Source organism: Arachis duranensis, chromosome 6, assembly GCF_000817695.3.
Source record: "Arachis duranensis cultivar V14167 chromosome 6, aradu.V14167.gnm2.J7QH, whole genome shotgun sequence".
NCBI classification, from domain to species: Eukaryota; Viridiplantae; Streptophyta; class Magnoliopsida; order Fabales; family Fabaceae; genus Arachis; species Arachis duranensis.
Window position 1 is genome coordinate 100,117,214 of NC_029777.3, and position 72,089 is coordinate 100,189,302.

Consider the following 72,089-nt stretch of genomic DNA (forward strand, 5'->3'; position numbering starts at 1 on the left):
GAATCTTCTTCATGATGTGCCAAATACACCAGCGGTGAACTGTTGTTGGCATACAGGCCTCTAAAGCCCTTTTCATTGATGCGCACTGATCGGTGAGAAACCTTTCGGAGCGTTTCCTTCCATGCAACGAAGCCAGCATTGAAATAACCATTTGAATGATTCAATTTCTTCGTTCTTCATCAAAGAGCATCCGAGAAGTGTTGACTGACCGTGGTGATTCACCCCGACAAAAGAAACACATACCAAATTATACCTGAAACAAATTACCATGGTCCAGAATGCAAAATCATTAGGTACACCCCAACAAATGCTTCTAATACACCCAATGAAACAGCCAATATACACCTCTGCCGCGGATTCGTAAAAATAAATTAATTTAGCATCATAAACAGGGACAGTTTGTTACCTGTTTGTATTGTAGGTGGTGTCGAATGAAATGACGTCTCCGAAATACTCAAAGGCGGCTCTGCTTCTTGCGTCGGCCCAAAAAGCCAGCTTAATCGATTGATCCTCCTCGAGTTCGAGCTCAAAAAAGAAATTCGGATTCTTCTCTTTCATTCTTAAGAAATATTTCCCGAATTCCTTTGCATCTTCTTGTTCGGAAACATTCCGCACTTCCCTGGTAATGTAATTCCTCACGTCCTTTTCAATAAAATTTAACTCGCGCATCTTCAAGGGTGGTAAAGGTCATTCCGACCTTTGGAACAAGCTCGTCATCAACAACCGAGAGAGGCTGCACAATACACCGTGTCAGAACTGTGAATACACCCATAGATATGATTCAAATACACCCAATCATGTCTAATATGATACACCCGAACCGCAACAACTCAACTACAGAATGACCTTTAAAGCCATAAACTGTCAATACACAGGCTGCAGAATACACCATGTCAAAAACAAAAAACACACCCAATCATGTCTGATATAATACACTTGAACAACAACAACTCAAATAAAAATAACAAAAAACCAGTAAAGTGTAGATACACCCACACTTCTAGCTAAAATACACCCAAAGAAGAATTGATCTACACCCGTTTAAATTCATAATCCACTTCGCCTGGATTCAGCTGACAATCTGAGGTTGAATGATCCATTATCTTCAAAACGAGTTCAAACTTTGATTTCAGAAAACAACAAATCAAAAGAGAAAACGAAGCTCGAGTTGCAGAGAGAGAAAAAGGTAACGTAAACGAAGAACATACCGTGAGAAAAGGAGAGGAAAAGATCGATGGAGAAGAATGAGGGAAGACGCGCGAGAAGAAGAACAACCAAATCTCAAAATAACGAAAACGAAGAAGGAAACAAATATTTTAAATTTGGAAGTTAGATATACGCGGGATGTTATATAGCGCGTGTAATCAACATACGTGGAGCAGCGCATATTTTGATTTTATTGTTTAATAAACTTGTAAAGCATACAAGCCGTAATGGCTTGTATGCAGAGCTTTTCCGATAGTTTAATATTCTCAATTTCTCACCAAATTAACATTTTGACCGCACCGCATATCTAGCTAAACTCAATAAGACAATCACTTGAGTATAAAAGGAACTTCTTTCCAAAAGCATATATTCATCGAGGCTTTTTTATTTATGTAAATAAAAAAATTATCTAATTATATATATTCTCTAATAAAATATTATTCACATTTGAGGGTTTTTTAAAAGTAAATCACAATGGAACGCAAAAATTCAATTAATATTAAAAAAGTTCTGAAAATCTGCATGGCAAAAAAGAAATTTCTCACATAAAGCAATCAAAACTAGCCGATGCGATTTATAAGAAAAAAGAGGCTACATGTTTTGAAATTGATTATCATGTGAGATTTACTAAAATATTGAGATTTGTTAATGATGAATTTTATTAATATGAGATAGTTGCTGAATAAGAGAAATGATTAGTAACGATTTTAATTGACTAAAATTTAGTAATTTATTTAAAAAAATTGTTAGTAAAGACTAACAATTTTAATTGACTAAAAGTAAATTTAAAAGAAATTATAAATAATACTTTTAATTTTATTTTTTTTTTCAGAAATTATTAATGATAATTTTCTTTTGTAGAATGTTCACGAGTTATATAGAATAATAAGCTAAGATCTTCGGTTCAATAGGGTGACGAGTTTCGCAGCGTCTCGCCTGGTGGAATGAATGGAAAATAAGGGTGACGATATTCTAACACTCAAGTCAAAATAAATTTAAAAAGTAGGTTTTAAGGTTTGTGTCTCATGTTTAGAGAAATCCATGACTCTCCTTATATGAATATTTTCTCAATCTAAGAGTTCTTCTAAATGAAAAAGATACTATTCATATCCGAACATGAATCAATAAGTGAATTGAGGCGGTCCAAAAGATCCCAAATTCTTGGACTAAGGAGGCCGAATTAGACTTGAGGGTGGTATTCCTTATTGAGCCGCTAAGGTTAGAATCCGAGTCTGCAACATAGAATAAAAAAGAGTGACATCATTCACGATTATTGATGATATCTATCCCATACTAATGTATTACCTCATTTTAATTTAATATTAATGAATTACGTTGATGTATCTTTCATACTATAATTATTTTGTGGAAAAGGCAAAGAAGGATCTGTTTGAACCTGCCATTGCAATATATGAAGAGAAAGAGAAAAGCAAACAAGCATTCAATTTATGAGGAGTAAAAAGAAGGATGAGTCAATGATGATATCGAGGTTAAATTGTTTAGTGCTAATGCAATTTATTAGGAAAAAATTGCTAAAACACCAAAATGAAAAAATCAATTTAGAGATGCGATTTAAGAGTGATGACTAAAAAAAGATAATATTAATATGTCAAAGTGATTTATTTGAATATGTTTTATCAAGAAAATTCCGAGTTATAACTTATCGCTAATGTAGGGTGAATACTTTAACACTTCTTGAGCAACAGAAATGGGAAATCCTCAAAGCTCGAGCGCGGTCGGAAAAACTTACAAAAAAAATTCCGACGCCCAAGTCAATAATATATCTATTAAAGTGAAAAATAGAACTAAAGTACTAGGATTGTGAGTTGTTTTTTCGATCTGCCTCTTTTTGTTAAGCTAGTGCTGCTATTTGTTGTTGTTTAGGGTAACCGATCTCTCACCACCATCTCTGATCTTTGGGGTGAGTTCGAGATATTGGAACGCAGTTTTTAAAGTGGACTGTTATTTATTTTGAAATTGTTGAAAGAGAATCCGAGGTATAACCTTATTTATCCGAAGTATATGGGTTATGGAACATAGCCCCCAAACTTGACTTGCTGAACTCTTATCTTGTTAGCAAGTTGAGCTTTCTTTACAACGTTATACATCAGATTAGTATTTATCCTTTGCGCCCCCAAGCTCAATGTGCATCGTTTCAGTAAACAGGGGCAAGCTTGATTTTTTTATTTTTTTTGGAATGTGAAAAAGTGTGAGGCTTGTAATAAATTTTCATGCGATTATTTTGAGAAGATCACCACCACCCATCACTATGGTAAGTGAACAATTTCAAATCCAACCGTCAGTTAGTGGGAGATCATGTAGTAGTTTTATTTGTTTCTTTATTACCATTTTTGTTTTGGAAAGAGACACGAATTATCTACTGAACTTTGTTTGAAGCTGAAAAGGACATGACTTTAAAAGGTTAGTAGTTCTTGTCTTTTTCCTTTGTTTCTTTTGGTGATGGCTAGAGATAAAGTGGTGGAGGTTAAAAAAGAAGACATTTATAATTGGGTGCATGTTGATGTAAAGCATCGTGCTTCGGCTTGCAGTATTGCTGAGTCTTTGCATGATCTTAACTCTATAAGGTTGGTAAAAGATGGTGCGAATGTTGGCGTGTAGCTGCTTCCCTGTAGCAGTGAAGAAAGAGTCTGTGAGAGGAAGGGAAACTGGGTTCACTTCTATCTGTATACTCCTGCCTGACGGAGTTACATTTGAAGTTCCCATTTTCAGATTTTGAATGCGATGTTTTGACGCAATTAAACTGCGCTCCTTCCTAACTGCATCCAAATTCATGACCTTTTTATGAGCCTATGAATGTTTGATGGAGTTTCTTGAGTTTCCTCCCTCACTAAATATATTTTTCTCGTTATTTCAATCTAAGGGTGTACAAAAAGGTCTCTGGATCAACTTTAGTAGTTACCCTGGTTGTTCACTATTTATTTTGTATAAATCTTTATTCAAAGATTTTAAAGTTATGTTTGTAATGGTTCGGTCATTAGAAACCGAGTACCCTTTCTTCTTAGACGATGGGTTGGGTGAAAACTTTTCTCTTTACTAGTGTCCAGAACCGATGCAAGTATTATAAGCTATTGGGAGAAGTAATAAAGAAATTTTATTTTTGAACTTCTTGGTGGATTGCTTTAATTTGCGGCGGGAGAGCTGTTGTCTATTTCTGAACTTTTAAAAATGGAAACAGATAAGGAAGCATTAGGGGCCTATATAGGTAACTAAGTGGTTTTGAAAAATTTGTTGCATATTTTTTTCGTTTTAACATTGTATATTTGTTTGTTCTATAGGTGGAAGAGTTTCGAACTTGACCACTTCTCGTTTACAATCTTTTTTTATCCAGAAGAAGAAGAGTGACAAAGATGGTGGTGCCTCAGGGGTGGTTAAGGAAACTGGTGCTGATGTCGCTCAATCAAGCACTCGACCTATTCCTCAGGCTAAAAGGATAAGACTTGAGTTGGAGAAGTTTTTAGAGATTCTTTCTGAGGAGGAATTGGATTCTAGGACTGGTGACAAGTCTGTTTTTTAAAGGCAGAAGAAGTTATATGGCTTAATTTAGAGGTGAATGCACAATTTTTATGGAGTGAGCAGTTCTCGATGACATAGCTTTCTGATAATGTTGCCCAGCACGCTAGTGATGTAAAGATGGTGAAAAGAGTTGGGAAGGAAGGTATCAGGAGGTATATGCAGGTAAATTCTGTTTAACTTCGTTTGGTTTTTTATTGGTCGTTTACTTTTTATTTAGTCTGATGTGACCATTCATTCGTAGATAGTTGCATCAAGATTGTTGTGCATAGGTCGGACCATTAAACTGTTAGGAAAAAAAAACGTTGTTGTGGAGAAAATTGCGACTTTGGAGATGTTTGTGAAGGAAAAGGAAGACATTATCATAGACGTTACTGCTAAGATGAAAAATGGGGAGAAAGAGATCACAAAGCTCCAGGACTAAATTCGTCTGTTGCAAAATCAAATTAAAAATAATGAGAATGACAAAGGGAAGATGACATCCATGATTCATGAACTGGAGAACGATATATTAAAGATGTTTCCAGTAGGTTTTGATTGGGCTGTGAGCCAAGTGGCTGCTTTTGCACCCGAGTTTGATATCAGTAAGCTTGATGTTACAAAGATTGTTGTTAATGGTGAACTCGTTGAGGATGAAACTGATGAAGTGGAGGATGAAAATGCTGCTCATACTGATAAAGATCTCTATGGACTTGAATTTGTACTGTTCTATTTTGAAGCTCTTTTATTTGAATTTTGTTAATATTGGACTATGACCGATCTTTTGAATATCATATTTTGTTTCTTGAATTGTGACCGACCTTTGATGTAGGGGTTGTTTTGAAAATGCTAGACGTTTGGATTATGTTTATTTTGATTATTTCATTGTGATTTCCAACTTTTGATGTGTTGGTTTGTATGAAGTAGACAATGGAAAAAATGGCTTAGTTTTATTGATAAGACATTCGATTGTGGAAGGCGTGGGGTGGTCGGCCTTGTTAAAACTTGTTTGAGTAAAACCCATTGTGGGATAAAACCTCGTGATAAGGAAAAAGAGTACCTCTTAGTCCCGTCTTTTACAAAAAATTAGCTATAATATAACTTCAAGGAGGATATGTTCCAAGTGCTGGGTAACTCGGTTCCAGCCAATGTCTCTAAAAAATAGGCTCCTTTCGCATGAATCTTTGACACCTAAAAAGGCCTTCCCAGGTTACAGCCAATTTTCCATGTCTCGGAGGTTTCTGAACTTCTTCAGTTTTCCGAAGTACTAGGTCTCCTTGTTGTAGTACTCTTAGCCGAACTTTCTTGTTATACTTCCATTATATTGTAAGTTGCATAGATTGTTGTCGTAGCCTAGCTAAGTCATGTTCTTCATCCAGTATGTCAAGCTCGGTTAATCGTGTTTCTGTATTGGCCATGTCATCCAAGAGCTCGGTTTGTAGTGATCTTTGGGAGATCTCTATTGACACCATTGAATCTGCACCATATACTAGTCGGAACAACCTTTCTTTAGTTGATGATTGTGGTGTTGTGTTATAACTCCACAAGATTTAGGGAATAAGTTTGGCCCAACGTCCTTTGGCCTTTGTTAATTTTTTCCTTAAAGCCTGTAAAATAATTCTATTAGCTGTTTTTGCGAGCCCGTAGCTTTGTTGGTGCTCTATAGAAGAAAAATAGTATTTGATACAAAGATTCATTAAAAAAGATGCAATCTTCTTATCAGTAAATTGTCAACCATTGTCGGAAATAATTTTTCTGGGCAAACCATATCTACATATGAGAAATTTCCAGATAAAAGAGCGTACCTTATCGGAGGTTATTTTTGCAAGTGGTTGTGCTTCTATCCACTTTGTAAAATAATCTATTGCTACCATAAAAAACTTTGCCTGGTCTGCTGATATTGGGAATGGTCTGAGAATATGAAGTCCCTATTTGTGAAAAGGCCATCCGATCTCTAAAGCATGCAATAGCTTGACTGGACTATCGATAATCGGTGCACATTTTTTGCAACTGTCGTATCGCTATACTTTGTCCATGCAATCTATTCTTAACGTTGGTTAATAGTATCCATCTCGTAAGAGCTTCGAGGCTAGGCTCTGGCCTCCTATATGCATGCCACAAATACCTTCATCGACTTCAGTCATTGCCAACTCTGCTTCTGAGGGTCCAAGGCACTTGAGCAAAGGTTGGAAGAATCCTCGTTTATACAAGTTGTTTCCTATGATGGTATAATAACTTGCTTTCTTTCTAAACAAGTTCGGGTGTTCGTTAGATGGTATGTCCCCAGTCCTCAAATATTTTGTGTATGGGTTTCTCTAATCTATTTTCTGTGATACACTTAAAACATTTTTGTTATATATGTTTGGCTCATTAATGGTTAGTTGTGATAAAACGTTTGTGGAATCATGTGTTCTGGAAGTAGTTAACTTAGATAAGATATCTGCTCTATTATTTTGTTCTCTAGGTATATGTAATATTTCAAAATATTGAAAATATTGTGTCAGATCTTTTACTGCATTCAAATATTGTTCTAAAAGAGGATCTCGTACCTGAAAATGACCGCTTACCTGTTGGATGACAAGAAGGGAACCGCAGTACACTTTGAGATTTTGAATGTTTACTTCTCTTGCAAGTCGTAGTCCGGCCAATAGAGCCTCATATTCGGACTGATTATTGCTTGCCTGGAACAAAGACCTGACAGATTACTTGACATACACTTTGATGTTGTCCTTAGGTAGGATTCCCTCCGCATCCCTCCTCGTTGGAAAATCCGTCGGCGTATAATTCCCACTCTGGTAGGATTTCTTGTGTAGTGGTGAATTTGGATATAAAGTCGGCCAGTATTTGAGCTTTCAATAATCCTCGTGATTGATAAGAGATGTCAAACTCCAAAGTTCGATTGACCACTTAGTGAGTCTACCTGCTAGATCTAGCCGTGCCAGTATTTGACGCAATGGTTGGCTTGTCCAAACTATAATTTGATTATTCTGGAAATAATGCCGCAGTCGTGATTATTAAGCTAAATGCTAGTTTCTCTATAGCTGGGTATTTAGTTTCCGCATTCTGCAACACCTTGATAACGAAATAGATTGGGTGTTGTTCTTTACCTATTTCTGTGACAAGTACAAAACTAACTGCATGAGCTAAAATTGAAAGATATAAGTAAAGAAGCTTACCATGTTAGGACTTCTGGAGAATAGGTGGCAAGTTGGGAAGATTTTTGAAGTCGGTGAATGCTTTGTCGCATTTGTCAGTCCAGATGAATTCTTTAGCTTTCTTAAGACTATTAAAAAAGTGATACGACCTTGCAGCGGCCGTAGGTAAAAATCTTGACAGAGCCGCTAGACGACCAGTGAGTTGTTAAACTTCTTTAATTGTCCGAGGTGATTGCATTTGTATCACAGTTTGACATTTGTCAGTATTTTGCCTCTATTCCCCAATGTGTTACCAGAAAATCGTGGAATTTTCCCCGTTTACTTCGCATGTACATTTTTCTGGATTTAGCCTTATATTATATTTCTGAAGTTGTTGAAAGACTTCATGGAGGTCGGCTTGGTGATCTTCTTCCGAGCTTGATTTTACTACCGTGTCATCAATGTAGACTTCAGTATTCCAACCAATTTGGTCTTTGAAGACCTTGTCCATCAGCATTTGATATGTAGCTCCTGCATTTTTAAACCCAAAGGACATTATCTTATAACAAAAATTACCATGATCAATTATGAATGTAGTCTTGTCTTGATCTTCTGGATGCATTAGTATCTGATTGTATCTGGAGTAAGCGTCCATGAAGCTTAACACCTTAAATCTTGAGGTGCGATCTACCAATTTGTCAATACTCGACAATGGATATGAGTCATTGGGACATGCTTTATTTAGGTTTGTAAAGTCCACGCACATGCGTCATTTTTCTGAGCTCTTTTTTACCATGACCATGTTTGCCAACCATGATGAGAATTTGATTTCTCGGATGAGTCTTACATCAAGTAATTTTTGAGTTTTTGCTATGGCTACGTCTCTTCTTTCTATTCCTAAGTTTTGTTTTTTCTAACGCACTGGTCGGACATTAGGGTTGATAGCAAGTTTATGGCATATGATATTTGGATTGATTCTAGGCATATCTGCTGGTATCCATGCGAAAAGGTCGGCATTGGAATTGAGAAATTTGGAGATGTTTTGCACATTTCATGCAGAAAAACAGATCCGATATTAGTGTATTGGTGTTCGAGTTCGGTGAGTTGTACCTTACTTAGCTCGTCCATTGGGTTAGGTTGGCTGGAAATGTTGTCTCGGGGATCCAATTCGGCCAGGGTCGGGATGTCCTCTGTGCTGTAGACAGAGTTAACTCGTTAAATAGTTTTTGTTGGCGGCGGTCTCAATTTCAGGCCTGCATTGTAGCACTGTCGTGTGTCCTTATGGTTGGCATGCACTGCTGCAACAATGTTATCCTACACATGAAACTTTACACACAAGTGAACTGTAGAAACAATAAATCCAAAGAAGTTAAGGGATGGTCATCCCAAAATAACATTATAAGGACTAACGCAGTCAGCTACTAAAAATTGAATATCTAGGGTTTTTGAGCATGGGTGCTCCCCTATTATCATTCTTAACCATACATAAACTGTCACGGGTACCCTTTCCTCGAAGAAGCCTACCAACTCTACAGTTGAAGGTTGTAGAGCTTTTTCGCTCAGTTGCATTTCTTGAAAAGTTGAATAGAATAATACATAGCGCTGCTCCCTGGGTCAAGTAAGACTTTTCTGATTGTCAGATCTCCCATGTTTATCAAGATCACAACAGGATCGTCCAAGTTCAAGCATTGTGACTTAATCTCGAATGCATCGAAAGAAATGCATTCTGTGGGGAGTGACGCTTGTTGTGCCTTTAAAGATCCTTCCATGGTTAGCATGGTTTGATAACTTCGTTTTCTGACCGGGCTGGTGATTCCTCCTCCTGCAAAGCCTTTCAAGATATAGTTAATAACTTCCCTTGGTGTGGGAATTTCGAATGGAGTATGCCAAATTCCTCTGTTTTTAGATGTTGAGTTATAGTTTGGGTGGTCTATTGTCAAGCTCGTCGTTTCTTTTTTACTTTTTACGGCTGACGTGTTTATCTAGATATCCCTGTCTTGCTAATCTTTCCAATAGGTCCTTGGCTACTACACATTTATTGATGGTGTGACCGAACTTCTGATTGAATGCGCAGTGTTTACTTTCATCCACATATTTCTAATCTTGATAAGTTCCTGCTTTGATAGGTGGTTTTATGAGCTTAGTGTGGAGAATTTCCTTTGTTATATCCAATCTCTTTGTGTTGAATTTTGTGTAGGAATCAAACTTCTGCATCAATTTGAAGGATTTTTTTTGTTCCCGCGTTGACTTGGTCTTCCTTGTCTATCCTCTTCTCTTCGGGGTGTTTGGGGTGTTTGTTTTTTGGCTTTCCTAGCTTCCCTCAATTCTTAGTTAGTGTTTTAGGTTTAGTGATGGCAATAGTCTCCTGGAATCTTCCTGGATGTAGTTTGCTTTTCGGCTCATGAAGGTGTACGTTTAGGCTGAGGTCGAGAATTTTTATCACGACTGTTGTAAATCTTGTCATGTAGTCTTTCAAGCTTTCATGCTGTCCTTGCTTGATGGTGCTGAAAATTAGAGTCGTGGACATAGATCTTTGAGGCTGCTAAGTGGTTGATGAAGAGATCGGCAAACTCGTCAAAGCTGAAGATTGAACCTGCAGGGAGACTAAAAAACCATAATAAAGTAGCTCAGTCTAAAAAGGTCAGAAAAAAACAACATAAGATGGAATAAGAAGTACCATTCAAAAACATAATAGACTCAAATTTAGTGACATGGATTTTGGAGTCACCAAATCCCTCGTAGGGTTTTAATGTGGTTGGGAGTGTAAAATTTTTTGGCATTTAGAAGTTCATTATTTATGCAGAGAAAGAATTTGTCCTTTTCTTTGTAGATTTCAGGGGGATAACCTCCATTGCTGTATTTGTCCCTGACTAATGTTTGTCATCAAGGTTTCCTTGCTTGTGTTCTTTTTGTCACCCTTGTCGTTATCTCCACCTGTTCTTAGCTTCCTGCTAAGAGTTCATACATCTTCTTCACTTCAACCTAGAGAGTTACAGTCATGGTTATTAATTCGATGTGAGAAGGAGGGGATTGTGGTATGTCATCGGCCATGCTAGAAATCCTGCAATAAGGGAGGTAAAACAAGCAAAGAAAAAGAACTATAGGGTAACGTTAAAATTCGGCCCCACAGTAGGCGCCGAATGTTCTGTCAAGGATACTCCGATCTATAACTCATCGCTACTGTAGGGTGAATGCTTCAACACTTCTTGGGCAGCAGAAATGGGTAATCCTCATATCTCGAGCGTGGTTGTAGAACTTGCAAAAAGGACTTTGATGTCCAAGTCAATAATATATCTATTAAAGTGAAAAACAGAACTCTATCAATAATATATGTAAAATCATTATGTCCTGATTTTCTTTTCTATTCTGAATGTCAATGCTCTCATTCCCATTGTTTTCAATCTCAAGTTTTCTTTCCAAACTATGCATATTCTATGGAAGGAATCCATGTTCAGCTGTTGAGATAAGAAGATTGTTTTCATTGTATGGAAGCCGCTAGGTGAGAGAGACACCATTATTTCCTCCTCTTCATTGTTGATCTTCCTCGTCACCAAGCTCCATCTTCCTACTCTCACCGTCATCTTCTTCGGCTTCATTTCCATCGATTTCATCTTCCATAGCTATTTCCATCTCTCAATCTTTCTCTCCTCCTCTTCTCATGTCTGTGGTTGCTTCTTCTTTTACATTTTTTGTGTCTTTTCATCAATTGCTTGATTAATTAGCAAATTATAGTTGAAAGTAATAATTGATTTGATGAATTTTGCTTAATTTTTCAATAAGTTGAAATTGATGAGTTCTGGTTAATTTCAGAAGGGGAAGAAAATGTTTGTAAGACAGAAGGGTAGTATTCAAAATTTTAAAAAAATAATAAGGATAATATGGTCAAGAAAATATAAGTTAGATATGTATTCATAATCTCTTTTTGGTGTCTCATCATTTTGAATGGACACAAAAAACATGTAATTTCTGTCACTTTGTGTGTGTAAGCATATTCTTGTTAATTTTATGTCTCAAGAAACAAACAGTAAACACAGACAAAAACCAAACCGAGCCTAAAAAAAGCACAGATGAAAAACATTAGCTTTATAGATAGATCCTGCATCTCAAATCCTTATTTATACCTTGTTTTAAGGTTGTTTTGTGAGAGAATAACATCCAAAAGTTATTTGTTCTCATTTACCGTCGAGAAAAAATGACAAATAGTACAAATGGAATAAGCAACAAAAATTTTGTAGGAATTTTTGTTAATTTAACAACTTTTAACCACCTACTAGACAATATTCTGTAGAAGTTAGGCCAGTTTGGCCGGAAGTGAATATATGAGATCTTGTATATACTCCCAACAGCATTTGGTGAAGGACATGCCTAATATAAGAGTTTTACGATACATAATGACAACAGGATGCAAGTTTTGTTTCATTATCGGTCTACGTTTTTAGAAATTTACACAATCGAGCTATTTGTTGAGTTTAAAAAATTGAAATGATAATCAAACATTATTAAAATGTAAATTAGGAAATTATTAAAATTATTATTAAGTATTTTATTTAATAATTTTCAATAGGTTGTTTGATGATTTTTGTTCAAGTGTGCAGACAAGTAATTTAATTCCATATTGGGCCAAATTAATCAAATCAGATGGCTGAATGATAAAAATGAAAGAAACTAAAGCTTCCTAAAGTCTATACGGTGATCTCATGTCCATAAGTCTCTCATTGGAAAGTCTTCATGACATGGTTATTGGAACCCAAATCTCAATTCAATTAAATTCATTCCTTAAGTAACCAAAAGCCATACGTGACTTTATGCCTTGGTAACCAAAAATCAATTCAATCAATTTATTTGCATTGAAAGCTCCACGGTTACCTACTTCCCATTGTGGATTGGCATTCAAAATTTAATTGGTTTAATTACTTGCCTTGATAAATGAAAAAAAAATGAAATTGAGTTGATTGCATTGATGGTTCCACACGTTATTCCACTCCTTGAGTAATGTGAGTGAGATTTCAATTCATTTAATTATACTTTGAAAAGTTTTGTATCTTCTCTCTCCTCTCTCTCTCTCTCTCTTTGTTTTCGGTCATATCAAACAGGAAAGAAGAAGATGCAAATTATCAGAAAAGTAATAAATCTATGAAGAAGAAAAAGCCTAGGTTGATGATGGCCTTTGTGAAAGGAAGATCTGAAGCATGGCGTGGCTGAGAATTTTGTCACAAAAGGCAAGATGTGAAGAAGAAGCTTCAAGATCTTCATGCCAAGAATAGAAGCAATCGGCTTCGGTCAGAGAAGATCTCTGTGGTGAAGCTCGTTTCCACTTTTGTTCATCCAAGACAGAAGGTATCTACTGTAGCTACGTGGAGGAAGAAGCAAAAATAGAACAGATAGAACAGTCAAGGATCAATGATTCATCAAGGGTCAGAATTCTTTCTTGGGGACAAAGTCAAGATGGAAAGTTCAGATTGATGAAGCTTGATGGGAAAGGATGAGAGAGAGGTACATGCATGTTGATTTGCTTTCGGTTTTTCTCTCTCTTCTCTCTGTCCGAACCGGCCTTGTGTTGGAGAAAATGTTGGTGGCTTGGTTGAACCGGTTTCAACCTTGGAAGCTTCCCCTTCTATAATAAGGGAGAACGGCCAAGGATTGAGTCAAGGAGTGAGAGCACACTTTTGGGTTTCCATAGCTCTTTGAGCTATTTATTCTTCTCCTTCATGACTTTCATTGAATATTTCTTTTTCTCAGTGAGTCTGTTTGTGTTTCATTGGTAAAAGGCAAAATGTGAGGTTTTGTAAGAAAAAGTTAATGAGTGGAAAAATGCAGAGAGTTAAAGAAAAAGCCATTATTATCTCAGAAATTCTTTGTATGTATTTCTGTTTTGTTTTCATGATTCTGAAGGGATTCCCTTACAAGTTGGGTTAGCATTTTACGGTTGAAAGCTAGGTTTGAGTCCTAGTCAAGTTCATGTTGGATTAGAATCTGGACTTGTTCCCTTACAAGTTGGGTGAGCACTTTGCAGTTGAAAACTAGGGTGAGTCCTAGTCAAATTCAGATTGGGATTAGAATCTGGATTTGTCCCAGATCGGATTGGGTAGATTCTAGGAAAGAATTGGTGTATGTAATCTGTTGATTATAGTGAAATTCCGTCAAAGCCCATGATAAATTAAAGAAAGAAACCAAAGCTTCCTAAAGTCTATACGGTGATCTCATATCCATAAGTCTCTCATTGGAAAGTTTTCATGACGTAGTTACTAAAACCCAAATCTCAATTCAATTAAATTCATTCCTTAAGTAACCAAAAGCCATACATGACTTTATGCTTTGGTAACCAAAAATCAATTCAATCAATTTATTTGCATTGAAAGCTCCACGGTTACCTACTCCCCATTGTGGATTGGAATTCAAAATTCAATTGGTTTAATTACTTGCCTTGATAACTGAAAAAGAAAATTAAATTGAGTTAATTGCATTGATGGTTCCACACGTTACTCCACTTCTTGAGTAATGTGAGTGGGATTTCAATTCATTTAATTATACTTTGAAAAGTTTTGTATCTTCTCTCTCCTCTCTCTCTCTTTGTTTTCGGTCATATCAAACAGGAAAGAAGAAGATGCAAATTATCAAAAAAGCAATAAAGCTATCAAGAAGCGAAAGCCTAAGTTGATGATGGCCTTTGTAAAAGGAAGATCTGAAGCATGGCGTGGCTGAGATTTTTGCCATAAAAGGCAAGATGTGAAGAAGAAGCTTCAAGATCTTCATGCCAAGAATAGAAGCAATCGGCCTCGGTCAGAGAAGATCTCTGTGGTGAAGCTCGTTTCCACTTTTGTTCATCCAAGACAGAAGGTAGCTACTGTAGCTACGTGGAGGAAGAAGCAAAAATGGAATAGATGGAGCATTCAAGGATCAAGGATTCATCAAGGGTCAGAATTCTTTCTTGGGGACAAAGTCAAGATGAAAGGTTCAGATTGATGAAGCTTGATGAGAAGGGATGAGAGAGAGGTACATGCATGTTGATTTGCTTTCGATTTTCCTCTCTTTTCTCTCTGTCCAAACCGGCCTTGTGTTGGAGAAAATGTTGGTGGCTTGGTTGAATTGGTTTCAACCTTGGAAGCTTCCCCTTCTATAATAAGAAAAACGGCCAAGGATTGAGGCAAGGAGTGAGAGCACACTTTTGGGTTCCCATAGCTCTTTGAGCTGTTTATTCTTCTCTTTCATGGTTTTCATTGAATATTTCTTTTTCTCAGTGAGTCTGTTTGTGTTTCATTGGTAAAAGGCAAAATGTGAGGTTTTGTAGGAAAAAGTCAATGAGTGAAAAAATGTAGAGAGTTAAAGAAAAAGCCATTACTATCCAGAAATTCTTTGTATGTATTTCTGTTTTGTTTTCATGATCCTGAAGGGATTCCCTTACAAGTTGGGTTAGCACTTTACGGTTGAAAGCTAGGTTTGAGTCCTAGTCAAGTTCATGTTGGGTTAGAATCTGGACTTGTTCCCTTGCAAGTTGGGTGAGCACTTTGTAGTTGAAAGCTAGGGTGAGTCCTAGTCAAATTTAGATTGGGGTTTAGAATATGGATTTGTCCCAGATAGGATTGGGTAGATTCTAGGGAAGAATTGGTGTATGTAATCTGATGATTATAGTGAAATTTCGTCACAGTTGTGATAGAGACTGAATGTAAGCTGTATTACATTTAGCAGCTAAACCATGATACTTTTGGGTGTGAATCTCTGTTTCTCTTCTACTCCTATTTTGTTTCTGTTGCGAAGGAGACAAAAATAAAAAATATCTCCTAACCAGTTACGAGACAAAAAGAAAATGTCTCTTGACTTAGTATGAGACAAAAGCAGAAATATCTCTTGAAACTCCTTTAAAAGTCATAAAGTAATACTCAATAAAAAGAGGGGCTAAGATTCAATCCCCCCTCTCTTAGCCACTGATTATCATCACTATTCGTAAAGGTCGAGAAAATATTTGTGATATTTGGAGGATTTGCACCATATGTACAATTGAAGGGAAATGAAAACCTTTACCAATGAGGTCACCTTAATTTGCAGTATTCAAGGGCCAAAATGTCAACGAAGAAAGCGAGACAACTATCGGGGATAGTCGATCGTTTGGACAACTAGCATTGGAAATGACAAAATCACCCACCTAGCATCCACCAAACTATTAAGCTTTTATTGAAATGATAGATGTTAAAGAGGATACCATTTGAAATGAGGAAGATGAAGACGAGGTGAATATTCTATATGATAGTGATGACAACCAGGAAATGATTCACTAACATAAACTTGAAGTTCTAGTTTAGAGTGACATCATTATCTTAGTCTTTTTCTACGCCGAATCTAAGTGCGATGCAATAGGTTGATGTTGATTTAACTAGGTTCATAGAGGAGGCAGAGTTCATGATCGCATAGTGATTTCAAAACAAAGACGAGGCCATGAGTATAGAAAAGAATTGTATTTTTCGATGATCTTTGGAGTACAAAGTGTTAGAATTCGATCACCAAAAAGGTATTGAAAGTCCCAAAATACAACCATCTACTCATATGCCAAACAACTAACGATTCAAGAGACCATTGTCAACTTAATTATCATGTTATATGCTCATCCATTTTTCCAATGGAGTTGATCCCACTATTTTGATTAGAGGGTTGTAGAATTCAATTAAGGGAACATTTGGGTTCAACTGTAGCTATTGAAATGTTTGGCTAGTAAAATATAAAGCAATTGCAAAGACCTTTGACTATTGAAAAGAGTAGTACAATCTACTCTTACAATGGATATTGGGGCTCCAAATGACAATGCCTAGAAGTTTTGTGATAAATTAATTTTCAAGTTTTATGTGGCATGAGTCATATGTTCTAGCAAAAGCACTTAAGAGTTACTTTCCATCACATCTCATATGCCTTGAATATACCCGATACCAAGTTTTAATTAGTTTCATGATTAGTGCAAATCAGACCAGAGCTTGTAGAATTCAGTAACTTAAGAAACTCATCTTAAGCATGAAATCACAGCAACAAATATAAAATCAACCATGAGAAACCACATTATCACACTCAAACCAAATTAGGCCCACTAACAAAAAATTCCTTTCACTCTTGCAATGGCTGTAATCCATGTGCAATTACAACGGCTCAACCGCAATTAGATTCGCAATCACAACCTCCATTCAAAACCCTAATTTAATCATGCATCTGCATTCATGAAAAACAAACAAAAAGCTGGAATATGTATTGCAGTTGAGCCATCATTTTCATACTATATTCTTCTTTGAAGTACCTTTCATAGTTTCATTCTACTTTGCCTTTAGGCCCTGTGGGAGGGGACCTTATTAACAATGAGTAGGTTACATAATTATGTTGCTTGGATGCAATTAGACACCACTTAGTGCATTTTTAATTCTGGGTCCGATTTTGCAATAATACAAAAAGAGGAAGTGGACTCCCATTAACGGAATTGTTGTAATGTCATTATCTTTTCTCAAGCTTAAAATAAATTTAAAACAAAAAACGTAGACTTTCATTCAAGGATCTCTTACCCTACAACGGTGGTCAATTTAAAAAAAAAAATAATCTTTTTTATTTTGTGAGGATAAAAAACTAGTAAAAATTTATATGTAGTTATTTTTATGAAAAATTGATAACTCGCTAAATAATTTGACAAGTTTGACTAAATTATAATCATACGTAAATTTAAAAAAAAATTAGAAAAAATATTTGTTTTTTTTTATATTATAATTCTAAAATTTATTCATATTGATATACTAGTTATATTTAATTTGAGAACTATATATTTGATAAATAAATTATTTTTGTAATTAAGTTTAATTAATTTATTTTTTTATTTTTATGTTTTTTAATTTCTTGTTCAACTGATTTTAATTATGCTAATAAACTATTGGATCAACTTAGTTAAACTTAATTACTAAAATAAGTTAGTGGCATAGCATCACAGTAAATTTAAAGTAAATAATAACAAAATATCACTAGATTATTTTAGTTGTGAAAAACAAATTTTTGAAAAGTGAAAAATATCTTGGAGGTGGTCATATTCTTTTAGTTCAGACATAATATAGTCAAGTTGAAAGGACAATTGAAGAAGGCGACGATATAATAAATTTAATTTCCTATTCGGATTTGATATCATATGCCAAATTAACTTATTATATAATTAGGGTGTCCATACATGACCACCAAGAATATGGAAAAATCTATGATTTTATTGAGAAAACTTTGGGGCCTACGTACTATGTATGGACACTCATAAAAGAAAGGAGGTCTACTAAAAGGACTAATTTTTGTACAAAGCCATGTGAAGACATATAGGAGACGAAAAAAATATGAACATGCCTAGACCACAGACATCAAGAAATTAAATTAAAATGAGTGGTACTCATGTATTTACGTGTAAAATTAAGGTACAATATATATATTTATATAAATTTTTGTGTGCATCTCTTTTTGTAGTTTTTTTATGTTACAAAAAGAATTTTATATTTTTCATTTTTTATCAATTCTTTTTAATACTAAAAATAAAAAAAATGTACAAAACAGTGATACATATAATATTCTTCTCTATATATTAAATGAATATATTTGCACCACTCTTAAATATACTAGTAAGTGTATACTTTTTTTAAATAATAAATATATTTGTAAGTTTTGTTTCACTATTTCATTCATAAAAATAGTCAAAGAAAACTTACAAATAACAAAAGAATATTATATCTAAATCTAAAGAAAGAAAGTAGACATTTTTATGTTGAATTAAAGTCTGAGAGTGAGCATAATTTTTTATTACAGATAACCTTAACAAATAGAAATAAAGTCAAATATGAGTCTGTTTAGTTTTTAGATTTATACAGAACATGTTATAATATTGTGGGATATTATTTTTTTTTCTAAATAAATTTAAGATCTTTTTAATTTATCTGAAATTATTTCTATAGTCGAAAAGTTTTTTTTCGATGTATTATTTTTTCAAATAAAAAATATCTGTAATATATCATATTCAAAAGCATCTGCTTCTCTTAGACAATGCAGGCTATGGCCTCCAAATATTTTATAAAAGCATTAATAGCATGCAAAAAATAAAATTAGCTCAATTGATTAGCATCGACTGCATCATGTTCTTCTAGCTTTAATTAATCATATTCAATTCTCATGTTTTGCCATTCATTCAACATATTTTTTTTTTTACTAATAATGGGCAATACTGGGATGGACTTAACAACTTAATAAATCCATATTTAACACCAATACAATCTCATTATTACCACACCACTTTGATGAAAAGAAAAACTAACTGAATGTAACTACAAGCTTATATAAGTTTGTGTTATTTTAGACTTTATTGGTTTTTTAAATTTATTTTTTTTACATTAAACAAAATATAAAAATAAATAAATATTAGTTTAATTGTATTCGTATAAACTAATAGAAAATTTACAAGTCTTTAATAAATTGGATAACCTTATATCCATTGAATTTAGTATTATTTTATATTTTGTTAATTTTTTAATTAAATTTTCTCTAACAAAAATATATTCAAATATTCAATGAATATTATAATTTGTAATATTTATTATTATAACTATGACAAAAAAAAAAAAACACATCACAAGAAGCAAGAAGGTTATTAAAATCTAAAAGTTAAAAAAAAAAGAAATAACAGCATAGACGAAAGATAAAAAATAAAATAAAATAAAATAAAAAATAAGAAAGAAAGAAAGAAAGAAAAAAGGGTCACCACTGACTTGCAAGACTGATGGCAGTAGCAACCCTCTAAGGTGTGGTAGGTTTCTTCTCCTTTATCGCAGTGTTGAGAGAAAATTAGGTACGTGTTCTCTAAAGATATATTATCTCCTCTCACTTTTTATTAATTATTATAAGAATTTAGTTAATTTGTGTTTTAAGAACATATTTTTAAAATATAATAATTTAAAATTTTTAAATTTGTTGGTGTTCAATACATTAAAAATATAAAAAAGTTATACATTTTTAATAATTTTTAACAAAATATTTTCATTCATAGTATTCTTATCATCATGTGTCATTAGAAAACAAATTGAAAAAAAAACCCTTATTTTAATACTAAAAATAGAAAATATAGGCAAATAACATTCCGTGTGTATTATATGCATGTCCTTCATTTGTCACATGCCGAATAAATTAGCTGAACTGTAGCCTTCTGGAGCCTATGTTGCTTTATATTCCTTTTCCTATATACTTTTTTCTTTTTCTTTTTCTTTTTCTTCTTTATATAAATCCAGTTCTTTCATGAAGAAGAAAAAGACAAACAATTGTATCACTCATCATTGAGTGTGTGTAGAGTATTAATAATTAAACAATTTAACATATCCCTGCAGCTAAGCTAAGCTATCAGCATGGAAAGTGATGATACTGAAGAAAAATTAGTCTCCACCACTTCAAACTCCTCAAATTCAAGCACCATTAAAGAAAGAATGTCATCAAGAAGAGCATGTCAAATGTCCAAAAACGGCAACGAGTGCAAGAAAATGGAGAACAACAATGGCGACTACTATGCAGGGATGCATCACCCAACATACAGAGGTGTGAGAATGAGGGCATGGGGTAAGTGGGTGTCTGAGATCCGGGAGCCAAGAAAGAAATCAAGAATTTGGCTGGGAACATATAGAACCGCTGAAATGGCGGCAAAAGCGCATGACGTGGCGGCTTTAGCCATCAAAGGCCCTTCGGCTTACCTCAATTTCCCTAAAATGGCTCGGCGTTACCCAAGGCCAGTCAGTACATCTCCTAAGGACATTCAAGCTGCGGCCTCCAAGGCGGCAGCCGTGGAGAACAATACTGAAGCTGATGCTGAAGAAGAAGAACAAAATCTTGGCCTAATAATGGAATCTTCAACTTCCACTAATAATAATAATGAGCAAGAATCTTCAAGTATGGATGATGATGATGATGGCGCATTGTTTGACCTGCTACCGGATCTTTTCTCCGACGATGGAAAGAGCAGTGCATCTTCTTCCTCTTATTCTCCTTCTTGGCATCTACTATTTGCAGTTGATTATGGATTCAGGCTTGAGGAGCATTTTTTGTGGGAGAATTACTAGTAATACTTGCTACAGATTCTTAATCCCATGAAAAATAAAATATACTTTACCAAGAAATTATTGGCTTGTAATTTGTAAATTGTAGTTTGCAGTACGTTCTTGCAATTATGGGTATGAGTTTGTGTTTATAACTCTGCATAAAATCATTTAAATGATCGAGATTATTTTATTTAATATTTATTAATTATTAATAGAATAATTATATAATTTTATTTGTAATATTGTATAATTATAAATATTATATATATAAAATTATAGATGTTAAATTATTAAGATAACTTTAATTATTATCTCCTTAGCTTTACTTCTATTGCAATTTTAGTATAAATTATGACCTCATGATTAGTGTTAGTAACGTTGTTACTCGCACATGCGGGTATCCAATTCAATTTAGTCCAGTCAAAATAGGTTGACAACTCAATCCACAATAAACAAGGTTGGATGAGTTTGAATATGGGACCAACTTTGTTCATCTAATTCGTATTCTTAGTGTATAATATACATGTTTATAAAAATATATATACATATGATATCATAAAGGTGTAGAGAATTAAATTTAAGTTTTTTGGTTCTGCACAGATAATTAAATTTAAATTAAATGGAGAATACCAAAATACTCCAAGCAACAAATATAATGACAGAAATTAAATAATCAAACACTAGAATTTTAATGTGGAAAAACTCCCAAAAGAGGGACAAAAAATCCACAAGACCTAGTCCAGAAAAATCTTCTACTATCAGAATAATGGGTACACAAACAGTCTTCCTAGTAACACTAGGGAATCTCAACAATCAACAAAATACATCACCAAAACTGATGGAATCAACATAAACTCTCCGATCCATAAAAGTGGGTATCTCAAATCAGGTAAAAGAGAAGGCAATACAACTAGCAAGTTATATCCTAATGTCCATCTCTACACCAGGAATAACATACTAAAATTTCATAAGAAATGGAGCAAGTTTACCAAGTCAATGTGATCAAGGTTAGCATGCTCTTTTCTCCCAAATTTCCTTCTTCTCTCGACGCCGAAAAACCCTTGCTTCGTTGCTTTCAATTTTTAAAAGAAAGCTTCACTCTCTCTTCCATGGCTTATGCCACTTTCTCTCCTTATTTCTTTTTTTTAATGAGATGTGGGCCCCACTTAGTTGGAGACCCACCAACAAATCTCCTCCTCACCAACTCAAGTGGGGATAGGCTGCTCCACCAAGTCTGCCTTCTCTTTGCAGGAATCAAACTTCACTACAGGTAAACTCTTAGTCATCATATCTGAACCATTATCATCAGTATGAATCTTCTCAAGTGCGTATGACTTCATCTCAAGCGCTTGACGTATCCAATGATATCTCACCTCTATGTGCTTTGATCGGGAATGAAACGTCGGATTCTTGCTGAGATGGATAGCACTCTGACTGTCACAAAATAACACAAACTTCTTTTGACAGATGCCCAACTCTTGTAGAAATTTCATCATCCACAAGAGTTCCTTAGAAGCTTCAACAACATCAATGTATTATGCCTCTGTAGTAGACAAAGCAACACATTTCTGAAGTCGAGATTGCCACGACACAGCTCCCACTGCAAAAGTCATCATATAACCAGAAGTAGACTTTCTTGAATCAAGATCTCCAGCCATATCCGCATCTGTGTAACCATCCAACACAGGTTGGCCACTCCCAAAGCATAAACAAACTCTGGAAGTACCATTAAGGTATCTGAGAATCCACTTCACTGCTTGCCAGTGTTTCTTGCCAGGATTAGAGAGAAACCGACTAACAACTCCAACGGCATGAGCAATATCCGGCCTGGTGCAAACCATAGCATACATCAAACTGCCAACTACATATGCATATGGAATCTTCTTTATTTCCGCTTTCTCTTTCTCACTTGTAGGACATTGCTGTGAACTCAGCTTGAAATGACTAGTAAGTGGAGTACTAACAGGTTTGGAATTACTCATGCTAAACCTCTCTAAAACCTTCTCAATGTACTTCTGCTGCGAAACCACAGTTTCCCATTCTTCCTGTCACGAGTGATACTCATGCCAAGGATTTTCTTTGCAGGACCCAAATCCTTCATAGCAAAGGATCTGATCAAGTTTTTCTTAAGACTTTCAATCTTCTTAGTGTCATGACCAACAATCAACATGTCATCAACATAAAGCAAGAGAATTATAAAATCACCATAAGAGAATTTCTTAACATAGACACAATGATCAGAAGAAGTCTTACTATACTCATGACCTTCCATGAAGGAATCAAACTTCGTGTACCACTGCCTTGGCGCTTGCTTCAGCCCATATAAGCTCTTCTTCAACTTGCATACAAGATGCTCCTTTTCTTTAACCTCGAAACCCTCTGGTTTCTCCATATAGATTTCTTTATCTTTGTCACCGTAAAAGAATGTAGTCTTCACATCAAGCTGCTCAACCTCTAAATTCAAGCTAGCCGCTAATCCAAGCACAACTCGAATAGAGGACATCTTCACAACTGGAGAGAAAATCTCCTTAAAATCAATACCTTTCTTTTGCTCAAAGCCTTTCACAACCAATCGAGCTTTGTACCTTGGCCGTGAGATATTTTCATCTGCTTTCAATTTGAATACCCATTTATTCTTGAATGCTCTCTTTAACCATTGCTAACGTTAACTTTCCTTTTGGAGCTGAGTTAGTTAGTGTCACAACCAGAACTTTCCAACTATCAGGCAAAGAGCTCAACAACAACAAGGCTTGCAACTCATCATTCAAAGTGATTTCATTATTTGTCAGTTGGTTCACCGTTTCCTGAAAAATGCTCAAGTGCTCCGGCATTGATTTACCTTCAGCATACTTCATATTGACAAGCTTCCTAATCAAGAATGCTTTGTTTTGCACATTCTTCCTCTCATATAACTCCTTCAATTTCTTCCACATCTTCTCTGCATTCGTTTCGGTGTCAACATGTAGATACACGCTAAGATCAAGTCATTGCCTAATCAAAGCAACTGCCTTTCGATTCACCTTCTTCCATTCAGCATCGGATTTAGTACCTTTGGATTTATCTCCCTCCACATGATCATACAAGTCCTTACTATACAGCATATCTTCCATGAGGGTCTTCCAAATTGAATAATTTTAAGAATTCAATTTGATCATATTCGGTCCATGAGTATTTTCCTCCATTTAATCAACACAGAAATAAACAACTAAAGCTCTGAATACCATTTTGTTGGAAAAACTCAACACAGATTTAAATCAAAAACCTGTCTAATAGCGGAAGCACTAAAAATAATTTTTCCAACACTATCAAATTAATAATTTAATTTGTTAATAATATACGTTTGAGTAAAAGTAAATTTATTCTTTTGTTGGAGTTGGATAAAGTTTGAGTTGGGAGGTTTAAAATGGAAGTAGAACTTGAGTTAGAGTTGAAAATTTTAAACTTGTTACGAAAATTAGAATGAAGTCCCTTACCTTATTTTACCCTATTCATTGCTACTTTTATGATGGATGCCATTGTAATAATGACTACAACCAAAATATTGCGAACAGAATTGAAGTTTAATTTGGACAGGGACATGATCCTGTGGTAAGAACAAAATGAAATCATGTTCTTGATACTTAGGAAGAATGCCATCTAGGAGAAGTCTACACTTGTTGCTATTTTTGTGAAATTTATATATAGTGTTTGGAGGAATTTTTTTAAATATAATATTTATAAAAATACGTAAACAATAAAGTATTTATTGACATGCATAATATGTTATCTCTAGAGTACAATGTCAAAAATCATATGAAAGGTACATCTCGAGTATTGAGTAGTGGGTTTTAACCAAAAAGAAAAAAATAATAAACAACATTCCGGTTACACCACCCCGAATAAAACAAAAGCAAGAAACCAATGATTTTTGAACTATAATTTCAGATAATTTTTTAGCTCGGAATATGTATATAGTCTTGATACTCAAAAATACGTGTATTATTGTAACGATTTAGATATAATATTACGTACTTATATTATTGTACTATTAATTAAAAATATTTGTTTTGAAAGAAGAATAATGATTTAAATTTTTTTAATTAAAAAAATTAACAATCTAAAATTGTAAAATTATCCAAGATATATGCAAAACGGCAAAATCTCTTATAGTATTGCTTCGTATGGTAGGTGGATGTGATGCGTGAGAATCTTATACCCATTTTCTGCTTATTTTCTAGTTAAATTTAATAAGTTTAATTATGTTTTAGCGTTAAAATCCTCTTTAGATGGTACTTTGAGTTATTTTGGTGTTTTTATTATTTTAGGTAAAATTCGGATCAATTTGGCAGAGTTTTGAGCAAAAAGGAGAAGTTTTGAAGCTGCCCCTTTGGATGCGCTAGCAACCAATGAACTAAGGAGGGCTTTTTGCCCATGGGGGTGCTAAACGCCACACCTGGCGTTTAGCGCCAAGCAATCCGAACTCAACCTCATCAAAGGAGCATCTTTTGTTGAATTTAGCTCTTAGTTGTTATCTTATCTTTTATTTTGGTAATTTTTATTTACAAATGAAATATTTCAGGTTTAGAATTTAATATTTTATTTTAGTCAGTTACAATATGCTATGAAATGAATCTTGCATGATTAAAATAGTTAATAAAAAAACTTAATCCAGATGAATAAACAACTCTGAACCCTTAACTGCTTCTCTCACATATTTCACACCAGTTTTATTGTTTGCTTTCCAATTCTCTGAATTTACTGTTTAATGCTTTTTACAACTTTCAAAACACAACTTTCTACTTGCCTGACTAAGTGATTCATTCGACCATTGTTGCTCAGTCCATCAATCCTTGTGGGATCGACCTTCTCACACCTGAGTTACTACTTGGTACGATCCGGTGCACTTGTCGATTAGTTTGTGAATTTAGAAAATTCGCATCAATTTTTTTGCGTCGTTGTTGAGGATTGACTGTGATTGACAACTACCAATTGTCTGATTGCTTAGATTAGGTGTTTTTAGTTTTTTATTTGTTTTAATTTTGTGTTCTTTCTTTTTTTTTATTTTTGAAAATTGAGTGTTATTTTAGTTTAAATTTTTTTCTTAATTTTTGAAATTAAATTTGGTGTTTTCAATTCATAGTCTTATTTATTTTGTTCCTTAATTTTTGAATTCTTAACTTTATTGTCTAAAATTTTTTCTCTTTAAATTTTGAAGTTAAGTTTGGTGTCCCCCTTTTGTGATTTTATTTTATTTTTTCTGATTAATTTTCTTTTCTTTATTTTTGAAATTAGTGTCTTATTTTTCTTTATTGATTTTCGAATTTCAAGTATTAATTATTTAGTTTATTTTATTTTTATTTTACACAGGATACCTCACCGAAAATTCTCTACACTCTGACATAGAGATTCCCACCTCTCTTTATTTGCTGTCCGTTGTTTATGAGCAGGAGTAGGAACAAAGAACCCCTTCTTGATTTCGATCCTGAACCTAAGAGGACCTTGAGGCGGCGTTTGCAACAAGCTTGAATTTGTAAGGTCGGTGAGAATCTCAGAGATACTTTCGAGAAAGAAGTTAAAGAGGCTACTATGGATCCCAACAACATAGTTAATGCTAATGTTGATAATCGAAATGGTAATGAGAATCCTAGAAGGATGCTTGGCTCATACACTGCTCTCACCCCAGATTTCTATGGGAACAGTATTGTGGTGCTTCCTATAGGTGCAAATAACTTTGAGATGAAGTCACATTTGATCACTCTAGTGCAATAAAACTGCCAGTTTCATGGACTCCGCAGGAAGAGACAAACTTGTTCATCTCTAACTTCCTACAGATCTGTTACACTGTGAAGACTAATGGAGTGAATCTAGATGTCTATAAGCTGATGCTCTTCCCATTTGCTGTGAGGGACAGGGCAAAGCAGTGGCTTGTCACTCAGCCTAAGAAAAGCTTGAACACTTGGGACAAGGTGGTCAACAGATTTTTGACCAAGTTCTTTCCTCCTCAGAAGCTAACTAAGTTGAGGACGGATGTTCAGACATTCAGGCAGAGAGATGGTGAGTCCATCTATGAAGCCTGGGAGAGATACAAGTCAATGATCAGGAGGTGCCCTCCTAACATATTCTCAGACTAGATTAGGCTGCAGATCTTCTATGATGGCCTCTCTAAAATGGACAAGATGTCTTTGGACAATTTTACAGGTGGCTCTCTACATATGAGAAAGATTCCTAAAGAGGCTAATGAGTTGATTGAGATGGTTGCTAACAACTAATACTTGTACACCTCTAAGAGAAATCCTGTGAAGAAAGAAGTCATAGAGCTAGATACTTTGGATTCCATTCTTGCCCAGAACAAGGCCATGTCTCAACAAATTAGTATGATTACTCAGTACTTGAGTGGGATGCAAGTCTTTGCTGTCAATACTCAAGATGCATCTTATGACATGAGTAGTGACTTCAACCAAGGTGAGACTTATGGTTAGGCTCCATCCACTCCTGAACAAGTTAACTATATGAGAAATTCCTCTAGAAATCCTTATAATGATCCTTACTCTAACACATTTAATTAGGAATGGAAGAATCACCCAAATTTTGGGTGGAGAGAGCAACCTCAGAAACCTCAGCCAAATTTCAAGAACAACTCTCAAGGCGGTTTTAATCAGAATAAGTTCAACAACCGTCAACTCCAACCTCTCAATAGCAACAAGAAAATATTTAGCCTCAAAATACTCTTGACCTAGCCTCAATAGTTGCAGAACTTTCCAAGAGCACTCAGAGTTTCATACAGGAGACCAAAGCTTCAATTCAGAACCTGGTGGTACAAGTGGGTCAGATGAGCAAGCGAATACCTAAGAGGCCTCCTAACACTCTTCCTGGTGATACAGAGGTAAATCCAAGAGAAGAATGCAAGGCCATCACAGTGGCTTATGACTCCGTGCCAAAGGAGGAAGCATATGTTACTAAACTTGCAGAAAAGGTTGAGGATGCCATAGTACATGCCTTTTGCTGAGGTACTGGAGCATATGCCTCAATATCTTGAGCTCATGAAGGGTTTACTCTCTGCAAAAAGAACCCTAAAAGGAGATGAAACCGTGATCCTAACTGAAGAATGCAGTGCATTAGTTTAGAGAAAGTTGCCAAGGAAGATGCCAGACCCAAGGAGCTTTCAGATTCTTTGCACTATTGGAAGCACCAACTTTGACAAAGCCCTATGTGATCTTGGTGCAGGCATCAATTTAATGCCCTTGTTTGTAATAAAGAAGCATGAAATCCAAGAGGCGCAGCCAACACAGATAGCACTACAAATAGCATACAAGTTTCTGAAACAGGCATATGGAATAGTAGAGAATGTCTTGGTCAAGGTTGGAGAGCTTTTCCTCCCTGCAGACTTCATGATCCTTGACATGGAAGAAGATGCAAATGACTTTCTGATCCTGGGAAGGCCATTTCTGGCCACTGGGAGAGCTTTGATTGATATTGTAAAAGGTGATCTGGTTCTGAGGATGCCTGAGGATTACTTGGTATTTCAGGTTTTTAAACCTTTACACCACTCTGGTGAAGGAGGAGCTTGCATGAAGGGTGAGATCACCAACCCAAGTCTACAACGACCACTGACTATTGCAAAGCAGGGTTCACTACTCAAACCTTTTTTGGTGGGAACCACTACAATTTTCTCTGACATCAAACTTAAGTTTGGTGTTGGATGTGCATCATCCACCAAGGAGGGAGTTCCTAAGAAGAGGTGCCTAGAGGTTGGTGGAACAAGAAGATTTCCACTAAAGACTTTTCTCCAGGAATGAAGGTGGTATTCACTAAGAGTTCAATTCTGCCTCATATAGTGAACAAGATCCTGTCTCTTGAGCACATTGAGTTAATCCATGATAGCACAGGAAAGAGATTCACAGTGAGGGGTGAAGAGCTAAACCCCTATGATCACCCCTTCCCTAGTGGAGGTGACCGTCAAGCTAGTGACAGTAAAGAAGCGCTTGTTGGGAGGCAACCCAATCATAAGTATCCTTTAGTTTTTCTTTCAGTTTAATTTTCATGCATTTTTTATTTATAGTTTTTCTTGGTTTAATTTTAATTGTGATCATACAAAGTGTTTAGAACAGGAACAGGAGGACTCATGAGGAAGAACATAACACCTTGGAGAGCGTTCAACTCAAAGTGTTTTGGCGCTAAATGCCAAGTGAGCGTTTAATGCCAGGCAAGGCAGCAAGGGCATTTAACGCCCAGGATGGACAAGCGGCAGTTGGCATTAAATGCCAGGTGGTGTTTAACTCCCACAAGGGTATAATTTCATGAAGCATCAACCCTCCAAGCTGGCGTTTAGTGCCACCACTCAGTTTTAAAAAAAGTGCTAATTCTGGTGCTAAAGGTCGAGGCTGGAGTTTAGCGCCAAGAAAGCCAGTTTTGAATTTCGAAGAAGGGCCTTCACCATTCCCAAAGGTTACTCCCACTCCCTCCCCCCTTTGACCATTCAACTCAACAACCTCTCTCCCCCTTCCCTATTATACCATCCACATTCATCCCCTATTTTCCCATACATCTATCAACCTTTCCATCACCCAATCAACCCCCATCAATCTCTCTTCCCCATTAACCACATTCAATTACATTTACCCCCACCCTTCCCACCATGACCGAACCCCCTACCCCCTCCTCTATAAATACCCACTCCTTTTTCACTTTTCACCACACTTCCACCCATTTCACTACTTCACTTACTTCCATTCCCTTCCATTTCACAACTATCCATTTTTTTATTTTGCTTTCACAACCTTTCACCCATTACTCGAACTCCCTCCTTCGCTATCTCCATCATCTCTATCTCCTTCCCTACATTCTTTCTATTTCTTTTTTCCTTTGCTTGGGGACGAGCAAACCTTTAAATTTGGTATGTGACCCTCTGCTTTTTTTTCATTTTCATCATCCATATGGCACCAAAAATCAGAGAATCCTCTTCAAGTAAGAGAAAAGAGAAGGCCCCTGCATCCGACCCTTATGAATTTATCCGGTTCTTCTCTAAGACCCATGAAGATCACTTTCACGAAGTAGTGAACAAAAAGAAAGTGATCCCAGAGGTCTGCTTTGATCTGCAGCCGGGTGAGTATCCGAAAATCCGAGACCAAATTCTTAGGCGGGATTGGGAAGTTCTGGCCAATCCCGTGACTGATGTGGAAGCGCTGATGGTCAAAGAGTTTTATGCCAATGCTTGGGTGACTTATAAGCATGCACAAGGCGTGAAATGGTACCCAAAGTACTGGCGCACCATGGACCAAGGGGAGATTTTGGTGTTCAGTCCTGAGAGTGTGAGGGAAGCATTGTAGATACCACCATCCAGAGAGGACCCTCATTCTTACACTCAGAGAGTCAATACTGACCAGAGACTGGACCAGATCCTTAAAGACATATGCCTCCCCAGAGCACAATAGAGGAGGGACGCCAGAGGTCAACCATACTAGCTGGGTAGGCTTGACTTGAAACCGGTTGCTAGAGGATGGTTGGAGTTCATTCAGCGCTCTATCATCCTCACAAACAACCAGTCTGAAGTCACTATTGACCAAGTCATGATGATCCACTACATCATGCTCTGAAATGAGATAGAGGTGCATTAGGTGATCCCTCGGGAGTTGTCTCGCGTAGCGGTGAAGGCTTCTACCTCTGTAAGATTGGCCTTCTTTCACCTCATCTTCCGCCTGTGTGAGGCAGCCAGAGTTCGCACTGATGGAGATACCCCTATTGAGCTCGATAGACCTATTACTAGGAGGGGTATGGAGCATGCTAGGGAGCTTGGACATGCACCACCACAGGAGCCAGTTCCTCCTCCTCAGTAGAAGCAGTCTTAGATGACTCAGGGATTCTATTTCTCTCCCCATGACTACTGGGATAAGTTGATTACATCCATTGGGGAGCTGACATTGTCTGTTGATCAGCTGAAAATTGAGCATTAGGACCACTCAGCCCTCCTCCATCAGCTAGTGGAGGAGCTGCTGAGGCAGTGGCGCGACTTGGATGAGCTAAAGTGCCAGAGAAGATTCCCATGAGGAATCAGTAGCCAAGATGACTGAGGTGGTTGAGTTTCTTTGTCTTCTACTTTCCTTATTTTCTGTTTTTCAATATTTTATCTGTTTCCTGTTATTTATTTAAAAGTCTTTTGCATGATCATTAGTAGTAGTTTATTGCTTTCCAGTTTAGTTATCTATTTTGCTATTATATATTTATTTTGAAAATTGTCTCATGTATTACTCACTAAGCTTGAAAAATTAAAAGAAAAAGAAAAGAAGTAGTAAAGTGCATGAGACTTGAGTTATATATTATGAGTTATTCTGATAACTTTGATGTGGTGGTATTGTTTATAATTCCAAATGTATGAACTGAACAGTGCATATTTGATCTTGAAGTTGAGAATGTTGATTCATGAGGTATAGGAACTTAGAGAAGTATTATGAATTCTCTAAAGTAAGTAAAAAATTAGTCCTTGAAGCAAAATAAACAGCAAAAAATAAATAAAAAATAATAAAAATAAGGTCCAAGGCTCTGAGTATCAATGGTTAGGAAGCTCTAAAATGATTAAAAGCTCAAATGAGTTGCTTTCCTAACTATATGCTTGTTGTGTGAATGTGTCAAGTAATCCTTGAGACAGAGCACTAAGAGTTGAGACTAAGTGCAATTACAGAGTATGCCAAAGGTTTTGAGCACCACTGTCTGGGAGAAATAAAAAGAAAAATTAGAACTCAAAAGAGTTTTCCATTTAAGAGTTTATGGTGTTGTTGTATCAAGTTAAGCTTGAGGACAAAACACTTGGAGTCACGGCTAGACTCAATGTGCAAAGCACCAAGAGAAATGAAAAAAAAAAGCTGTGTTCAAGGATCAATTAGAGCCTAAAGAAGACAATCCATAATATCATACGAGTTCTAGTTCTGAAGGATATCAACATCTCTGAGTTTCAAAGGATAGTGAGATGCCAAACCTATTTAGAATTATAGTGTCATTAGCCCCACTCAGTAATTGGACATGAGCTTAAATGAACCCTAAAGTCTTAGGCATTTTCTCTTCTTAGTCTTATATTGTTTTAGTTGCTTGAGAACAATCAGCTGTTTAAATTTGGTGTTGTGATGTGTGAGTATCTTATACCCATTTTTTGCTTATTTTCTAGTTAGAATTTAGTAAGTTTAATTATGTTTTAGTGTTAAAATCCTCTTTGGATGCTATATTGAGTTGTTTTTGTATTTTTATTATTTTAGGTAAAATTCGGATCAATTTGCCAGAGTTTTGAGCAAAAAGGAGAGGTTATAAAGCTGCCCCTTTGGGCGCTAAACACCAAGCTGGAATTTAGTGCCAGCTACCAGCGAACTAAAGAGGGCTTTTTGCCCATGGGGGAGCTAAACGCCACACCTGATGTTTAGCGCAAAGCAATTTGAACTCCACCACATTAAAGGAGCATCTTTTGTTGGATTTAGCTCTTAGTTATTATATTATCTTTTATTTTTGTAATTTTTATTTACAAACAAAATCTTTTAGGTTTAGAATTTAATATTTTATTTTAGTTTTAAATAAAATTAGGTTAGATATAAAAGAAAAAATATTCACCCTTTAGAAGGATCTTTTCTTTTCGACACTTCCACACTTTTTAGAACCCTTATTTTCTCTATAAGTCATGAGCCATTAAACCTCCTCGGTTAGAGTTAGGAGCTCTGTTTATTTCTATGGATTAAGACTGTTACTTTTCTATTTTAATTAATATATTGATTTAGTTTCAATGATTGCTTTCGTTCTTCATCTTATAAATCTGGGTAGAACGATAGTATAACCCTCATTCTATATGTGTTCTTGTGATTCTCGGCAGAGTTATCTCGCTTGAACAACAAATTAAAAGTAAATATCTCCTAAATTGCTAATTACTTGAACTAATCGGGATACGTGACATATAATCCTCTTAGTTTTGGGTAATTAGGGTTTCTATGGCCATAAACTAGAATTGATCTTAACCCTCTAATCTATATTAAGTAACCAAGACATTAGCGGTTGATTGGGTTAGAGGAGACTAAATCACTAAGACATTAGGGTTTAGTCAATTACAACTTGTTATGAAAAGAATCTTGCATGATTAAAATAGTCGATAAGAGAACTTAATCTGGATGAATAAACAACTCTGAACCCTTAACTATTTCTCTCACATATTTCACACCATTTTTATTGTTTGCTTTCTAATTCTCTGAATTTACTGTTTAATGCATTTTACAACCCTCAAAACACAACTTTCTACTTGCCTGACTAAGTGATTTATTTGACCATTGTTGCTCAGTCCATCAATCCTTGTGGGATCGACCTTCACTCACCTGAAGTATTACTTGGTACGACCCGGTGCACTTGTCGGTTAGTTTGTGGATTGCAAAGTATTCCATAACGTCAAAAAAGGATGGAGGGAATATCCTCTCTACTTACAAAGTATATAGGAATGTTCTAGTCCATAATTGTGAGATAGTTAATGCTAAATTTCATAGCACATAACTTTCTAAAGAACTCACTTATTTCTGTGAGGGTTTTCAAATGTTGGTTGGAAGTTCTTTGAATGCGATAGAAAGCAAAGACTCCATGAAGATGTGACAATCATGACTATTTAACCTAGCAAGCCTACCCCGTAACACTTTTGACTACCTGCTCAAGTTAGAGGTGTAACTATAAAAAAACATTAATCCTCTAATTCATGTACAAATATATTTTGTCTCTGCTCCTTCATTAGAGTGAACACCGTCTTTGGTTTAGCCCACCGCCCATTATCAAGTCTCTTTAAATTCAGATCTGGCCGCTTGCAAATCTCTACCAAGTCTTTCCTAACCTTATTGATGTCCTTTATTTGCTCATCGTCCATTACTGTGTGCATGATATTATCAAACACGTTTTTTTCAGTATAAAGATTAAGGGCAAGTAGTGCATCCATTTCATTGGAATTCTCTTTAACCAACATTTACCAATCTGTTCTCTCTCGACTTGGAACCTTGGTGATCTACAAAATTTGCATTCAATTAGGTCTACATCCGTCTTGTAGTACAACATACAACCATTCAAACAACAATCAATTTTCACCGCATTTAGAATCAATTTTAAAACTAACTTCTTTGCTTCGTAGTGGTTTCGAGAGATGTCAGTGGATATGACACGTACCAGTTTGTTGCAAAGGATGGCCACTTATAAAAAAAACTCTTGGGTATGATTTGACTCTGACTTAATACTCATCATTCTAGCACATACAGACAACTCCGAATGAACGCACCCTTCAAACAAAGGTTTCATAACAGATTCTAACTTTTGATAAAATTTCTTTGCCTCTGGGTTAGGCTCTTCTTCAGTCTCTTCCAATTTTATAACACCTGTTGCATTAAACACCATCTCCTTGTATCTCTCTTAGTTAGCCTCCCAAGTTATTTTTCCATGTTTAGGTCTCTCACCACCCGAACCTTCATTGATTGACAATAGAACCTATTCAAATTAGAGGCAGACCAGTTAATTCCTTACTCGTCCACTTCTATGTGTTCCGTGCACATCCAGTACTCATCCATGAACCCATTACGATAGAGGTGAAGCGTTATGTTCGCAGGTCCTAACCACTTAGTCAACCGACACTTTTGATACTGACACCTAGATATTCCTTCAGACCTAAATTGTTCCATGCTGAAGACATGTGTGACAAACACGTCAACCCTTTCAAAGAATTCAGGTTTAAACCCCCCGACTATCGTCATTCCTCCCATACATTCATAGATGATGACTAGGAATCATATTGAAACACACACCCTAGGAAAAGTAAGTCCAACATAAAATTTAAACAATTCATTATATTCAGAGATAAAAAATAACCTGGAATATTACTGCACAAACAAAAAAAAAACTCCAACTGATCTCAGAGAAAATAGCACCGTCCTAATAAAAAGAAAAACATATTAAATTCACAAGCTGAAACTAAATCAGAAACTAATTTAAAAAAATAAGTAAAACTCATTATTCCAATTAATTAAAACCCAATTCTAATTAATTTCACCAAACTAACAAGAGGTATGACAAAAATAAGCGACATAAGTTTAATGCAATTGAAAGAAACTAATTCACTAAACTTTACTAAAATCTTCCAACAACTCAAGCACTCTTAATCTCACCTTACTTAACCTACTCTAACATTATTTGATTTTTACATCCATTAAATTAAAACAACAAATCCTAATCACACACTTCGTTAAACAAATTTAACCACTGAGTTAACCTAAACCCTAACAAAATGCTAAAGTCACAAATTAATATGTAAAAAGAAAATAACCATACCAACAATAAATCTGATGATAGTGGCTGCAGGGTCTCTTTAATGTGGTAGTGACAGAGATGGCAGTCATGACGGCGTTAACGATAGCCATGGTGGAGGATGCAGCGGGGAGAGCAACAGCAGCAGAATCGATGAGATGTGCAACGGTTGCTTCAATGGGTATTTCAAGGGGCAGCAACGACGACGACGAGCTCCCGGCGGTGGCGACAGTGACGATTCGATGGTGATGGAGAGAGAAGACGAGAAGAGAGAGAGGGAGAAGAGAGTGAAAGCATTAAGACAAGTGAAGGGGAAGGGTTTTGTGTTTGAATTTTAACCCAATTTTACCATCGGATTTTTTCGACGGTAAATCACCAAAACAACGCATTTCTTTAAATCGTTATACCGGCGGAATATCCGACTGTAACATTGGCGCTGTTGAGTTATATTTTCACACCAATAATTACCATCGGGTTTAGCAACGAAAAATCTCTTCCAACGGTAACCTTTTATGGCGACGAATTTCTCCTCCTTTTCGTTGAAAATTTCGACAGTAAATCTGCCGATACAAGTCGATGCTAAATCCGACGGTAATTCTAAAGGTACTCAACATTTTTCTTGTAGTGACATAAAAAATGCGAGTGTACAAAAATCTAACACGAAATCATATGTATTTTTACAAATAAACTACCATTTGTACCTATGAACTTTGTGAACGCTGACAAAAGTACCCATCAAATAAAAAAAAAACTAACGTTGTACCCATATTATGGGTTCCGTGTAACAAAAATACCAAAATCCTAATTTTTGTTGAATTTTTAATAAAATTTCTAAATTACCCCTACCTATTATCTTCTCCCCCAAATTTCAAACTTTCACAACAACCCTCACCACCACCACCACCTTCCTTACTACTACCTCCCCTCCCCTCTCCACAAAATCTCATTTTCTTGTGGTCGGTTACGCACTCTGCTCCAATCTCTCCACCATCATCAACATGCTATCACCCAATTCAACTATCCCAACCTCTTAACCGCACTCCAGTACCTCACTTCCGCTCTCGGCATCTACCTTCTCGACAAATTAGGGTTCCTCCACCACGACCCCTTCACTGTCGACACCGCCAAGCGCTTCTTTTCCGCTACACTCGTCTTCTTCCTCTCGTCATCTTCACCAACACCAACATCCTCCACCACGTCGATGTCAACACCTTCATCGTCTTCCAATCTCTCACACCTCTCCTCGTCGCCCTTGTAGATACCGTCTTCTACCACTTGCCTTGCCCCTCCAAGTTCACATTTTTCTCCCGCGTTGTTATCCTCGCTGGCGCCGAGGTATGTTGCCATTGATTCCGCTTTTACCTTTACTATTTATTCTTAGGTTTTTACTTATCTTGTCATAATCACTACTGAGATGGTTTACGTCAAGCACATGATCATGAATCTAGGATTGAACTCTTGGAGTTTTGTTTTGTACAACAATTTATTCTCTTTCATGATTGCGCCCTTGTTCTGATTCTTTACCAGTGAGAATCTTGAGATTTTTAATGATTTGAGATCTGATTTTGGATTTTTGTTTGATCCCAGTGCTCTTATAATTCTAATTTGTTACTTATAGATCAGCTCACAACTACTGAGAGAAAACCTCCACAAAATAGGAATGATGGTGTTAAGGGGAGATGATGGTGGTGCTGGTGGTGTTGATGGTGAGTGGTGGCAGTGGAGAGGGAAAGGGGAGACGGTGGTAATAATCAGAAAAAGTGTTGGTGGGAAGAGGGTTGTGAAAGTTTGAAATTTAGGGAAGAAGATGGTAGGAGTAATTTAAAAATTTTATTAAAAAGTCAACAAAAAATTAAGGTTTGAGTATTTTTCTAATATGAAACCCATTTTTTTAGTACAATATTAGTTTCTTTATTTGATGGATATTTTTATCAATATTCATAAAATTTATAAGTACAAATAATAGTTTATTCTATTTTTATATATACACACACCTGTTGTGTTCTATACATTTTAAATATAAATCCCCTAATACGAACATATATTTTATGCCAAATTGCCAATAATTGTTTTGATAGTTTTTTTTCCCTCATACATAGCATGGTTGGAAACTACATCATTAAATAAAAAGAAGTGAAAGCTGATATTGTGCAAAAAAAATAAAAATCTTCATTATGCATTCATTCAAACAGAAATTTCATCACCCTTTTATATCATATTAATTTTTTACTTTTTATTTTAAAAATTCTTTATTTACTAATTCATTTAAAAAAAGAAAATAATTTTTGCTTATTATTTCATAATTTTATTGGCAATCTAACTTCACAAGTTCGGATTGTGAAATTAAGATAGAAACCAATTTCACGGTCACTATGAAAAATTGGTCATGACATTAATCAAACACATTAACACAATTTTCGCATTCGCTGCATGTCTTGGAAAGAAAGGCGTTAACGAAATTTCGCAGTCAGAAAAAGTGAAATAGAACAATATAAGGTGTCCCAATTTTGCGCGTAGTAACTGTGAAATAGCAAGAGATCAAGGAAAAAAAATGACTGTCCTACAAATACTAAATCCTAATTTCTAAATAATTCATTCGTTAATTCTAATGTATTCTCAAGCTCAAATTCTAGTGAACATATAGTCGTGTTTATCCAAATAAAACTATTATATGTAAAGATGATAGTGCATGTCTTGTATGCAATTATTCCATTATTATGCTTACTTGGTGGTTGTAATCTTTGATAAAGCTTAAAAGTTTTATTCTAATGTATATCGAAATAATTGGAATTAAACACACAAGTAGAATATCAATTTCTTCCATTGGATGACAGCTAGTGTCCGATATAAAAGAGCGTGATATCCAACAAGTAATAGAGCTTTATATTATTAAGTTTGTGGATATGGATGGTACTTCATCATTATCATGTTCAGTTCCACCAAGTTTTACCGTTGGGCCCATTTGTAGGACCAAAGAGTTCATTCCTTAAAATCCTAGCAAAACTCGTATGTTTCTAGAATTTCAAGAGACTCCAAGTAAGGCAAAGAGCGAGTCTAAACTATCTTCGATAATGACAGCACAAGGACACAAAGTTCGTCCTAACCCAGCTTTATTCCTTCATCACGAATTATCTTACCACCACTGTCGCCACTCCCTAACCATTTTCAAGTTCCAAATACTACTCGATATTCGACCTTAATGCTCTCTATGCAAGAGAACCCGATGCCTTTTGGGCCAGGAGTCCTCAGGTCATCGGTGTTCTTCTTAGTCTCGAGCTAAGCCAAGAAGAAAAATTTTAGGGTGATTTTTTTATCTGCAACACATTGAATTCCTGTTAAATCAGAAATGAAGGCCGAAACCATAATAACTAAATACATGGTTTTTCACCATGAAAAAAAATACTAAGAAACAATTAACCAGAACGGACTCGATGTACCCGTGAGCACCAAGTTCACATCCAAACATTCTGTTTTTGGATATACATATCAAGTGACGCCCCCACAGAGACCATTGCTCCAATTGGCAGAACCGAAGCTTCAACAATACAACACATAAGAAACAAGACTCTATACAATTTATAGAATCAAGTTATGATAACTATACAGACCGAGCAAAAATCGTTTGGCATAGCATTACCCATTACAAGGATTACAGGCTATCAAAAAGGGAATTGAACGACAAATTATACAATCAAATCAAACGTATATACAAAAGCATCCCAAGACAAAATTTGTGTTTCTAGCAATCAAACTACAGATGTCAGAATATCTTCTCTCTAGAGTCAACTTCCAAGGCAATTTGCCATGTTTCAGGAATACAACAGTTCGAATTATTAATCGCACAGCGAAGGCCAACCTTGATGACCTCTCCAAATCGCATCGGAAGATGTATTATGATAAATCTGCATGGAACAATTATCACTTTTCCTATGGCTCCAAGTTCTTTATACTAAACTCTAAATCTAAATATTCCAGATTCAACAAAGTACAGATGGTACCAAGAAAAAGTACCAGCAAAAAGAATCCGTTTTGATCTAAATCAAAACCGGACAGGAACTCAGTATTCCCTGCCAAAGTTCCTTATCAACTGTTGAGTATTCATACCCCATTTCTTTTTTACCAGAAAATTCAAAAGAAAACTATGGTCTGGCCGCCAACCCACAGGAGAGAACTCCAAGTTTCCAGTCACAAGTAAACAGGCTTAACATCATTAGCCCCAAAGCTTGTGCTACACTGTGGACATTTGCGGTGTCGACTCCCAGATACTTTCTGGATACATGTACCGCAAAACAAGTGGTAGCATTTTGTAATTACCACCTGACAAAAAAAAAAGGAAAAAGAAAGACAAGTTTAGTAAAACACAAACCAAAATACAAAAAACTAATGTGTATTCAATAATTACTAGAGGAAATTCTAGTGTTTTTTAACTCCAAGAGTTCATATAATTCTCCCCTCTTCCTTTTGTAGCTAACTACTAACAATTTACCCCACATAATATCCCACCTTGTCCTTAAGGTCACATGTACCTACTATTAGTGGGCTGCTAATAAATTTTAGCAGCTGCTATCGTTTTCATGTCCATGTTGTACACATTAAATAACCCATTGACATCCCAAAAATCCTAAAACCTTTGTTCCTTTCAACATAGATAGACAAAAATTATTTAAATACTCTCGTACAAAATAAAGCTCCCATCCTCGAATATAAAGCCAAGGAGCGTCAAAGATGACTTCAAGTATTTACCAGCTATAATAGGAGACTATTCTATCCAGCATGTTTACAAATTTTACCCAACATAATAGCTCACAATCCATTCAGAAAGAGGAAGAAAATCATGTACCTCTTTTGTTCGGTCTTGGCAGATACTGCATTTAACAATTTCCCGGTACTCTGCCAGTTCCTCTTGGAGTCTTTCAATCACCGAGCATCCTTCATTCTGTGCTTTAAGGTGCGAAAGCTTTCTCCTAGAAACCTCCAGCTCCTCCTCTATTCTTTTCTTGGAAAATCTAGAACAAGAATGAAATGGTGTATAGAAAGAGAAATTAATTAAAGCATTCCAATCAATCTGTCTAAAGCATACAAATACCGAAATATTTACATTATGAAATACCTTTCTTTCTCAAGTTCAACATGTAACTCCATACAAGTAACTCGACTACTACCAGATTTAGATTGCACCTCTGTAACTGTATCCTTAACCTGTTGAGATGATCTTCTAACATCCAACAGCCTTCTACGAGTGTTTTCCAAAGTGACAGAACTTTGCATCTTATCCTCTATTAGTCTTTGAATTTGATCTGAACAAAATTTCAACTGCATAGGAACTAATAAGACATCAACTCTAAATTCATATCTGAAATGCAGTTTATATCAAGATCTATGTACCTGGTCCTCAATTCTCGCAGCTTTTGAATCATATAAATTTCGGGTTACATTTGCTTGCTGGATCTCGTGTTGCATTACCCGCTTTTCCATGACCAAAGAATCTTGCTTTTGTCTTGCCCTTACACCTTCTAAAACAAGCTGCACCATAACAATATTAGCAGGCACCCAATGCAAGCCATGATTTCTTCATATATGCACTTACTCATATTAAGATAGAATAATAAAAGAGAAGATATCTAAACATTTTAATATTTTAAAACTGAAAGGAAAAACATGAGGGGGAGAGAAGTTAAGTTATGCTATGTGCATTGATATGAATACAGATGTCGGTTTGCTATTTTATTCGCAAACGTTGAATATATACTAACTAGTAGGACAAAATGGGTAAGATAGTGAACGATTTACAATGACTAGGACATCATCTTTCAATTTAGAAAGTATTGGCAAACGAAATTTACCATGTATTAATTAATCTGTGACTGACAAGTTTTTTGATAGACAACATATTGAAGAAGTTTGTTCTGAACCTACAGATTTAAAGATTTAGAGTCAACATGTACCAGACTCGAATCTAATTTTTGACTTTCAGCTAGTTCAAAGTAAGCATTCAATGTTCCATTTACTCAACAGTCAGCAACAAATCTCAGCCCTGGAATTCTGGAATAAGATAAAATATGCACAAAAAAATTTTTTACTAGAGTAAGAAAACCAACAATGCTTTTGTTCTGATTGTCGTTGTCAGTATCAGTAACCAAACCATTTAGTGTACACAGATATCTAGTTATGTGGCGCCAGTGATAGGGTTTCAAATTTTAAGTTTTACATTTCTTGGGTCAGCTTTTTAGCTTCAAACTCTTCCCTGTTAGTAATTAAATATTTGGCCAATTAGTTATGAAACCCCATTATATTAATTATTATTATGCATCCAGCACTCAACAGACCTAAGTAAGTGCTCTTATTTGGCACATGCTAATCTTATCTTTGATGTAAAAAAACATTGCTTCAGCTGAATGAGAATAAGAGTTTCCTTTAGAGCCTCATCATTTATGGATCAAGTTATCAAGAGTATGGCTTTGACAAAAATAGATGAGATGCTAATACTGCCACCAAAGCTACTCATTCTAGCACCCACGAATTCTACTATACTACTTAGGGTAGGTAATGGTTGGTTTAATTGTTGGAAGAACCATTGGGTCGGAAAGCACTCTAATCTATCATTTCCTCACCTTTATTGACTTCCATTACACAACTGACAACACTCCATTCCAACAGTGCAAAGGATTCCAATAATTCTTGGAGCCTCAGCTTCTTTCATAACTTCAATAAAAGAAAGTTCTCATAATTGTTGTTTCTTTTGAGCCTCCTTGATAAAGTGTCCCACAACTTAAATAAGTGGTCTCTTGATCAATGTTATACGCATATAATTATATATGCAAATTCTATTCAGTTCCCAACTCATTCCCTTAATACAACCTATTTGTACATTGATAAACTCATTTTAAAGTCCAAGGCTCCCTCTGAAATCAAATATCTGTGGACAGCTATGCATAAGAGAAATATTACCAATGATAATTTGCAATCTTGAAAGCCATAGAAGGCTATTTCCGATGTGATGTCTGTGTTATGTGGAAGCAAATCCAGAACCAATATTAGATTTTATTTGCACTGCCATCTGGTTGAATTTTTATGGAATATTTTTTTTGATATCCTAGGTGAGTGTTCGGTCTGCATCAGTTTCCCATTGACTAGGTTTCCTGTGTTTGGGAGAAGGACAGAGGCCAAATCTGTGTCACAATGTTCAATTTACGCCACTGTTTGTTATATTAGGTTGGGACATAATCCCTACATCTGAGTATCACAATTCAGACTGAGAAGTTCATCTCAGATTTACAGAATTTGTTTCTTCTTAACTTGATACTAGATCTATGGCAAGCTTTTGCTTGTATGGAGATAACAAACTAACCTTATTAAGTTATTATAATGTTGGAATTACATTTACATAAAACTACAACAGATTTCAAGACAGAAGAAAACCAAGTTACCTTAATATTGTAATCATCCCTCTCAGTAATCTGCTGCAGCATATGCTGGTTTTGAGTCTGCTTTTCATCATATGCTTGCCCAATAGACTGCAGAAAAATCATAGCACCAACGAGACCACATTAACATTGTAAGAGCTAGACAAATTTGGAAACTGAATTCTAAGCAACCATTGTCCTATGCGCAGAGAATTCCATTCTACCACTGAAACAAAATAGCTGACCTCTATTTCAGACAAGTAGGCCTCATTTTCTCCATTTTTTGATCTTAATACAACAGACAGTTCAGACATCTCCCTGAAATAATAAAAATATTACAGATGAATGAGTAACCAGCTCTGAAATTCTAAAATATCAGAATAAAGAAATTTCAATAGAGCACAGAAACAGCTTTATAGAGCTCCTGTCAATCACATTCACATGAAGCATTTAATTCCACCCTACTGACAAAAATAATAAGGAAATTCATCCAACTGATTGAAAAAAAATAAAAGAGAAAACCTTAATCCTTGCAAAAGAATTCATTAAGAGAAGTTAGAAATTAGAAATGAAACATCAGAAGACAGAAATTAATTAAAAGGATACAAATTGGCAAAATAGATAAATAAATATTCAGAGAATATAAATGTAGGTTTTTGGAATATATATATATACCTTCCGTACTGAGAGCTCAGAAAACTCCTCATACAGAAAAAAAAAATAAATGCTTTGTGTGCACAAAAAAGTTCAACAAATCACGTTGAAAAAGATTAACCCGGGGATAGCAGATTTCAATAACTAATCAAATAAGAGATTAACTTTTTAGAATCTTCTAATTTCTGTCTCATGGCAGCTATCTCAGCTTCAGCAGCAGCCAGCCTTTGTTGAGATTTGGCCTCAGCTTCATTTGCTGTCTTAACACGCAGTTCTAAGCCATGCTCATCAAGAGAAGTTTTCAAACTTTGAATATTTGCCCATGCTCTGTATTCTGCCTCACGGGCTTCCATGATATCCCTGCAGACACAGATCGGTTAGTTTGCCACGTATTCTGTTACAAGCACTAATCAGACCAAGCATGCCAATAACCCACAATAAGAGGAAAGCTCACAAATTTTCACTGTTATGGCGCAACCAAATATTGAACATAGTTGTGATGCATATGTTAATTTTTCCAAAAGAATTTAAATTAACATAAACAGTTTTTGAAATCATTCAGCAACGAGTCAATGCAATTTGCAAGGCTTCAACGAAATCCAAGTTGACTTGATCTCTCCACTGCAAGCCTGGAATTCTGACGTGCTCCAGGAATATCACCTAACTGTTCACTTCTGATGTGACTTCCGCCAATATGATTACCGAAACTTTACAAAGATAAAATGATAATCAACTGCACTATGTTTTTGTCCTCTTAGAGAATATGTATTTAATGCACAGTGTGCTTGCAAGTAGATTGTCAAACCACACCTTTAGACTGTGTTTGTGAGTTAAGCTTTTGGAGAAGGAAGGGAAGGATTTGAAATAACTTGTACTGAACCTCAAAATAAGCCCGATACATACAATGGTACAATCATATCACAATATCTTGGGCACTAAAAAAGATAAAATTTCTAACAGCTGCCTGCCTTTCCTTTTCATCTTGGTGGTCAATGAAGTCGCTTAATATCAAAAGCTGTTGTCAATGTGCCTGGTTAAGGGTTCAAAGATCGGTTTTAAAAAAAGCACATTCATAGTGTCAGAGCACAAACCACTAGCAGCTAAGTGCTTTGGCAATTTTCCAATGACATTCTAGTTCTTTATGGAACATTCTCGAAATGTTTGGAAAGTTATAGTATTTCAAAATATTTTGTTAGAACTCTATGAAACCCACTTATGTGGCAATCTTAAGATCTGGATTAAGGCCTTTTCTGAGTCACATACATAAGAATAATGCAATAAAGAACCCCCACCCCCCAAAAAACCACCAAGAGGGGGCAACCACTCCTACTCTGAAATCCCTAATAAATAATTCAAGGGACCCAAATCCTTGTTTTGAAATTAAGGTTAAGGGACGTCAACCCTTGAGTGCCAAATAGAGGTAACATGGCATGAGCATTTCACCATTCCATGCCCCATACCTCCCTCCATCCCTCTCCACATTCAAGCAACAGAAAAAATCTCGCAAAACCTCTATCACCCAGTCTTCTGTGCAGTTTTCTGCAGTTTGCTTTTGCAATCTGCTTGCCAACTCTCAAGTGGAGTCTGGCTGACTGGCTCACATTTTTTGATGGCTCATGTCCTCAACAGTCGCCAATGGCGGATCCATAAATTTTATAAGAGGGGGCCAAATTAAATACAAATAAATTAAAATATAACATAACAAAAAGTCAACAAAATATAATTTATAATATATAGGTCAAAATTAATTATATTATATGGAAATCAACATTCAACTACATACTTTAGGATTTTGGTATTTTTAAATTTGTTCTGCGATATTTCATATAACTAATTATTAATTTACCATCTGAAATAAATTTTGAAGCATTCTCTTTTTCAACATATACAATCATATAATCTGCTAAAAATTCGTCTTCCATCTTGTTTTAATAATTTTTATTGTACAAAAAGTCTATTCAGTTGTTCCTGTTGTTATAAAGAGTCAAAACAAGAAATTTTTTTATGGTTGTTGCTTTTTTACATTAATCCAAACCTTTTTTTTTTCAATAAATAATATATTTATGGGCCCCCCTTAAATCCTCTGCTGCCAGTCACTGTTTGATGTCAGTCGATGGTAGTCATCAGTCAGCAATAATTGGAGAAACAAAGGGGGGCACAGAAGAATATTATAGGTGAGTGTACAAGCTTACTGATTTTGTATGAAGTAAGAGCATAAGCCATTAACTAGGTCCAGTTAGGTGGTTGTGGTTTTCTTCTTTCAAGTAAAAGTATGGTGAGCATATGAAAATTGTCAAATTACCCATGGGACCAATATCTCCATTGAGCGAAGGCATAGTCACCATCCAAACGGAATCACTTTGTGGGGTAGGGGGCATTTACTCCCCCATCCTAATCCCCAGGGGGAAATCCCACATTCAGCCCTCTTTGTGAGGATTGACACAAATTTCTCCATGCACAGATCCCTACTGCCATCCCTAGTGCTAAACATATAGGTAATAATCCCATTTATCAAATGTTACGACCATATAGACACATAAATTTGTTCCTTCTTTAGAACTTTCTGAAAATATTCATGAGCAAATTCTTCTCATAACGCTAAAACAAAGTTGACGAAAAGATATAAACCATATCAATCATAATAGACCATACAAATTCAAGTTGAGAATTTGAAGTCGAACCTTGAATCAATGGATTCACGTCTAAACATTTCCAGTATCAACTTCAAATCCCGCTCACTCTCTCTCAATTCTTCAACCTACATCAAAAGGAAAGGCAGATGCATTTTTACAAGAAAAGAAAATTGTTCACCTTACATATGTGATCCTATCCAATTTATATGACCTTGTGCATTTTGATGAACCATCTCACCAAAACCTAAAGCTACTAGCACATGAATGGAATTATATATTAACATGCCACCTCACACTAGTCTATAGGGCGAATGGCACTATATATAACTTCCCACCTACATTAGTAGTAAGATGACAGAATGGAACGAAATCAAAATTCAATACCATTTGGTTATTGAAACTAGGATGCTATATCATCTCAACAGTTTATGATCTTGGATAAAGACAAGACTGGTTTTATATCTTAACCAATACATTTTTCATACACATCAAACTGATTATGTCCGAGGCAGAACTAACAATTTAATCTATATCTTGCATGTGATAATTCAAGTTAACAACCCTATTATTATAAAAGTGAAATGAAATGGGAATAAATAATACAAAGAACCAATAATGAGAATTAGCATGTCATGGGGGGTTCGGCTATATTTTTACGTTGGTTGCCGAAGACCTAACACAACCCTCCTCCTAATTTATTTTAATTTCCTTAGTAAACATGTTCCATATAGGACAATCTTGATAATGTATCCTGCACTATCCTGCACCCACTTTATGCATCTTATGGCCTGATTGGTTTCTGTTTTCATTTTCCGTGTTTCTTATTCTCCTTCAGAAAAATCTTTAAAATAGAAAACTATGAAAATAAAAAATGAAAATAAAAAATGAAAATAGTAATGCTCCTATGTCTTCCAGCCCTGATAAAAGATTGTGGCCACTTGATACATCTGAACAGTATACTTGTAAATCTTATTTCAAGTCTCTATCACAATCCTCAACAACAAAACCTTTCCTTCCTTCTTTATAAACTCCCATATGGAAAATGGAAATCCAAATCTACCTCCAAAGTCAAATCCTTTATATGCACAGTTGTGCTTAACAGAACTAATACCAATGACAATTTGCAGGTTAGGAGGCCACATAAGGTCATTACCCCTTATGTGCGTGCGTGTTGGGTTTGGATAAATTCAGAAATAGTCTCACGTGTTTTTGCACTGCCATGTGGCTGATTCTTTGTGGAATTCTTTGTTTGAGGCTTGCAGGTTCTGGGAGAAAGAAAGAGGCAAAATCTTAGTGGCAATGTGCAATAGATGCCACTATATAGAGTATTTGGCTAGAGGCTATAGCGCAATTTACACGTTTAATGATAGATACCCAGGAAGAGTTGTTTGGAATAAAATTAGGCATTGAGCATCTATCACGTAAAGCATATGGACTCTGTAGAGCCATAATTCACTGATGTTATGATTTTCTATGTATTCTTAGTTTGGGAGATTTCTTTTCCTCTGCTTCTTTGTATTCCTCTATATATTAATGATTTTCTTTATCAATATATGTATTTGGTGCTCAATTTCTTTCGCTTTATCTTCTTGGAGTGATAGTGACGAGTGGGTCTTACTGTGAGATACTTTCACGTGTTTCATTTATTTTACTGCTGCTTTCACCTTAATTTAGGTGCACCTCTGCTCACATCCATTAAGTATAAACTATTTAAAGCAATTGAGGTGTATAGAACTCTGATATTTATAACAGTCCATTCCTCGTACACATTCTGTTGGTTCTCAAGCCTAAGACAGTAAATTTTAGTTAGTTCAGCAACACTCCCAAACAATCCTAGGTCAGACACACAGTCCGGTCCCATGACCCACTGATCAAACTATTCACCTAGGCCCCACTCCTCATTGCTCTTCTTAGATGTTAACTCAACGTAAATTTGTTGCAACTTCCTCATATTACCTACCTTAATGCTACTTACAACTTTGGAATGTAACCCTTTTTCTTAAGCCCTGTAAAATCCCCAATGGAAATCACCCATGCAAGCTGGAACTTATACACAATAACTCCACGTTGTCAAGTTACCTCATAACAAGTCAGCCATTGGCTATATAAGCAAGTATTTTGCATCAAATAAACTCTGATGGATCTACCTAGATTATCTACAAAGAATTTGGCCATGCAAGGACATACTATCCTGTTTTTTTCTTTATTTGATAGATAAGGATATAGTTAGATGGGAAGAATCCTCAAATAGATACAAAAGAACCAGTTAATGTCTGAACAGATAAACCTAGTAACAATTCATGCACCAGACTAGGCATTGTTGACTTCTCAGTATCTCAACAACCCTGAGTTAGCCAATATTTTTTGTTCATACAGTACATAAGCAAAGCACTTCCGGCAGTGGAGAAAAACAACTGCCAAAACCGTCAGAAATCTTTTTCAACATGGCTGTTAACTAGTCTAAACTACATAGGACCTGGTCTAGGTACCACGGTATAAACCCCAGTATAGCTTGCCGGACAACATGACTCACCAAATAGATACTTCCCTTGTAATGATTCATTCATTCGAATAAGTTCTGAAGTTCTACCTCAGTTTTCTAAATTCGTCTCTTTTTTGCTTTAACTCTCTCTCGCACACACATACATGCAGACATTGTCTTCTACTTTCTAACCTTATGAAACACTTCGAACAAGAACTGGAAGAATACAATGTCATGTCAAGTAATTGCTCATTATAGAGCACAACCTGAATGAGACGAATTAAAGGACCACACAAACCAAAAGCAGCTAACATTCTTTTATATCAAGTATAAGTAACATACCACACCAAGCAGCCTCTTTATTTCAGCAGCTTGACCAGCAGCCCTAACAGTGAAAACATCACATTCCTTTACCTGTCATTATTAAAGAGGGCAGAAACATTTCAGGGCCCTTGATTTATGCAGCCAAAAAAGTGCAGTTCATAAATAAACTAAACCAACCTTCCTGTCAAGAATATTAGAAATAGACTGCACATCTGCACGCAGAGAATGGATATCTGAAGCTGATTCTTTATACTTGCTTAGTTGACTTTGCATAGATTCCATTTCCTCAGGAAATGAAGAAAGCAAAGATTTAAATTCTCCTATAACTTGATTCCTTCCTGAAGCAAATAGAAATTCATTACCATTTATGAACAATTAAACCACACAACATAACATTGTATGCTTTATACAAAGGAAGTAGCCAAACCCGGTTCTCTTGCTTCCTCATGCAGTTTATTTTCAATCACATTTCTTTCATCTATCTTTTTCTGTATCTCAGACCGTAAATCAGCCACTCTAGAATCAGCAACTGACACTGATCTTTGAAAAATATCTGCTAAGTCATTTTTAATGTACCATTCCCTCTCCTTCCACACAAGATTGTCTTTCTCAACCTAGAGGCATAAGCAAAATGCAATGGAAACAAAAGGGGCTGTCATAAGAAGCACATCATACCTCATACGACAATGTCAAAATATCTAAATCTAAATTAAATAAATAAATAAGTAACAACCAGTTACAACCTGTAGTTTCTCGAATAAAGCCTGATACTCGTGAACTTCGGCTTTTGACTTTTCTATCTGATCTCTAACCAATTGGAAGCAATGGGAAGAAGTAATACAATCCAAATTCTTCAACGTGTTCTGATGAAATAATTCCAAGTCAAACATTGTAACAGAATACATTTAAAACATAGCCTTGCAAAACATAATAGGAAAATACCAAACACATCATAGGTACAAACAATAAACGCAACCTGTAGATCGCACAACTGCTGTAATATTCTTATTCTTTCCTCGTGAAGACCTTTCAGTTCCACTAATCGAGACGAACCTTGGTCCTGAGAAACCCAATAATTACGGTTTGATATCCCAAGAATTTTAGAAAAGGGCCAAAGAATTCAACAACATTACCAATAGGTCCTTCAGAGTAGATTCCATATCTTGCAAATCCTTTTGCTTGTCTCTGACTTTATCACTAGCAACATGCGCAGTTCCAACATTTAAGACAGGGAGAACTGCCCCCTTTGCTGAATCTCTCTCTGCTTTAAGAGTAAAAAGTTTGCTATTGCTTTCTTCCAGTTCTGCAAGAATGCGTTCAAGCTCCCCTAAACAAATAACAGCAAGACAAATAAACTGCATATCATATCCCAACCTTGGCTGAATACAGTAAAGGGTAAATTACAGTGAACCTCAGTTACTTTGAACCCCAAGACCTTGAAGTTTAGTGTAATTTTACACTCATCTCCACTCTAGTTCTCCAGCTTACATTCACGACTCCATTTATATTGTGCCGTTAAGATTCTTTCCTAATAAAGTTTGATTTATTTCTCAAATGATAATTGTCAAGATTCATTTCTTAAGTATTGGAATAATTCTTCAATTTCTTCCCCAGAAAATTACTTCTTTCCCCATTTTTTTCCAGGTGTTCTTTTTCCTCAAATTTTCCATCTATTCTTCCAATCGATGTTTTGAAAAAGCAGTATGGCGGCGTTATAATGTTATGGGATGGTGGATTTCTTCCATGCCGCCGGTGAAATGGCGGCTGCAATTGCGGTGGCAACATGGCAGACTGCAATAGAAATGGCGGAAATTGCACGGTTTTTTGGATTTTTGAAAAAATTGAGGATTATTTTTGTCATTTAGGAACCCAAAAAGGCTACAACTCACCTTCCTCAGCCTCCTTTCTACAGAAAACTGCCTCTTCCTCTCTGACGGTCCAAAAACTCTCTTCTCCCTCTCCCTCTCTGCTCCAGGCTGCTTTGCTGCCGGAAGAACCACGGGCTGCGCGCCAGGCAGCACTGTCCAACTCTAGTTCCTCCTTCTCTCTGTCTTCCCTTTCTGCTGTTCTCTCTGTGTTCTGGCGAAGTCGTCGCTGACTCACTGCTCACTGCCACTCGCCGCTGCTGCAAGCCACGGGTTCCCTCTCTCTGCTTTGTAACTTATTTTCTGTTCCAGACTCTTCCTACCCTTTCTTACTTTCCTGTTTCCCCTTTTATTTACATAAGTTCGGTGCTATAAATTACATTATAAACCTCTATTTCCATTTTTTTTTTTAATTTACATAGGTTCAAGACAAGCCGGTGACTATAATGTCCCTGCCCATGCCTCTTATATTCTATGGTGTATTATGACTGATGTTATGTTTATTTTGCTGAATTAATTGGATGCCTTATGAGTAGAAAGTTGCTTAAAGTGATTAGATTTTATAATTTATTACCTTTAGAGTGTTTCTGCATGTTTTTTTGTGCATATACAAGTATTGTTTAGGTAGTCCGCCATTTCCCGCAAAGCGGATTTTCGGCTTACCGCCATGAGCCGCCATCCAAACGTAAGTCTGGGGAAGGGCCATATCCAGAGGGTGTAATGTAGATAAGCCTAATCTGATAATTACATATCAGTGGCTTCCACGTCTTAAACCCATGACCTTACGTCACACGGAGGCAACTCAACCAATTTCCTTCTAATTGATAAAAACAAAAACAGAAGTTAAAAATAAAAACTAAACTCAACTGTTACCCAACCATTCTTCCCTTAAAATAAAATTACGAAATTCAAAATATATTATTTTTGGTATAAAAGTTTATCCTGCCTCAATACCAAAGAAACTTAAATCAGATATGCAAGTAGAAAAAATAGATTCATATTTCCAGTTAAATAAATTAAATAATTCTTTCCTCAAGGAGCCGTAGAAGTTTAATTTTATTGCAATTTCCAAATGGCAAATATATCTCCATTTACTTAAACTACCAGCAATTTGCAATTGCCTAAATGCGCATTTAAAAAAGCTTTCAGAAGTTTGGCCTAGCTCAGTTATATCCATGCTAGGACTAAGGGCCAGTTTGGATAGGTCCATAAGTAACTTTTTTTAACTTTTAACTTATGAAAAGTTACAGCATTAGTGTTTGGTGCAATTTTCAAAACCAAATTGTAACTTTCTAAAAAACTATTTAAGTGCTTATGGAGAAGCTAAAAAAAAAGACTTCTCTTATAATAAAAAGCTTTTTATTACTCTTCTTTTAAAATAAGCACTTTTAGGACTAAAAAACCAAATACAAAATAACTTATTTATAAGCTATTTTTAATATAAGTATTTATTGTTTAAGATCTTTTTTCAAAAGGAACTTAATTAAGTTGTTTACCCAAACTGGGCCTAACACTCCATTAGTAAGCCCCAACAGAGCACCAATGACCCAGCCTCTATTCATCCCTAACAAGCACCACACATGTCCTACTTAAGAGCAATTCTTTATGATTTTCCTTATGAAGAAATTGGTATTAACATTAAAGCAACAATCTTGAGGCAGTGTGCTGCCTTTCACTCCATAAACACAATGTGCTGAATGAGTACAAGAGGAGAAGTAGGAAAGGAAGAGTACAGGAGGACCACCGGATTAGTGAGTTTACACTGAAGTTGGGATAACTGAGAAATAGAGGAAGAAAAAGAAAGGTGTGAATGCCCACTTGAAAAACTTCGCCCTCCCAAGTCCCAAGTGTGCAGAAAAATGAGAGAAAAAGGCGAAAGAAGCAATTCACCATTATATCCCCAACAAAATCAATTGTACAAAAATGGCAGTGTCCACACCAAATTTAGTTTCGCTTAAGCAACTATTTAAAACAACTTTTATTATTTTGGTTTCCGAAGAGTGTTCCTCGTCCCTATTACCGGGAAAGGGTTTAATCCCCTTTCGAGCATAGTCAAGCTTTCTCTCCCAACTGGTGCTCTCTCCAAGAGTAGAACTTGGGTTCTCCGTTCTCCTGGCGCTGTAGTGTGCAGCTACACCAGCACCCTTGTGGGAAAACATTATTATTTAAATGTTACTAAATCTTATTTCTTAGTAACATTGCTACAAAATAATTCTTAAATTTGTGTAATCCTTTAAAAATTGAATTAAATGACATCTATTTTTTAGTACAATAAGGGAATATACGTCATTTTAACACAACACATTTACTGTCTCTTCATTTTCACTTTCTTTCCTTTTCCTCAAAACACATAAAAAAGATGACATATTTTTCCTTCCATGTATTGTTCCTTCATTCTCTCCTCACCTAAAGAAACCAAAATGGCACCCATGCCACCTCACCCCCATAAACCTGCTGTGTTTGGGTTTCTTTTTATGGCTTTGCTCCAACATTGTCACTAAGGCCATTTCAGAAAATTGTTAATTTTCATTTCATTGTAAAGAAAGTATTAAATATTGCAACAATATTGAGTTTAACATTTTCCTTTTCTACATTCGTTTGTTCTATTTTATGCTAACTTAAACAATATGATATTTTTCCTTAGTTACTGTCTTCCTTTTAGTTGATTCTACTGTAAAGGATAAAAATAATTTACGTACCCCTATATATCATTGCACATGCAACTCAACAAATTTCATCTTCGGAGTTCGGACCATCATTTATTCATGTTGTTCTCATTTTCGCTACCATAAACCAGAAGATATTTTCCTAGTACTTACTTTCTTCCTTTTGTTTCAAATTTCTATGGTCAAATACAAAAATTAATATTGAAAGGGAAAAAAAATTTTACCTATTCACACGTCATTTATTCTTTATCTCTTAAATTAATCCAATTATACGTTGTAAAAGTATAACGACAACTGACAAATTGACCCACTCCATCCCCCAGACAACGACAGAAAAAATAAAAACCAAAAACAACTTGAAATAAAGTGGGGATAAAGATAAATATATATCATATATCATAATCACAAGAATTTACCTTTCAATTTACAAAGTTCTGCTTTATTTTTGGCATCAAGATCTCTACGAGCTTGGAACTCGCTTGCTAAAGACTTGTGCTTTAAATGCAATTCACTGAATGCTGACCTCAAATTTTTAACTTCCCCTTCTAAATCAGCGGAAAGCTTCTGCCTGTATGAAACTATAAACAGGCAATGTAACCAAGAAAGCTAAGAAACTGCTCCAACAGAATAAGCCTAATAAATGATAAATCACATACAAATATACTCATATCTTACCATCTCCTGGAAGCTTCTTCAGTACTGCAGTATGCAATCCATCCTTCAAACGCCAAAATTTATGAATAGTTGTAACAACGTTTTTCAAAATGCTTTGTTCTTTTTCGGAATTCAATTGTCTCTGCTCTTCCACCTGGTTTACACAGTTGTAAGTGGAAGAGCTTTCAGTTGCACCAGTTTGCATCAGTCTGCTGAGAAAAACATCATGAACAGTTGATGGACTATCATCTGCAATGCAGATCAAATGACCTTGTTAACCAACCACATTTCCAGCCACATACAGATGTTAATACAAGTTCTGAAACTATAAATCTAATCCTAAAAAGAACTGAGATCTAACAACTGGTAATACTACACCAGAGAACAAATTTTTAAAAAACATAAAACAAAATACCATGAACTACAAAGCACAAAATTTACACCCAAATAGTACACACCCCCTAGTAATGACAACAAAATTTACTTGAAAAGACCCCCAAAAAAAAAAGAACTACCCAGCCCATAAGTCCCTTATAGCCCAAGGGTTGAGGTCAAGAACTTGCATGGTTTCTGAAAATCTTTTGAGCTGCGTTTGGAAGGGAAACTGAGAGACAGAGACCGACAACAGAGACTGAATTAAGTCTCTGTATTGTGTTTGGTATAAAATGTACTGGACTCGGTTATGAATCAATATCATGTTTGGTTTAAGATAAATATGGAGATTGAGGGGTATATTTAGAATTTGAATAATTAAATGAGTGTATTTTTAGAAAGAAATATTATAAAAATTTCAGTCTCTCTCTCTAAAAATTTCAATCCCCTGGGTCCCTACTTTTTGGAAGTACTAAAAGGACTGAAATTTTAGTTCTAGTATCTGACCAAACACAAGGGAATGGATCCTCTCAATTGTTAAAAAAAATTGAGAGTGTAAAGTGTGATCTCTAACCCTTCATTATTCTCTCTCTCATATTTATTTTTTGTCCCACTTATAAAATTAATGGTGAGAAATTACACTTTACTCTCTCAATTGTTAAAAAAAATTGAGAGGATCCATTCCCCTAAACACAATACTCAGTCTCAGTCCCCCAGTTACAGTCATATCCAGGAAACAAACGCAGCTTTGTAGAATAATCAACTAGGCCAGTCAAGAAAATCTGTCACTTAGCAGGATAGTTGATTCTTAAAATTAATCAGCATTAATAATTTGATGATTCAGCATTAAAGGCAAAACAAAAAATTCATAATAACACCACTAACTTGCAAAACTTAGATGGACATAGCTGGAAAAGCTTGAACATGAGATATAGAATCCTTAATGGGAACTATTGGTGCACCTGCTTGGTGAAAGAATTAGTTGCTCTGTTTCCGGAAATGCAAAAGATTGATTGTGATTGGTATATTTAAAAAGATGAGTTTCAGTTAAGGAAACACTATAACTTCTTCAGTTTTAAGTGAGGGCAAAATTGGAACTTCAACAGATTAAGAGAATAGAAACCTAAGAAGTCTGAATGAGGAAAAATAGCAAACTCAGATTAAAAGGATCAAAAAGCAGACATTATTTAAACTCAAAGGTGACTTGATCATGTTTTGTGTAAAAAAAAAGAAAAAATTGTTGCCCAGAATGTTTGATTTCACCTGTCACTCTATGATGCCTACCAAGGCAATGACATGATGTAGGATGCAATTAACAACTATGATACTTATAGATCATAATTATGAAGGCCAACAATTAAAACCCCCAATAGAGTTGCATCCCACTTACATTTGCAATTTCGGATTAGTAATAAAAGTCTGAAATTGAAAGAGGTGTATTATGTAACTATGCCTTTTAAAATAACTACTTCTACGAAAGAACTTGCTAGCAATCAATGGAACAACTTCAAATTTATTTTATAATCCTTTCTAGCAAAAAGGGAAACTACAGCACGATAATAATGTAAACCAAAAATGAGTATTTTCAAAATACATGTGATTGAATGAATGACTACATGGCATTGTCTTGCAGCAAAAAATCATATAAAATAATAAGAAAGATCAAGTGACCTCACCACTAGCAACGGCAGCGTATCTTGAATCCAAGTTGCAGATATACTCTCTCGAGCGTTCAGAACACGATGCCAAGTCATTAACCAGCTTTGTGCAGAAAGCGGATATTGCCCAGCAAGTGATTGTGATATAAATCATAAGACAAATTAAAGCATGGAATATTTGAACTTAAGGAGTAAAAAATGAAACACAAAATAAATTACCTGTTCCCAGTTTTTCTTAACCACTGTTAAAGCAGAGTCATATGACTGTTGCCTCTCCTTCATTTGAGAAAATTTATTCTCAAGAGCCGTATGCTCTAGCTTCTGTGTTTCTAATTTCTGCATAAGCTTTTGATTTTGAAACTGAAGTACAGCAATATCAAGCTGTAATAAGAGAGCCATAAGTTCAATTAGAATTACCCATGCAGGTTATTACCTTAGTTCTTCCCATATGCATGATTGTTAAATTCGATCTATATGAAGTACTAAATACAGTCCATAACAACATTCAAATAAAGTCCAACAATGTAGTAACCTCTTCAGAATTTTAATCGTTATAGATAAGCACGAATTCATAAAGAGATAAAACAATCAGCATTTACACAGACACAACTTTCTCTTTTCATAATTATTCGGCAGTATACACTAATGATACTCAAGCAAACAAAGGAATTAAACAAATGATCATATAGCAATGTAAGTAGTAACTCTACAAATAAAGAGTAGCAGAACAATCCTCAGTTCTAGTGGAAAGAAAAGAATTGGTAGGATCAGAAAAGGCAACCTTAAAACATATATCTTATATCCTTAGCATCCAAAAGCCAAAACAAGGGTATTGCAAATAATCAACAGAGTAAATTGGCAAGTGTAAACTGTAACTCTATTAGTCTATTAATTATTCATCGAAAGACAATCATGCGTGTCAAAAAGTAAAATAGGCAATGCAAATGGTTATAACTATTAAGCATTTGCTATAATATAAATTAACTAAGCAAAACACAAGAAGCTAATATACCCTGCTAGTTGGCATTTACACGAAAGATCAGGATGGACAAAAATACAATTTACAAAGGGCACTAAAGAAAAGAAAGGAAAAAAAGAAAATCCATGGAACATTATGAACTGCAAAATTTGAAGCACAAGTTTTAGATACACAAACAAATAAATAAAGATCATAATGGTTTCACCTTTTTGTCTTCAGAAATGGGCAAGAAGGGCAGCTTCTTGGCAGTAGCAGGTGCTGCCGTCGGTGACAGGGAGCTAAAGTGACGCCGTTTTCTGTCTGACTCACCCATGCTGCCCATTGAAAACATAAACACACACAAACCCTAGACACGCCCACTCACACCACTCACATCACACAGAATCCAATTAAACCTAATTCAAATCCTTCACATAGTGCGCCAGCAATTCCCAGATACAATCAGAAACTATAATTCCAAGACAAACACAAATTAAACAATCCTACAAAACCCTAATTCAAACCCCACCCAAACAAGGAGCATTCATAAAAAAAAGAAAATAAATAGATGAGTTTTTATAGCTGTCTATATATCTAACTCTCTACTTCGAGACCATGTTGTTGTAAGGAAGAAATCTAGGGTTTCAGTCTCCGCGTGTATTATTACTATTTCCCTCTTCTCTGTTGGTCCTTTCTCAATTAAGTTCTCTGCATAGCCATTTTCTTTCTCTCTGGAATGCGAAGGAGGAGAGAGAAAGTTAATGTTTTAAAGTATTTGTATTTTTCTGTGAAGAAATGGCATCGCGTGTAATTTCCATAGGACTTGAAGGATAATTTCGTAATTTCCTATACACGTCTAAACGGCATTTGTACAAAGTGCATGAACGTCGCCGGAGGGATTATTTGATTTCATTATTTGGGATATTCTAAGCTTTTAAAAACCAGACCCGTGTTTATCTTGAGTTAATATTTAAAATAACTCCTAAAATTTGGGGACAGATTCAATTTTACTTCTAAAATTTTAATTGATTTAATTTAAATTTTTAAATTTTAATAAATAATTTATGTTAATTCTTTTGTTAACTTTTATTAACGATACATATACTTAAAACATTAATTAAGTGATATGTAAATTCATTATATGACTTGATAAAATTTTGTTGACATAGAAAAAATTTATTTGGACTCAATTTAGCCATTTTTAATGAACATAAAATTCTAATAAGTACGAAATTCTTAAATTGATATAGGTCTCATTCACATAGAAGTTTGGGAAGGAATCCAAATCGAGTTAGAGCTAGAAAGGTTCCACACTAGTGTGGTTGTGGGATGCATCCCATTTTTTGCTGGTCTGGACTAGAAGCAAATCCAAAGATACCATTTTTTAGATGTCCAAACTATAATATAAGTTCTTGAATTGCTTCCTTCTTTAATTTACATCTTCTTTTTGTAATACATGCATAATTTATTTTGTGCTTGTTGTTGTGACAAACCTCTGGGAAGAGATTGTGTGGACTTTTTATGTGGACAAATGGTGAGAAAAAAGAAGACATGAAAATGAAAATAGCATTGAGTATTGGAAGATGAATATGGGTTGAAAGATTAGTACAATAGAAGTTGAAAATTATGATTTCAAAAGTATAAAATAGTATTTTGAGTTTTTCTTTTGATTTGTTTGTAGTTGTAGTCATTGGCTATGACTTAGATATAGAAAAGTGATGAATAAAATTGAATTAATGTCACTACAATTATATATTTTTTAATACAAATCTGTTTTGTAAATTGTAAGTTGTGACTAAACCTGCAAATTCAGTGAGGATATTACAAATATGTACGATTCTGTAAATTAGAAGTTGTGACTAAATCCGTAAAAATAAAATGATAAGGATAAACAAGAGACTGATCAAGTATATTATCAATCTGCAAATAACATTAATGAACTAACTTGTCATATATATACCAAATCTCTAAATTACAAAATAAATCATAATAATAAACCTTGAATCTGATTTTATGGTCAACCATAGTCATGACAATGAACATTGTAACACATGATAAACCAAGAGTGATGTTTAGAGTATCATCATTATAGACACAAAACAAAAGTGCTATTTAAAAAGTTCCAAAACACAGTCCTATACAAGATATGACAAAAGACATGAACAACCACTGACACAAACTTCGGCCACAAAATAGTCACAAAACAACCTCAAAACACACAACTTCGTATTACATTTATCAATTCATTCAGAAAAGACAATATAATTTAATCTCTATTTTTTCCTTGGTGCTTTGAAGCCCGAAGTGGGGACAAATTCCATAATTCTGTCAACTTTGACGCTGTCTCAGAACTAGCTCCTTGCATTGGGTCCACACCCGGAGTTACTCTTCTTTTATGCGGTAGCTTATGTAGCCTTGTGAGTGGCGGTGGAGGTGGAGGCACCTACATGTAATTAGAAGTATTTGATAGTTTATGAATAAACACGTGATATTTTCATACATGTAATTAATTAATGTGTTATGTAATGTTACCTGCTCTATAATTTCTGGCTGTGAAATAGTGGATTGGGTGATGTCAATTTCTGAAGCTTGTGGAGCATCCATAGTTTGTATACCAACAGTTGTCGCAGCATCATTAGGTGCATTGTGTTAGCTCCATCTTGGAATTTGGATTTAGCTACAACAGCTGCTGCAACAGCAAGAGTATAGGCAATATCATCAACTTTTCTATGAGCACAGCTTCTTTTAGTGTGTGCTTTAACACCACGGTAGGTACAAGTGAATTTTTGGTAAACCCTCTTTAACTGTGTTGCAGTTTTAGATTTCTTACTGCTCAAAGGCTCCTCATCAGTGTCCTTTCTCCTTTTCTTTTTAAAGTTTTCTCACATTCTCCTAGTTTTAGGTGCTTGAGACTTGTTGTATTCATTTTTTTCCACAATTTCTCACCCGGTATTGGATTTAAGGAATTCATGTATGTAGCCCTATATGCCTCCATAGTCGAGCATTACAACAATTCCGGCAGATAGCGGCGGCAATTTTGCGGCAGTTTTATAAAATCGCCCAAAATGACAAACTGCGGCACATATCACGGCGGTTAGGGCTGGGACTGCAATCAGCCTTGTATTTAGCAGCAGTTTTCCTAGAACCGCCGCTATATGTAACGTCGGTTGAATTATCATTTTACATTTTGCGACAGTTTTCTTCCAACCGCCGCAAAATGCGTATAACCACATATTTTAATGTTTTCTTTAGTAATAACCATCCGGATATAATCTAGTTAAGTTAACACTACTATTTTAAACTACATATGTTTAAATCATTATTTCTTAAACTCGTAACACTTTTTCTAGATTTGTTTTACGTAAAAAAATTCACAAGTTAAATAAGCTATATATGTTAACTCATGCGAACAAATTTACTAATAAGATTTCCTCATTTATTTTATTGTCATTTAAATTTGCATTCAAATATACATGTAAAATAAAAAAATAAAGTCATAGTTTGAATTTATAAAGTCAAAATAAAGTTCTAACGAGCATAAATTAAAATTACTCCTCTTTGAAGTTATGTCTTACTAAACCTAAATCAAGAAACTTTAAAAGTAGATAAACATGTAAAACTGCGACCCAAATCATTAAATTAAGGGAATCAATGTAACTCTTATAATAAAAGATCAAAATTTCTATTTAACATCGTATTGACCTACCTAAAAATACTCTGTCAAAAATATATATGAGGGTGAGATAAAATTTAGGCTAACCTGATCGAAGATCTATTCAATCTATTGTGATCGACACCTTATAAATACAAATGTATGTGTCTTGTTATGAAGTGTTTGATGTGGAAAATGAATCCTTCAAGTACCTGATAACAAAACAAAAAGCTTCAGGGTGTGGGACTAAAAAAAATTCTTTTGAAGAATTAACTCATGAACCACAACAAAAAGAATATAACACCGAGGTACATTGGAGGTGCATATGATTGAATTAAAGAATTAACCTTAAAGGTAAGGATATAAAATAAAAAAATATAGATTAAAGTTAATTATAAATACTTCTTGGAGAAGGGCACAACAGATTCAGCATTAGATAAGTCTGTAATGCTTGAGAAATAATCCGCTGATGATAATGTGTAATCCTGCAGGTTAATAGTTATTATTAGGTTTCCATTTTCTTACTTTGAAGTAACATCTTTATAGAGTATTTAGCAGTAAAGGTTATTATAACTGAGTAGTTAAATAAAGAATTCAAATTATTGAAACTTGTATCTTCTATTTTTAAGCATATTTTAAGTTGAAAAATCTTAACTTCCATATCCTATAATATTGCTGGAAGTATTAAATAATATTTTCAAATTAATTCATAAAAAATTAAGATAACTAAAAAACAAAATTAAAGAAACACATGTGCTTTTAGTTGCTGATTTAAATTGATAAAAACTAAAAAATCATTTAATCCAAACGGTTCCCATTAAATGAATAGGTCAATTTTAGTTTAGCATTTTTCCTCCCAAATCTCAACAGTTTGCATGCTCACCAGACCTTCCAATATTAGCATAAGTCTGAAATCCTTTCCCAAAGGAAATGTCAATCTCATCTCTCATTCAAACCGTTTGTTAATCTAAGCCCCAACCTTCTCAACACAGAACCACTCTACAGCTCCCACCGTCAAACCAACCAGAAAATTCCATCCAAGTATTTGGTAATACTACTGGACAACCGTCGGGTTCTGGTGAGTCAAATGAAGAGCATGAGAGGAGGATTGCAAAATTAACTGCTATGATAGAAGAAGAGCAGGCGAAGAGACATTCGATAGAGAAGGTTTTGGGATATATATTCCAACAGCAAGGAGGCAATTTGCTAGCTGACGTTACTGCAGCACTGGACTATTTGGGCAGTATGCCGATCTCGTTGTGCACAAGGCCATCTTCGTCTGGCAACCATGACCCACAACAAAAATAATGACTTTCAATCAATGTTATTAGACACTATTAGTGCTTTTTGTTTATTTTCTTCAAATTATAAAATTTTACTTTATATTGAATCATGCACTTATGACAATCTCATTATATAAGTTATGTTTGCATATATATAATTTGGTTTGTTATGTTATTTAGCTATTTTATTTGGTTGGAAGTTCTTTAAATTAATTGGTAACTAAAAAAATTAAAGTTAAATAAACATACTATTTCAAAAGAGGCAAAATAATAAAAAAACCTAGGATTTTAATGGAAATCCTGAGAAACCGCCGCAAAATAAGCATATTGTACGTTTCTTGGCATTTAGCAGCGGTTTTCAACCTCTGCAAAACGACCGCGTTTTCAATCCCTTGCCACTTAACCGCCGCGAAACCATTTTTATTATGCGGCGGTTATTCCAGCGGTTAGCTAAAACCGCCGCTAACCGTTTACCTGCGGCCTATCTTCCCGCGTTTGGTTTAACCGCCGCAATATGGCCCCAGAACCGTCGCAAAATGCCGGTTGTGTTGTAGTGCAACCAATGATGACAAAAGTCTTCTGGGTTTCTATTTATCCTTGAAATTGTTGCACATGCATAGACACACGGCATGCTTACAGATTCAAATTTTAATTAGTCATAATCTAAAACTCTTAAATGCACAAGTTAAAAATGTTAACTAAGAAATCATGTTGGACCTGTTATCTACCAGAATCTACAAGTGCAGATGCTTTTGCTTAAATCAACCGCCATGTTAGTAGGCCACCCGTGAATTTCAAACCTTTGATAGCCATCATCTCCACACCATATAGGTGTCCATTTTTGTGAGTCTTTCTTGATCTTCTGCAGCCGGTTTTGTTGGATTGAGGGCAACTTGCCAATATAGTGAGATAATTTCACTTTGTTTTTGGCAATTGACCTCATTGCAAACATCCGAACCTCCTCTAGTAGTGTTATAATTAGCTTTGCTCTGAATTCCTTGATTCTTAAGTTAAATACCTCACAGTCATTGTTACAAATGTTGTCTATCTTCGGTCCGTGACTGAAAAATGTTCTTGTCCATAACTCTTTAGGCCACTTGTCCAAGTATGCCTATGCTTTTTCATTTCTCCTTTTTAGCCTAAGCATCTTCTGTTCAAACCCGTGGCGGGTAATTTCCCTAGCATAGTCCTACAACATGCCTCTCAACTTCAATTTCTTCATTGTTTATTGAAATTCTTCCATAAATGCCATACGCAAAACCTGTGGTGACCGTAGGCAGCAATTCCTTGATAGCTGGTATCAACCCCTACACCAAACAGTAAGAACAATTTCAATATCGTGCCTCATATTGGCCCCCGAAATACAATTCATGAACTCAAACTGATCCTTAAAATAATTTTAATGAACTATTATTGAACCCCGCAAAAAAAGAAAAAAGATATCATGTTCTATGTATTCCAGGTCTATAACAATGTGTAATTAGTAAACAAGTTGTATAACAATTTGTAAACAAGTTGTATAACAATTTGTAAACAAGTTGTATAATTTACTCCTTAGATACTCTACCAGTGTATAATTGAAACAAGTTGAATTTGTAAACAAGTTGTATAATTTACTCCTTAAGTACTCTACCAGTTATAATTGAAACAAGTTGTATAATTTACTCCATAAGTATTCTACAAGTGTAACATTGAAGAAATTATTATTATAAAGCTCAAGTTACATACCTTTTGCATGTCCGATATAAAGCTCTGTTTATCTTGTTCATAGTCACCAAGGTCTTCAAGAAGCAATTCCAGAAACCACCTCCAGTTCTCCTTACTCTCTAAATCTACAATCGCCCAAGCAATCGGATATATATGATTATTGGCATCCTGCCCTACAGCTGAAAGTATTTGTCCCCCGAACTGCGTCTTTAAGAAAGCTTCATCTAAACCAATCAATAGTTGACATCCATCCTTGAACCCCTTTTTGCAACCATCTAGACAAAATACATTCTTTGAAATATTGGGTCGCCTTTAATTTGTGGAATCACTCCAATTTTGGTTGTTAACCCTGGATTGCTCTTAATCAATGTCTCACCATAGTCTCTAAGTCTACCATATTGTGCGGCTACATCACCATACATCGCATTCCTTGCATCTGTTAAAGCTCTAATCAAAGAGGACTTGTTCAAATTCAGGTCACATCTCCTCTTGAAATAAGCCATTGCCACACAATGCTTCAAGTTAAGGCATTTCTTCAACTTCTTGACAAAGTTCTGAGCAAGCCACTTTCTATTTGCTGCCCTATTTTCGTTCATCATAGAACATGCTCATTGTTGGACGTCTTTAACTACCAGCATGTCTCCTCATGGTCCTTAGATGCATATGCAACCCATAGACATTTAACTTCTTCATTCTTTCACTTGTAAACTGCCCTCATCATGTAGCTTTCATTTCTTCTAAATTTTATTTGCCTCCCCTCTTGAATGGTGAAGTCCCGCACAGCTTCCATAAATTCTTATTTAGAATTAAATTTCATTCCTACTTGGAGCATCAGCTATCCAAACTGAGCATCTTGTGAGAATATTGGAAAGATGTCATCACTTTTTTCGTCACTTAGTTCATATTCAAAATCTAGGGGGATTTAACTCTTCTGATTGCTAAGAGTCTTTTCCATCAGAGTCATCATGCATTGGATCATAAGCATCATAATGTGAACCATCGTTGTTCCCTAACACTTGTAACCAGTCCACCTCCTCATCAGAATTCTTTACTATAATTCCATCATCTTCCACTAACACTTTCTCTTTTCCCTTCTTCCAAACAGACCCCGGTGCATGCTTGAACTTCAAATTCCTCTTCTTTACTCCAGAAATTCCACCATCAATATCAGAGTCACTTGAGCTTTCAAATGGGTCAGGCCTATATAGGTTGTCTTCTACAAAATCATATGAGTCACTACTACTGTTGGTTTAGTCTCCAACATCTTGACTTTCTATTATTTTACTTGCTGATCTAGCAGATGATCTGGTAATAGGTTTGGTCTTGGCAGAATTAACTGAAGTGGGTTTGGGTTGAGGCTTGTTTATAGGCTTAGTGGTTGTGACTTTAGATGATGAGGGTTTGTTCTTGGGTTTGGGTTTGGTTGCAAATTTAAATGATGTGTTGTTGGTCTTGGCAGTGTTGGATGTCGTGAGTTTGGGTTTGAATTTGGGTTTCATGTTAGTGGTGGTGGATTTGGTTGAGGTGGGCTTGGATTTAGATAAGTTGGGCCTGGGTTGGTGATTCGGGTTGGGCCTGGGTTGGTGGATCTCCTTGGGCCTGTGCTAGTGCTTCAGGTTGGGTTTGGCTGCTGGTTCTTCATTGGGCTTTGTAGCTGAGACATCATTTGGGCTTCTTATTGGATTTGGTGTGGTGATAAGTGCATCCTTGTCTTCTTCAGGAGCAATGGGAGCAAGCTCTATTAACTCAGGTACTTCATCATCATGAGGTTGGGAAACTCCAGGCTCAAAATATAAGTGGACGCTTCCTTGGTTCATTCTCGCAAGATAGCACATCCCTAACAATTCCTTGTCATGTGAAAGTGCTCTCAATCCACTCTTTAAAGGTCTACCAGGAATAAGCCACCAACATTCAACAATGTCAACATAATCGAACTCCTTGTAGTAATCCTTCAGTGAAAATAGATCCAATCTATCTTCATCTAGTCCAGTTAATTCATTTGTATTATCTCCTTCGTAAACTACACTGCCATCATTCTTTGTAACAAAGCTGCCTCCGTAATAATAAACAATGGTCATCAAATTACCCATCTACAAATATAATTCAAATAATTAACAACTTAACTTCAATATCCAAGGCCTTTTAGATCATGCATCAGCTAACTCTACATTAACATGCCAAGCAATCTTTTTTCAGAATAAAAAATGTAAAAATTCATATACAAAAGTGATCCCTGTAACAACAGCTACACAATTTTCGGCTATCTATAATTAATAGCTACGCATTAACACATTGACAAACATAATCTATTTACTCATTCATGATTTTCTCATTTTATATTTTCAGAAAAAAATATCATTACAGAAAACTTAACCAAGTTATTTGTCAAAAAAATACAATTAACACTAATCACAGTAAAAGCTCAGCTATTAAAATCATCTATAAGGAGAAACTGGTACAGAAAGAAGTGGTAGACTTAACTAACTTGGATGTGCTTTCTTCTCTGTAACATAGTTAACACTAACCATAACCAGTTTTTAAAAAAAAAGAACCCTAACAGAAAAGGATCAATAACTAAAATTATCTAATTTCACAATGCACCAAATCCATTTGAGCATCAAATAGAGCACGAATCAATGGCCTATAAACCCCGACCAAGAGAAGACACAAAAACTAACATTGAACCCAAATGTAGAATGCTTGCGTTACTAACCTTTTTGGGAGAAACGGTGGTGCACAGGTTCTTCTTTCTCCTCCTAGCAAACGAGAACGCGTGCGATGAGCTTTGTCGACGACCTACACTAGCAGCGATATTGATCTTCCACGGTATGATGCATGCGAGAGAATGAAGAAGAAGAAGAAGAAGAGTTTCTTGTTTGAGTTGTTTGATCATTGGTGAAGCGTTGTTGAATTTTAACTCCAAAATGGCTAAAACGATGTCGTTTGAAGAGAGATTACACGCCAAGGAAGAAACGACGTCGTTTAATAAGGCTAGGTGTCAGGCTCACGTGTCAGTTAACGTTCCAGGTAAGAATGCCATTACTGGACATTAACAGAAGGGCTAACGTAAGTCACTTATTAAAATTGGAGGTTCAAATTGAGTCAATTAGAATTTCAGGGACTAAATTGAGTCTACCCCAAATTTCAAAGGTCATTTTGTGTATTAACTCGTGTATCTTCTGCGAGTGAATAAACTAAAAAGTATTAGTTCAAAGATTTATTAGTTTTATCGGGTTAAGCAATGGTTTAATCAGAATAAAATAAAACATCTATTATTAATTGAGTTTAATTTTGATGCACTGACAATGTAAAATATTTTATATAATTTTACAATTATGTTTGAATCACTATTCACGCAGTCAATATAAAAAATAATTATTTTGATATTATATAATTAGATGCATGAATAAAACAACATTACACTATTAATTATAATTATTTTGCACATATGCTTGACTAAGTTATATACAATAAATAACATTAATGAAGCTTATCAACGATCAAATATTTATTAATTATTTTCTTTTAGTTTAATAAGATAAGAACAATGTAGCCTTATTTAGCAATAGAAATTAACATTAAATCATTATTATAAGTTATGGACTATTTAATTTAAAAATGTTAGGGAGTGAACGGTTTATTTATTTTGTGTTAGGGAGAAAACTAGTTTAATCAGTCATTTTTGTTCTCGATTTTAGAGAACATTTTAAAAAATTTTTAAAATTTTAAAAATAAAAAATAATATTTTCAATTTTTAAAAATATAACAGAATTTTTTTTAAATAAATATTTTATTTACAGATATAAGTAATTTAGTTTAAAATGTGATTCGACCATTACAAATATCAAGTCATAATTTGGCATTATAAGTCATAATTCGGCAGAACGCAGCATAATTCGGCATTACGTTATTAATCGGCAATCAATGTCATTAATTGACATGTTACGTTACAACCAGACCCAACGGATTACACCTTAAAGCGTCCAATGTAACGTCATCGCCCATTAAAACCTAATCATTGCTCTTCAATTCCGAAGACCAACAGAAATGTAACCGACGCTACTTCACCTATAAAGGTATGGTATTCTATCTTATAGACATATTGAATTCTCAATACTAACTTAAGTTTCGGAGTGCCTTTGTATGTACACTCCCCCTTATTTCTTGCTCACGCTCTACGTAATTGGACATTCCCTCAGAGTGAAGCTCGGACTTCCCAAAGGCTAAAAGCTCAGCACTGAATATAACAACTCGGCGTCGACTCCAGGAATCGAGCTCCCCCTTTCAGGTATCCATACAAGAACAAAATGTTTGAATGGTTACGTTTAGTTTTGATAATAAAATAAAATAAGACGCTCAGAACAGGACATAAAAATTAGTGTGTTTGTATTTTTTTTAGTAGTGAACTAAATATAAAATAGAACAAATAATAAAAAATTTAATTTATCTTCATTTTTTTCACACAAAATTTAAATAAAATAATAAAAAATATATAAATTCTATCCAACCCACCAAATTTTAGACGATAAATTATCCTTTATTACATGTCACAATATTATTAGTTAAAATAGGTTGATTTATCATTGTTAAATTTAACTTTTTATTTAATTTAAATTTTGACAATCCAACTAATTAACTATATAGTATAATTCTTTTTATAATNGATAATTCAAAAGATATTAAAAATTTTCAAAACACTATATCTTGATAATTCTCTCTTGTTTCCTTCATATTTTTCAAAAGATTTTCTTCATATATAATATATTTGGTAATTACTAAAAATCCTCCATCACAATAAAATTTATTTTTAACTACAATTTAATTAGAACCATGCATGTTAAATAAATTTACTGAATAAATAAACTGAAATATATACAAGCACATAAAATTATAGAAAATTTTGAGATAATAACATATTTTATAAAATAAACCTCTTTAATTTTCATCCAATTGAATTTAAATTTTAAATTGGGTATAGATTGCATAATTTTTTTCTTTTATTTTTTTCTCTTGTTATCAGCAACAACACTGAATTTAACTGCTTTTTCTCAAATTGTCCGTTTTTGTACATAAAACTTTTGTATGAAGAATTATTTAAAAAAAACGAAGGAAGCAAGAGAGAACTCTCAAGATATAGTATTTTGAGAATTTTTAATGTCATTTGAATTTTTTTATATTTTTTTTGTCTTTTGAGATTTTTTTTGTTGAAAATGATTAATAATACGTGGTTTAAAAAAATAAACTACAAAATGAGATTTTTTAAAATAATTTTTATAAATTGCAAAAAGAATTATACCATAGTAAATTAGTTGGATTATGAAAACTTAGATTAAATAAAAGGTTAAATCTAACTATGATAAGCTAACTTATTTCAACGAAGAATACTGTGACATGTAACAAGGGACAACTTATCCTTTAAAATTGAGAGGATTTGGTAGACTTTACCTAAAAAATATAATTATAAAAATTTGATAGTGATAATAAAAAATATAAATTATATCTCTGTTCAATGTCTTTGTGTCCTTCCCTTCAGAAAAGATAAATAATACACTAATTCAGTATCCCAAGATACAATGTCTATATATATGTTGCACTTGCCAAATATAATTTTGCGTCTCTGTGTTCATATCTCAGTGTGTTGTCTTTATAAACAAACACAATCTTAATTATCTTCGTTACCGTGTAAACAATTTGATTGTGAAACGAGATATGACACAGAATTTAAACACGTAAGACGGGTGCACCCGTGATATGTAAAAAATTACATGCTAAACGTATCTCGTAAACAAGATACGTGTAAAAAGAAATCGATCACAGTAACGTGATATGACCACAATTAAATCGTTTACACTGTAAACAAGATAAAGTACAACAAATTCAAATAAACTATATAAGGAGTTGCAAGTGTTAGCATTTCTCACACAATATATCAATCCTTCTTCTCCATTTTTTCAACAAGTTTAGTAAAAATATCTAGTGGTAAATATATTTTTATGAGTGTATATCCTAATTGTCACATAATAAACAGTGATGGCGGGGTTATATTTGAGTATGATAATCATATCCTTTTATGCCCAGTCATCGTTTAGGTTTTCTATCTGGGTTAAAGAGTCTAATCTTGACGAGCATGGATGCTAATGGACAAAGAAATTTGAAAGAGTTGGGTATAGGTTGTTAACATTGATGGGAAATAGAGTATTTTGTTTTCATGTTTTTTGGCTCGATGGTGATGAGCATGTGTGCCTAATATTTGATGTCTACAGGAGAATCATGACCCAACAAGGGATGAAATTTTCTAAAGAAGTTGGTGATGTCGGTGGTAGTAGTATTAGACATTCAAATTTTGTCTAAGATGACCCATCTATTACATCACTCTCTCTGCACTGTGTTAGTCTAGTGGATAATATGGACGTGGATATTGATGAGCCAAATGAAGAATACGTCACGGACAGTAATAAAAGTAGTTCTACTGAGGATGAGGAGCATTTTGTACTTGAGACTCCGGTAGGTAGATCAGTTTAATATCTTTTACCTATCTCATAACTAGTTCCGAATTTGTCAACTGTAGCGAGACACTATCGCACGTTGAATCTCGATGTGATGCATGAGGAAACTATATTTCCAATATAGGAAGAGATGATTACTACACAGTCGACAACGCATTGGTCATAGATTTAAGAGCAGGGAGACTGTCATGCTAAGTTTAAAGAATTATATCATTTGAAGGAGTACCGAGTGTAGGGTTTAGAGTATGATCAAGCAAAGTATCATGTGTACTGCAGACAATCTGCAAATGAATGTCCTTGAAGTCTTTGGATTGCACTCCGATAGAATCTTGGATATTGATAAATTACATTTTGATGTCTCAAATAAGTTTATTGTTGTTTATCATGATGATTGTCGAATAACATATAACAATCTCATTTTAATCCCGTAGGGAGGTGCGTAAATTTGGAGAACCACATATTTGTCAAACTCCTACCATGTATGAGGATCAATGGCAGTTGGACAACAACCTCAAAAGATCATTCTGATCTATCCAAGCTCACAGGTTGGCCCGTTTAAGCCCGCCTTATTCACGGACCATAATTTTTCAGTTTAGACTATTTATGGCAAGCTCGATGGGTTAAATAGGTTGGGCTATTTGCTCTTTTATTTTAACTTTTAAAAGATATTTTGGTAAAAAAATATCACTTTTAGGTCAAAAACTTTAAATAACAGTGTTTTTTTAGTTAATGGATCGTATTTTTGGGTCGAATCGAGAGAAATATTGGCTAAAAGCCCAAAAATGCTAACTTTTTTTTTGAGAAACGTAAAAAAAAGGTAAATAAGCATCCTATTTAACCCATTATATTTTTCGGGTTAATCGGACTTAACCCGTTTTACCTGAAATTTAAACGAGTTTAACTTTAATGGTAAAATTCTTCTGTTTAAATGGATAAATGGACTAGGCCAATAAATTTAACACATTTTAATGATCCTACCTATACTATTTAAGAATTTAAATTCAATTTGATATAAGTTTGAGTTAATTATTTGTTTTGATTATATGCTTAATTTTAATTGAGTTCATAGCCATATGATTTTCATAAATAGAAAAATAAGCTTGGCTGTGTTTAAACTCTATAACTATAAATAACTTTTTGTAATAAAAGATTGAAAGATCAATATAAAAAAATTAAACTTAGTCCCATTTGACTTGGGACTTATGATGCACCGACAGTAACACGGATACGAGAGACGATACGATACAGAATACACTAACGCACGAATTTTAAAATCTTATAAGATATGGGGACACATATTTATATAAAATATAAAGTATTTTTTAGATAAATCATAATGATATTTTGATATTTTGTTGATATTAAAACATAAATTAATTTTTAATTATTTTTAATGTCTTATTTAAATTATATAAAGTATTTAATATACTTTTTTGTTTTAATAAATAATAATATATACTATTTCAAAATTTATTTGAAAAATATATGTTAAGAATAAAACTGGACATGTTGACACTCGATAGTATTTAGATGTGTTCAAACATGTCTGGATTCAAATTTTTTTATTAAGACACGGTTAAATACAATAGACACACATATTGGACAAGTGTCGTGTCTGAAATGTGTCTGATATGCCGACACACAATTCAATGAAATGTTTGTACTTCATAGCTTATGACATAGCCAAAAGAACATTGTGCTCGCTAAGTGATGGAGACTTGACAATAGATCACATTTGGCTATAAATACCATGGTTCTGAAAACCGGACCGACTAGTCTGATCAGTTCAACCGCGAACCGGATGTCTTTAGATTTGGTTCAACTTATAAAACCGCTAATTACAAAACCGTCTAAAAATCATTGAACCAGGGCCGACTGGTTGTCTTGAAACAGTGTCATTTTGCATTTTGTATAAAAACGAAAAGGGAAAAGCCTTTAGCGTTCAGTCTCCTCCTCCTCTCAAACTCTCTCGCAAACAAAAAACATTACCTAGCAGTAGCCTCCACCACTGCGTCAAGGTGGGAGACACTGCCGCCGTCCGTCGCGCCATCATCGTTCTTGAGCTCTCCAACCTTTGTTCACTCCAA

At 35.0% G+C, this 72,089-nt stretch overlaps 2 protein-coding genes and 1 pseudogene across 3 annotated transcripts; 2 read left to right on the forward strand and 1 right to left on the reverse strand.

Annotated features, from left to right (window-relative positions):
* Positions 1 to 20,115: 20,115 nt before the first annotated feature.
* LOC107494982 (ethylene-responsive transcription factor ERF034) lies at positions 20,116 to 21,089 on the forward strand. The gene has a single exon (XM_016116019.3). It carries the CDS (start codon positions 20,231 to 20,233, stop codon positions 20,933 to 20,935), a length of 705 nt encoding a protein of 234 aa, XP_015971505.1. The 5' UTR covers positions 20,116 to 20,230; the 3' UTR covers positions 20,936 to 21,089.
* Positions 21,090 to 35,296: 14,207 nt separating this feature from the next.
* On the forward strand, positions 35,297 to 36,701 carry LOC107494937 (GDP-fucose transporter 1-like; annotated as a pseudogene).
* Positions 36,702 to 38,520: 1,819 nt separating this feature from the next.
* On the reverse strand, positions 38,521 to 57,609 carry LOC107495030 (E3 ubiquitin-protein ligase BRE1-like 1). Of its 2 annotated transcripts, XM_016116082.3 has the most exons (19): positions 57,081 to 57,609; positions 56,116 to 56,277; positions 55,915 to 55,999; positions 53,888 to 54,115; positions 53,629 to 53,790; positions 49,815 to 50,008; positions 49,658 to 49,741; positions 49,425 to 49,544; positions 49,109 to 49,295; positions 48,859 to 49,019; positions 48,700 to 48,771; positions 45,924 to 46,000; positions 43,408 to 43,602; positions 42,834 to 42,906; positions 42,613 to 42,699; positions 40,571 to 40,708; positions 40,296 to 40,498; positions 40,026 to 40,191; positions 38,521 to 39,502 (listed from the first exon to the last, which is right to left on the reverse strand). In XM_016116082.3, the coding sequence occupies exons 1-19, from the start codon at positions 57,204 to 57,206 to the stop codon at positions 39,371 to 39,373; spliced, it is 2,652 nt and encodes an 883-aa protein (XP_015971568.1). In that variant the 5' UTR covers positions 57,207 to 57,609; the 3' UTR covers positions 38,521 to 39,370. The 2 variants fall into 2 exon arrangements, with proteins under 2 accessions (XP_015971568.1, XP_020980899.1); XM_021125240.2 differs by lacking the exons at positions 38,521 to 39,502; positions 40,026 to 40,191 and having other exon boundaries at positions 40,364 to 40,509.
* Between the last annotated feature and the right edge of the window lie 14,480 nt (positions 57,610 to 72,089).

What these genes read in the sequence shown, in the direction of transcription:
- LOC107494982 (XM_016116019.3), top strand. Translation starts at nt 20,231, where the DNA reads ATGGAAAGTGATGATACTGAAGAAAAATTAGTCTCCACCACTTCAAAC.
- LOC107495030 (XM_016116082.3), bottom strand. Translation starts at nt 57,206, where the DNA reads ATGTTTTCAATGGGCAGCATGGGTGAGTCAGACAGAAAACGGCGTCAC. An exon ending in ATACGCTGCCGTTGCTAGTG is followed by an intron (nt 54,116 to 55,914) that starts GTGAGGTCACTT and finishes TCTGCATTGCAG; the next exon opens with ATGATAGTCCATCAACTGTT. An exon ending in CCTACTTGTCTGAAATAGAG is followed by an intron (nt 42,700 to 42,833) that starts GTCAGCTATTTT and finishes ATTTTTCTGCAG; the next exon opens with TCTATTGGGCAAGCATATGA.